The sequence below is a fragment of the Eumetopias jubatus genome, unplaced genomic scaffold, assembly GCF_037043125.1.
Source record: "Eumetopias jubatus isolate StellerSeaLion01/CBP00866 unplaced genomic scaffold, mEumJub1_p1.0 scaffold_10, whole genome shotgun sequence".
NCBI lineage: Eukaryota > Metazoa > Chordata > Mammalia > Carnivora > Otariidae > Eumetopias > Eumetopias jubatus.
In genome coordinates this window covers 100,911,621-100,981,573 of record NW_028274816.1, presented here as the reverse complement: position 1 = coordinate 100,981,573, position 69,953 = coordinate 100,911,621, and the positions used below count along the sequence as shown (strand labels likewise).

The window sequence follows — 69,953 nt, the reverse complement described above, 5'->3', positions numbered from 1 at the left end:
GATGTTTAACCAACTGAACCATCCAGTTCCTCCTAGGTACCAGGTTTTTGTTGCTCATGATCCATGACCCTTGCCAATGGTCCTGTGTCACAAGTCTTGTTGCCCTTAGGTTACAGGGAAGAAGACACCACCTGGGAGAGGGAAACCAGTTGTCTCAGGCCTCACAGCAAGTTGGTCCAAGGCCAGGATCTGAAGCCAAGTCTCTCCTACCCCACTGCCTGAGCAAGTTTTCCTTCGCTGAGAGCTCCAGGTGAGCCTTCCAGACTAAAGGTAGGGAGCTGAGATTTCAGTCCCTAGGCTCTCATGCCTTCTCCATAGCATTCGCTGCCTGGCCACTGAGCATCTTTCCACTGAGATTATTCCTCCTAACTCCTCTTTCCCAACTCCTTCCCCCCTCTTTTTCTGAAAAATAATTGACGTCCACCACAGTATAAGTTAAGGTGTGATGGTTTGATTTACATAGATGGTAAAATGATTACCTCAATAGATCCAGCTAACGTCCAACTTCTCATAGAGATATAATAAAAAGAAAAGAGAAAAGGAAAAACACATTTTCTCTCTGTGATGAGAATTCCTAGGATCTACTCTCGGAACAACTTTCCTGTATATCTGACAGCAGGTGTTGGCTGTAATCATCACACTGTCTGCTCCATCTCTGGACCTTCTTTACCTTGTAATAACTGGAAGTCTGTACATTTTGACCCTGTTCCTCCATTTCCCCTTCATTCTTTTTTTTTTTTTTTTTTGTGGCTGAATAACATTCCATTGTATACATAGCCCACATCTTCTTTATCCATTCATCCATCGGTGGACACTTTGGCTGTTTCTGTGTCCTGGCTATTGTAAATAATGCTGTTCTGAACATGGCAGTTCAGATATCTTTTCGAGTTAGTGGTTTCATTACTTCTGGATATAGTCCCAGAAGTGGGATTGCTGGATCATATGGTAGTTCTACTTTTGATTTTTTGAGGAATTTCCATACTGTTTTCCATAGTAGCTGCACTGATTTACGTTCCCGCCAACACAGGGATTCGCTCTTCTCTCCACATCCCTGCCAGCATTTGTCATCTCTTGTCTTTCTTTAAAAAAAGATTTTATTTATTTATTTGTCAGAGAGAGAGAGAGCACAAGCAAGGGGAGCAGCAGACAGAGGGAGAAGCAGACTCCCCACTGAGCAAGGACCCCAACGTGGGAGTCGATCCCAGGACCCTGGGATCATGACCTGAGCCGAAGGCAGACGCTTCACCGACTGAGCCACCCAGGCCTCCCATCTCTTGTCTTTCTGATGATGGTCATTCTAACAGGTGTGAGGTGATATGCCATTGTTTTATTTATTTATTTATTTGCCATTGTGGTTTTAATTTGCATTTCCCTAGTAACTAATGATGTTGAGTATCTTTTCATGGACTTTTGGCCTTTTGTGTATCTCCTTGGAGAAATTTCTATTCCATTCCTTTGCCCATTTTTAAATTGGGTTATTCAGTGGTTGTTTTCTCTTTTTTCTTCTGCTATAGAGTTGTATGAGTTCCCTCTATATTTTAGATATCAGATATGTGGTTTGCAAATATTTTTTTTCCCATTTTATAGGTACCCAAACTTTTACACCATGCACAAGTTTGACCTTCGAACTTGTTTCCTTTTCTGTAAATTCAGCTTCCCGGGGTCGATAATCTCAAATCCCACTTCCTCAAGGAAGTCTTCCCTGACCACGCCACATGAACCAGAGCCCATCCCCCTCACAGGGGCCAGATTATTTTATATCTTCACTTGTCTATCAGCACCTGTTTCCCCACTAGAATGGAAGCTCCACAAAGGTAGGGGTTTTATCTGCTACTTCTGCCCTTTTACCCCCAGCACCTAAAACCATGCCTGGCAAACGCAGTGCTCAGCACGTATCTGTGGTTAGGTGTTTGGTCCGTGCTATGTATGAACAAATGACTTGACTCATGAAATGACACACCATTTCTGGAGTGTTTACTGTGTGCCAGGCACTGTGTCAATCTTCGCCACCACCCATGGCTCCGAGGGAGGTCAATTATTATACCCATTGTACAGCTAGGAAAATGGAGTCCTAGGGAGGTTGAATAACTTGCCCCACATCCTATGGTCTGGCTTTGAACCTCTGCACATCTGACCCTAGTGCTCATCAGAATGCTTTGTCAACTCAAGAGTGCCCTAACGCTCAAGTGGTCTGTGTCAACGGAGCTTCTCCTGGCCTTGCTAAGAGCCAGACTTTGGACCTCAGTGGAGCCCCAAGCACATCCAGCCCTCTCCTCGGCTTCTTGCTCTTGCCAAGAGGAGAAGCACTGAGGCTCCACAGGATCTTTTCCCTCTCATGGGCAATGGTCCAAAATTGAAAACAAACACTTTAAAATAAAAGCCATATTAAAAAACAAACCCAACTTTCTGCCTTAAAATATTGTGAGCCAGGGGGGCAATTAGCAATTATGCTGTATTTTATTATGAGAAGATGGAATTCTAATTGGACTGATTTGAATTCCACACACCTCCACAGATTGTTTTGGAAATTAAGGTATCAGTTGTATCAGTAATTATGGTTTGCCATTAAATTACCCCCCCACAGAAAACTGTTAAATTGTCTGTGACGGTGCTTAAATTTAGCCCAGACCCATGTCCTGTGAAGACTGCGCGAGTCAACACAAGCCACCCGGAAACCGCTGGGTGCCCTGTGCCAGGCGGTAATTAGGGGTTGAGGTTTCCAAAATTTCACCTGAGACAGCAGGGACAAGCCCCTGGGCTGCAGGATACTCACGTGGAAGGCTTGGATGCCCCCCCCAGAGTGATGTTCTTGGATCTCGCTCTGCTTTGCTCAGCTGCAGTAAGCATTCTGGAAGACAGTGTGCCTTTAGCTGAAAGGCAACACTTGGTGACAGCAACACAGCAGGAGCCCTGGGCCCGTGAGGGACAGCGTATGGTTCAAGGGCATCGCAAGCAGACCCATCTGGGAACCTCTCTCTTATCCTTCTGTGTATGACACACAAGGCTGTCAGGACTGAGTTGGGAGGGAAGGCTGGTGGTCATGACATTGAAAGGTTTTAGATAGGGGTTGTCAGTTGCTCAGGGTTGTTTTGATGTGTGAAAGGCCTTCTCCCTCTCTCACCTCCATACCTTGGCTTCTGCTGTTTCTTCCACCCGGAATGATGTCTCCCCATCGAGGTTTTACAGTCCTACACATTCTTGAAAGCTGGATCCAAATTCCATTTTATTGAAGAAGTTTTCCAGATTTCTTAACCAAGACAGACCTCTCCTTCCTCTGGCCCTGACAGGGTTTGCTCTCATGGTCCTGGCCAAGCTCTGCGTGGCTGGGAGCTTGTTCTCCCACCTGCCACCCAGGCAGCAACTCCGAGAGGTCCCCCTAATCCCCACCCATCGCATGGTGTTGGATCCAGGAAACAATCACAGGGCGTGTGTTAAATGGAACAAAACTGCTTTTTTCCCCCCTAACACATTGCTTTTTCTTTTTTCAATATTCACTACATGCCAGATACTTTATAAACCCATATTCTGTATTCCTCCCAATCCCTATGAGGGGTAATTCTCTGTTTTGTAAATGAGAAAACTTGGGGCACAGAGACGTTCGAATACTTGCCCACAGTCACATGACTTCTTAAGCAGGGCAGCTGGGATGCAAACCCAGGCCACCGAGCACCCATAGCCCAAACATGAAACCACCATGACAGGTGCCCTCTGCATCTCTCCCTCTGTCTGGTAGTGCCTTGAAAGGACCCAGCCAAAGCAGGAGGCTGTATTTTCTATTCCAAGAACTCCCCCCACCCGCAAAAGATTCTATGGGCAGTTCCTTTCCTCTGAATACAGAACCAAGAAGTGGTAATAGGAAACTGGCTTTTTAATCCTATGGTGCAAAGGGGCTAGTTTTGCCGTGGCCTCCTTGCCATGACCTGGTGGAGCAAGGGTAGGATGAACCACACCACGTGAACTATGGAGCTCACTCTCCATGGGGGTGGGGGCAGGGAGGAGATAGGGAATCCTGCAAAAGGGTATAGTCTTTGAGGAAGGTAAGGATCACAGACAGGGCATGGATGGCTCCTCCTGGTACCATCAGTGGTGACACATGGCTTTTGGCTCAAGTCCTGGCTCTGCCAATTTCGTTAGTAGCTGTGTGACCTTGAACAAGTCACTTGACTTCTCTGATCCTCAATGTCTTATAGGGCTTTTGTGGGGGCTGTTGTGAAGATCAAGGGAGATAATGAATGTAAAGGGGTCCATATAAGACTTGACATTTATTAAGTGTTCAGGATACATTAGCTGTTTTTATCATAGGATTCAAGGCCTCTTCATCTCCGGCACAGACCGCTACCAGAACCTCCAGCCCACCTTCATTCTCCACGTTCCAGCCACACCAAGCAGCCACGATGGCCTGAGCAGCCTCTGATTCTGTCATGCCTCCATGCCTTTACACAAGCTGCACCTTCCCCCTGGAATGTCTTTCCCTTTTTCTTCTACCGGCTCCAGTCCATCCACTTATCCCTCAGACCCAGCTAGACAGTAGCTTCTGTGTGACGTTGTCCTAACCCCGTGGCAGGCCTGCTGCTCTCTCGACCCTTAGCCCCTCCCCCCCTCCGTTTTCCAAAAAAGATTTTACTTATTCATTGGAGAGGGGGAGAGAGAGAGAGCATAAGCAGGGAGAGTAGCAGAGGGAGAGAGAGAAGCAGACTCCCCGCTGAGCAGGGAGCTCAATGTGGGACTTGATCCCAGGACCCTGGAATCATGACCTGAGCCGAAGGCAGACGCTTAACCGGCTGAGCCACCCAGGCGTCCCGACCTTTAGCCCCTCTAGTCCAGCCCTGACCCCTGTGAGGATGAAATGGGACGACATCCTAGAATGCCCACAGACAGTGCCTGGCATCGAGTGGGTGCCCCTGAACGACCAACAGAGCTGAGGTTGCTTTTCCATCCGTGTCCCTGCCTGGCCAGGGCCTAGCTTCCTTCCATCTGCATTCCAGCACCAGGGTGACACCTGGCACACTCTCAGTAACTGTTAGACATTTGTCATTTGGGGGTGGGGGGCTGCTCAGCATCCCACTTGCGGGTTTGGGACAGGCCTGGAGTGGGCCCAGAGGGAATGGATCCTACCATACAAGTCGGGGAGCCCACATCCTCTCCCCCTGTCTGGGGTTGGACATATAACCCCGGCTGGGCCCATCGGACACTCCCCGATCTTGGCCAGAATTCACACGTGGCGGGGCTCTCCCAGCAGAGCGGCGGCGACCAGCAGGGGTAGTGCCTGGGCAGCCTCCTAACCCGACTTCCTGAGCTGTGACACTGGCTGGTTTCCTGTGCCCCAGCCTCCCTTGCGCATTCCCTCCCGGTGCCCAGCCTTCCTGTAGACCCCTTGTGCTCACTAATCTCTTTCCAGTTAACTCCTCTGCTGCTTCTCAGCCAGTGTCACTTCCTGCCCCTTGCAACCAAGGCCCCGATCAGTGCAGAAGGAGTTGGATGAACAGTTGAAATTGATTGACGTGTGTTTCTGAGCTGGGCTGGACACCATGGTATTCAAATGCCGTGTAAGTGCCACCAGTGGGTCCTGGTGCCCTGGGGAGACACACTCTGTGGGAGCCCGTGAACAAGACCGCGGTGTGAGGCTGGGCTTAACCCGGCCTGGCAGACACTTAGAGAAGATGATGCCGAGAACGTATTGGGGCGGGGATGGGGGGTATCAGAAAGTACAAAATAGATTAGGCCGTTAGAACTGGAGGCACTGGGACAATATTCCAGATTAGGAACTGGGGCTGAGGGGACTGAACAGAGCTGAGTGCGGTGGCAGGGAAGGACTGCCTGCTAATAGGCAGCGCTTGTGGGAAAACATGGCCCAAACAGGGAAGGACCAGCCGAAGAGTGAGCAGGCAGATCCCCCAGTTTATACCCATTTTCCCCCAGTGAGGAGTCAGGTATAACCACGACCAGTCCAGGTAGTTCTCCTGGGTGTGGGCTTCCCTCTGTCCTCTCCTGCAGGGTAGCCAAGGGGTCATGAACTTCACCCGAGGGGATGGAGAGTCAGAGGTGGAGCTGGATCCCAGGACCTGGTCGGCAGCAGGGGTGGAGGGATGAATCTGAGTGTGATGCCCTCTGGTGATGGCGTGGTGGGAAGTCCCTTGGGCAGCAGACCCTGGAGGCAAGAGCTGGAGGCCTTCGGGGTCAGAAGAAAGCACTGTGGTACCTCGGGCTGGGCCCCCCCCCCCAGATGCTCAGCCTTGTCCCGCCCAAGGCCCCACCTTGTTGTCTTCCCGCCTCACAGTCCCTCCTGGGAGGGCCACCTTCTGTCCTCTTCCCTGGGGTGTACCCATAGGAGGATGACTTGGGAGCAGGAGTAAGACTCTGCCAAGGGCTTCTGGACCCCAGGGACAGCAGTGATGGGACTGAGCCACCCAGAACTCCATCTCCTTAGTCAAGTTGGGGCCCACGCCCCCTGAGTGGCTTGTCCTAAGAACACATGGGTTTCTACAGAAGAGGAGAAATCGAGTCTGCCTTCCCTTGGCCCAACTGTCCCCTCTCTGTGGGAGACACAACATCACACCAGATAGTTGGAGTGTGGACGGTAGATAATCTGTCTTCAGTTTCACCTTCCAGTCCTGGTCTTTGTAAATACAGAAGATGCCACCGCAGCTCAACCTGGCGCGGACCTGGCTGCACTGAGAGGGACGGGGTTCCTCCCAGAGTGAACTCCAGCTGCCCCTCCTTAGCCCGTCACTGAGGGCTCAGCTCTGCTGCAGAAAACAAAGATGACAAGAAGCCAAAGGCGTCAATCTCTCCCGTTTCATGATAAGCTGGCTCAGCAAATCCCGCTAAAGGGAATTCTGAGGGCTGGACCGTGAAATGAGGGTTTGGGGGTGACAGGTCTGAACATCTGACAGAGGGAACAGAGACGGCAGGAGAGGGAGTCCAAAATCCAGGAAGCCTGCCCTTCCAGAAAGTACCGACACTGGGGTGAGGGCTCTCCCAGCACCCACCGCTCTGAGTCACCCTTCACCTTCCTCCACCTGGAGCTGCCCCCAGGGACCTGCTCTGCGGATCCCCAAGGTCATACCCTTTGCATGGGACTAGCAAAGTGCAGTGTACACATCTGGTTAGCCCCTCCTTTAAAACTGTAAATTATCAGACACAGCCCTTTTGGAAAGCAATTTAGCAATAATACCAAGTGACATAAAAATGTTCATAGCCTTTGGCCCAATAATCTTCCTCCTGGGAATTAATCCTAAGGAAATAATTCATCAGGAAGAGAGAACCATTCTGTATCTATGAAGACAGTTACCGCGAGGTTATTTATGATATAGGGAGAAACTGAAGACACCTTCTCCAGCCAACACCGGGGGGTGGTCCTGTAAGAGATGGTGCAGCCGCTGGATGAAATACTGGGCCACGAGTATTTCTATGGGAAAGTGGAAAATTCTCTAACAACCAAAACCAGTATTTAGAAGTTAAAGAAAGGCATGTGGGGGGACAAAAGGGGCACAGGATTGTATATGTGCCATGATTATTACAATGAGGATCGGTCTCGGCCGGTGGAGGGGTGAGGATGGGCCAGAAGCTAGAGAACCTGAAATCGCGTGCAAGGGATGGGAAGGTGGGTGTCACCGTGCTTCACATGTCCTCGTCCGTGGCTGCAGAGTCCTACTGAGAAATCATTTGCCTGAAATCATACTTTGCCACCGCGGGTTTTGGCTTTCTTCCTCGCCTGGTGGGAGGGGGCCCGAGCCGCCCATCTCCCACCCCGCCTCGGCTCGGCGCACGCCCCCTCCCCGTCCCCCAACGTTCCCACGGCCGCGGCTCCCACTTTGCTCGGAACTCTCGGTGGCAGACAAAGACTTGGGGTGTCTTTTCATGATCATAATTCAATTTCGCTGTTGAAGCCGGTCCGTGAAAAAATAGCAGCTCCGCCCGCACGCGGGCCTGCGGGGGCGCGGGGAGCGCCGCGGCGGCTGCAGCGCGCTCTCCGCGGCGGCCCGGCCCTGAGCTCATTTCCTGGGGCGCGCGCGCCGGGCTATTTCAGCCTGGCGCTGTGCAAACAGGACAATTTACTGCGGCCAAAAGGCGCCCAAATTACAATCGTATCACACACAAATATCCGCCACGCCAGGCCTCCGGAGGCCGGGGAGGGGCCTCTCTCCCGGCGCGGGGGGCCGCGCGGGGTCAGGCGGGTCCGCGGGGCTCAACCCGGGAGGGGGGGCCCGGGAGCGCCGTTCCTGCTGCGCCCCTGCCCGCGCGCTCCTCCGTAGCAGGAAGGGGGACCCGAGGGGAGACAGGTCCTCTCTGAGCTGCAGTGCAGAAAACCTTGCCCTTGCGGGGGGGGGGGGGGTGTTCTCCCTGAATTAGGCCTGCTTCTCTACGTCGAGGATGGAAACCATCCCTCCATCCAGCCACCGCAGGGCTCAAAAATCCTCTCTCTCTGCTCAGAAAGCTCCGTGCCTTTCCATCACCCTCAGAGAAAAGTCCTGAATCCTTAGCCTGACAGTCAGACCACCCAGTGTCCTGGCCCAGTTCGCTGTTTCAGAGTGAGCCTCCACACCCCTGGCGCTCAAGGCACTGAGAACGCACCAGACCTTTTCCCAATTTCCTGCCTTGGCATTCGCCTTTTCACTTTGCCTAAATCTTCCCAGTTTTCTCTTCCTGGTGAACTCTTAGACATTCTTCAAGACCCAGCTCACATGTCACCTCCACCATGAAGCTGTCCTTGTCCTCCAGGCAGACCTGTTCCCTTCCCAACACCGTGCAGGAGTACATGGTACTTCTCCCATCCTGTAATTATTTGCTTGTGTGCCCTCAACATGCTATCGTTCACGAATATTCTCTCCTCCTCTCTGGAGGAGAATTCTAGTTCCCTGCTCCATTGGCCTCACTGAGGTCTGGCCATGTGACTTGTGCTCACCAGTGAGTGGGTCGGGTGGTCAGTGGGGAGAGGAAGCTTCTACGGCCAAGAATGGTTCACCATGCTCTCTTTTCCCTCTGCTATGAGGATGGCAGTGCCCCAGCCAGAAATCTTGCTGCCGGCCTGGCACTGGGGCGAAGCAAGTGTGGAGTGCTGCAGGAGCCGACACACGACACACATGAAGCGTGGGAGAGAAATGAACTCGACCGTGGCGCCTGACGCCTCTGAGACCCCAGAATCATCTGCTACTGCAGCACGAACCAGCTGATCTTGACATCTACAACCTCTGCCTCTCTTCCCGGGCCTCACACGTCGATAATACTAAAAGCTAAGGTTTGTTGAGCGTTCATTTTGTGCTCGCCCTGTGCTATGCCCTTGCCAGGCGTTAGCCCCATATCATCCTTTCAGCAGCACTGTGGCTGGATGGATACGGTCATGGAGAGCTTGCAAAAGAGAAGGGGGCTCAGAGGAATGTTAGGGGCTTGCCTGAGCTCTTAAAGTCAAGAGAGGTGCAGCTGGGTTTTGAGCTCCAATCGGTCTGATGCCAGAGATCTGGGACTTTCTGCCATTCAATGGTGTGTCCCCGGGGAGGACCTGTGAAGAGCAATACAAGGTTGTAACTATTGTTGACACCTGTCTCCTCCCCTGGGCTATGAGCTGCTTGACAGCCAGGGAGATCTTTATCATCTCTGATTCCCCATTCCTTCAGTCACTCCACAGAGATTTATCACGTGCCTACTATGTGCCAGGCACCTTCTTATGGGCTGGGGACACAGAAATAAATAGAACAGGTAGAAATCTCTGCGATTAAACTAAGCTGTAGTGACAAAGGCACATCTGTGGTTGCCTGGGGTGGGGGCTGGGGGTGGGAAAAGGGGCATGTGGGGGATGGCTGTAACTTCAGGGAGTAATGGAAAATGTTCAGTATCTTGGTAGTAGTGGTATTTCCACAGGTATCTACATCCAACAAGACTCAGAAATGTACATTTGGAATAGATGTTTATAATAGGTAATGATACCTCAATTAAGTTGGTTCTAAAAAATCTTTGCTCTTATGTAGAACCATTCTACTGGGAAAAACAGAAAATAAACCCATAGATAAATAAAATACATATCAGAAGGAGGTAAGAGGTGCTGAGAAAAATCAGTCACGGCAAGGGGATCAGTCACGGCAAGGGGATCAGTCACGGCAAGGGGATCAGGAGTGCTTGGGGCTGCAATTTAAGATAAGGGGGTCCAGGGAAGCCATCCCGAGAAGGGCGAGTACGACCCTACCCTCACTCAACTGTACCCCCAGCTTACAAGCCTCTTTGAAGCCACCTTTAGAGAAAAGGCATGGAGAGGTTCATGATCGGATTCTAGAAAAAGGCAGTGTGCTTTAATTACCCCCACCGTGAGCAGCTTTGAACCCAAGGTTCAGTACAGTAAGCAAAATTGACATGACTTCTGAAAATCTGGCCCTTCCTTGGGCGCTGATGAAACTCTGTAGCAAGTCTGTACCCAGGGCGGGTACCACTTCCTGCTCACGGGGAATCCATGGCAAATGTATGTGGGATGAATACACTCCTCTTCACCCACCCCTTTGTTACTCCACCCTAGACCATTCGTTCACACAATTTGGCTGTTTCTGACATCCCCAGTGGGTGTGGCCCGCTCCTCTAAAGCCCAGGGTCTCAGTGTCAGCTCCGGGCTGACTGGGCCTGATGCTCCTTTATCTCTATATAACCCCACCTCTCCAGGATCCAGGTGAAGTCCTGAGCCAACTCTGGTCTTTCCTAAACTCCAGACTTTCCTTTCTGTGCCTCTTTCCTCCTCGTGGAGCCCCCTTCCACCATTTGGTTCTCTCTTACAGCTCTTTTTACCCTCTCGCCACAGCAGCAAGCGTTTAGGAAAGAATCCACTATCAGTCATTTACACCTTAGTGAGAAATAATTTAGATCTGTGTGTCTCCTCTCCCAGAGCAGTTACATGTTCAGCCCCCTCTCTGAGTCACGGAAGGAAGGTTGACCTTTTGTTCTTAAAGGAATTTCAGGCGGCAGTTTGGCTGCGGAGGGGATGTGATAGGACCCTGACATTGCTCTACAGAAAGAGGCAGCAGTCCCTCTCTCCAGAGGCTCTGCTGGCAACCCCATCTCTGCTGCTCCTTGACAGGTGCTCCGAGAGGCAGAGGCAAGGCTGGGTTCTTGCCAGCTCCTTATAACAGAACAAGAAAAATGTGAAAAATTTCAAGCACTCAGTTTGTTGTTCAGAGGAAACCCTAACATCAGCATGGCTCAAGATTCAAGTGCTCCTCAAAAAGACGAGATCACAAGTGTTGGAGAGGTTGGAGAGGATGTAGAGAAAAGGGAATCCCTGGGCACTGTTGGTGGGAACGTAAACTGGTACAGCCACTATGGAAAACAGTATGGAGGTTCCTCAAAAAATTAAAAATAGAAGGACCCTATGACCCAATAATCCCACTTCTGGATCTCTGGCCGATGGAAATGAAATCACTATCTTGAAGAGATACCTTCATTCCCAGGGTCATTGAAGAATTATTCACAATGACCAAGACATAGAAATCACTTGCATCTACCAACAGATAAAGAAAATGTGAAATATTACTCAATAACAAGAAGAAAGAAGCCCTACCATCTGTAATGACGTGCGTGAACCTTGAAGGCACTAGGCTAAGTGAGGTAAGTCAGACAGAAAAAGATGAATACTGGATCAGCTCACTATATGTGGAATCTGAAAAAGCCGAACTCATAGAATCAGGGAGTAAAATGGTGGTTACCAGGGCCTGGGGAAATGGGCAGATGTTGGTCAAAGGGTATGGACTTCCAGTTATAAGATGAGTAAGTTCTGGGGAGCATCTAATGAACAGCATGACTAGAGTTAGCAACACTGCATTGTACACTTGAAAGTGACTAAGAGAGTAGGTCTTTACATCACACAAAAGCAGTTACGGGAGGTGATGGAGGTGCTAGCTAACCTGATCGTAGCATCATTTCACAATATATACACGTATCAAATCATCATGTTGGACACCTTAAGTTTACACAATGTTATTTGTCAATTATATCTCAATGAAGCTGGAAAAAAAGATTGGCTGTATATCTTTAAAAAGAGAGATTTTTGGGGTGCCTGGCTGGCTCAGTCGGTAGAGGATGTAACTCTTGATCTCAGGGTCATGAGCTCAAGCCCCACATTGGGCCTAGAGCTTCCTTTAAAAAAATAAAAAGGGGCACCTGGGTGGCTTAGTCAGTTAAGCATCGTCTGACTCCTGGTTTTGGCTCAGGTCGTGATCTCAGGGTTGTGAGATCAAGCCCCACGTCGGGCTCCGTGCTCAGTGTGGAGTCTGCTTGAGATTCTCTCTCCTTCTCCCTCTGCCCCTCCCGCTTGTGCTCTCTCTCTCTAAAACAAATAAGTAAATCTTTAAAAAATAATTAATTAATTAATTAATTAATTAGAAGAGAGGTTTCAAGTGCCCCAGAGAACACCCGAGACAGTTAGGAGTTCAAGTTTATTTCAACATCCCAAAGCTAAAATCTTTTACCTCTTCCTAACTTTCATGGCCTGAGAATTTGGCAGCATCCAGGGGACTTCCCTCATCTGAAGTCAACTTGGCCCCAAAGGCGTCCATTCAGCCCTCACTGATTAAGTGCTATGTGCCAGGCAGTGGGAAAGCAGAAATGAGTAGGGTCTGTCTTCAAGGTGCTCAAAGTCCATGGGAAGGAAGGACCTGGAAACAAATTAGAGCACAACAGTGTGCTGAGTGCCATAATAGCCATGTGCATGGCTGGCTGAGAAAATACAAAGCAGGGAACCACCACTTCTTATGGGAAGCCCAGGAAAGTACTCAGATGAAGTTTGAATTGAGGTGAACATTGAAGGTTGAAGAGGAGTTTCTCACACAGAGAAGATGGAACAGTGTCCTGAATACACTAGGAGTCAAAACGTCAAGTGCAGGGATGCCTGGGCGGCTCAGTCAGTTAAGTGTCTGCCTTCGGCTCAGGTCATGATCCCAGGGTCCTGGGATTGAGTCCCGCATCGGGCTCCCTGCTCAGGGGGGAGCCTGCTTCTCCCTCGGCCTGCCGCTCCCCCTGCTTGTGCGTGGTCTCTCTCTCACTCTCTCTCTCTGACAAATAAATAAAATCTTTTTTTTTTTTTTTATTTTGAGAGAGTGAGAATGAGAGAGAGAGAGAGAGAGCACATGAGAGGGGGGAGGGTCAGAGGGAGAAGCAGACTCCCCGCCGAGCAGGGAGCCCGATGCGGGACTCGATCCCGGGACTCCAGGATCATGACCTGAGCCGAAGGCAGTCGCTTAACCAACTGAGCCACCCAGGCGCCCCAAATAAATAAAATCTTAAAAACAAAACATAAACAAACACAAAAACGTCAAGTGCTTACCAAGTTCAGATAGGTAACATAAGTGAATGGGCAGGCAGGATTAAGGCAGCAGGGATTGTTGGAGGTGGTGAACTGGAAGGCCCACGTTCTACCTACAGAGCCTCTCTGCTGGGCAGACAGCCTGGTCTGGAATCAACTTCCATTTGCCGCATCTGCCTGGTGCGTTTGTGCAGTGCACAACCCACACAACCCCACGTGGCTATCCTGACTGCCCACACTGGCCATCAGCGGCATATCTCCCTACTGAAGAGGAGAGCTTGGTTTTGCTACATCCTGCGTTTTCAAGAAAAGCCATACACTCAGATTTCCATGTAGAATTTTCCAATTTGTCAAACACCATCAAGGCCAAACAAAATCTAACAGACTGGATCTACCCTAGAGTTCTGGTTTGCAGTTCCAATGGCAACCAATCCCTAGGACACATTTCACTCTCTCTCCTTCCCACATGCATCACCAACACAGTCTTTTGCTGAGATTTGACAGGGAAAGACACAATCGTTGATGATCTCTCCCCGCCAACCCCAATAGGCTGCTGCCAAAGCCCGACAGAAAAACCAGATTGGCCGCTGAACAGGAGGAAACAATGTGGGGCTGCCAACAGCGGCCACCCCATGAGATGAATGGATAAAACTTTAATTTATCTAGGCACCTTGCTTTGAGAGAGCCTCCCCTGCCCTCTCGGCTGCCCCGACCCCAAACCCCTCCTGCTTTGCTAATGATAAATGACAAGTAGTGGACCTGATTAATTAAGCTGCCCCCAGTAGCCAGTGGTAAAACCCATGGCCACAAGCAGAGGAGGCATTCAAAGCATTCCTGCGGCCCCCGCCCGGGGCACAGGCCCCCGGCTCCTTCCTGCCCTGGCTAGAGCAGGCCCCAGCGGCCACGGCCTCGCACAAAGGGCCTTCCTAGGAACTGTCTGGGCTCAGCTCTGTCAAATGGAAATCACCCATACGGGCCACACGGTAATTAAACTCCTGCCATTCTTTTGACAAAAAGTGTTCCTCTTGGGACATTCCCACAGGCTGCTGAAGGACTGTCTGGGCCCTACAAACTCCCAGCTGATTACCAAGGGATTTTTGAAGTTGGCCTTGACTGTGGACCAAAAGGGGATGGGAGTTCAGCGGGTGAGGGTGGGGGCGGGAAGTGCCTTATAACAGAATTTCACATGTGGTCTTACAGCTTGAAGCACCAACACCTGTTTCTGCAGGACCAAGACGGGCAGAGATAAAAACAGAGGTTCAAGGCCCTTTTATTTACACTTCTACTGTTTGTTCGCTGATGTAACCCAAGCACCTAAAACAGAGCCTGGTGTCTAGTAGGTGTTCAATAAGTGTTTGTTGACTGATCAGCTGGAGATGTGCAGATGCCAGTTCCGAAAAGCAGCAATAAGGAGCAATTCCTGATTGAGGTCCTAGAACGAGTGGCTTCTAATTGTTGCCACAAGATGGTAGATGTGATAAGGATAGGGGCCCGTGTCTTATTCAACTGATTGTCCCCAGAACCAGGCACGGTGCCCAGCCCAGGGCCTGCACACAGTGGTTTCTTAACAGTAGTTGTTGACCGGACGACTTGGGGGCAAACCACATTCCCGGGCTGGTCTGGCGGAGCCCCACGGAGGTCTGACCTGGCTGTCCTTTGGCAGTGCCTTGAGCTGTGGTAGCATTCGCTGCTGGGGGCACAGCGACCAGGTCAAAAAGCCCCGGAGTCAGACCCGCGGCAGACGTCACAGCTGGAAAGGCCTGAGATCCCAGCGGGCCCCTGACCGGACAGCAAGAAAAAAATGAATGAGCTACAGTGTAGAGACTTCTAAGAAATTGCAACTTCATTTTCCTCCATCTCTCTTTGAGACCCTCACTCTGCCCGGTAGCGGCAAGCAATTCAATCAATGTCAGCTAAACTCAGTCATTTCAGATTTAGATTCAGTCTCTTCAGGGTTTTGTCATGTCCCTCCCCAGGTCAGCTCTTTAGTTCCAGAGGCTTCTGTGGCATCACGGAGGAGTGCTGAGCCAAGGTCACCAGCATCTGTCTTCACCCGTCTCTTGGGCAAGCTCACTCTACCTCACTGGTGTCCGCTACTAAACCCATGTCTTTTTTCCGTGGCCCTCAGTCCACACACTCTGTACCCTCCCCACCCTGCCCAAGAAGCCCTCCAGAACCACTCATCCTTGTCTGGCACCTTCCATGGCCTCCTTGAGGGTGTGGGAAGACCAGCTGACCCCTCATTACCCTAGGGCCCAGGGAGGCCCTCATTGCCCCTGGATGGCATGGTAGGAGAGGGCTATTCCCCAACTCGGGGTTCTGCATGGACAGTGGGCGCACAGTGGCCTCTTCTCCCAAATTGGTTAGGAGGATTCCAATGGTGCTCCCGCCCCACTTGACTATTGTCTTCAGTCTGAGCTGTGAATGCCCATGAAGGGGAGGGTCACCAGCCACAAGGAAATGCAGGGGGAGGGAACACAGGTGACTTGGCAGCATTTAATCCCCTGAATGTCACCCTGGAGGTCAAGAAAGCAGTAAAGGACTCACCCTAGGCCATAAAGCATCAGGCCAAGAGCCCAGGACTTGGTAAATCACTCCTGAGCCCTCCTCCCGAAGCAGGCCCTATCCCAGGGTCTAGCATGTTCAACTGCAACCAGCAGGGTATGTGTCACCTTTTTAAACCATGACTCAAAATTCTCTGACACTCTTCCTCTTGAGATCTAGGGTCTATGTCTCCTTTCCTTGAATATTGTGAGACCACTTCCGTCATTAGAGAATAGCAAAGTGGCACCATGTGACTTCCAAGTCTAGGCCATCCCAGGCCCCCAGCTCCTGCCTTGTTACCTGGAGCACTTATCTTTAAAGCGCAAACTTCTGAGTAAAAAGTCCAATTATGCCAAGGTTGCCATGCTGTGGGGAAGCCCAAACCACATGTGAAGGCCCTGTGGTTGACAGTCGCTGCTGAGCCATCCCAGCCCAGGCACCGGACACTGGAGAGAAGAAGCCCCCAGTGATTTCAGCCCTCGGCCCTTCGAGCCACCTCCAGCCACCTGAGTCTTCCCAACTGAGGCCACAGACATTGTAGAGCTGAGATGAGCCACCCCGTTGGGTCCCAGTCGGATTCCTAACCCTCTGAGTCTGTGAGCCTAATAAAATGGCTGTTGTCTTATGCCACCAGGTTTGGGGCGGTTTTCTCCCTCAGCCACGGATAACTGAGACAGGGTGCCGTCTGGGCCTCTTGGGATCATCTGGTCTCTGATATCCATGCTTCTGCCAACCCACGGGTTAAGCCATATCTGCTCCCACTGGCAGGCCAGCGAATGTGTGAGGGTGACCCTTGTTTTCGGGGACTTGGGCGAATGAAGCTATTGCCGTGCATGGCTGGTAACAAAAGGATATATATTCTGGAGAGGGGGCCCTGGCAGTATCTCAGGGAAGTAAGGGGAGGGAAGTGAGACTGACCGGCAACACACTCCGTTCCTGGCCCTGGCCAACCTCCTTTCATTTATTCAATGAGGGGTCTTTGAGCATCGACTAAGGGCCAGGCCCTGGCACTTAGACTCTGGGACATGGACACAGGCCCATCCAGCAAGAGACAAACATTAAATAATTATTTAATGCGCGTGCCTTGAATGAGAAGGGTAGGGTATCCTGAGAGTGGGCGGGGAGTTACTTCATTCTCGTAACATCCTCCTAAGGTGAGTACTATCCTTTCTATTTTGGAGGGGGACCCTGAGGCCCAGAGAGGTTTAGTGAGCTTCCCAAGGTCATCCAGCAGGGGAGACATCAGACTGAAAAGAAGCCCAAGCAGGGCCCTCAAGTGTCATCAGAAAAGCCCAGGCACAAATGACCAACTGGGCCGGCTCTGGGAGGGACAGCTGAGCCAGCACCCTCAGACTGGCCGCCTCTGAAGGAGCAGCATGAATCCCCGGGAAGCCACAAGTGCTTGTTAATCCAGCGGGGCCACCCCTGTATTCCCAAGAGGAGGTTGTCCTCTCCTGGGAGGGGTTGATGGGGCTTCTAAGTCCGCTGCAAGGCCCTGGGCGTCACACTGGTCACCTGTTAAATGCAGGCAGGAATACTTGGGACGCCTAACCCATGCCTTGATTTTCAGTCCCAGAGGCCAGGGGTGGGGCATCTGGAGCTGAGGTGGGAGGCCCAGACTGCCTGGAGGTACTACAGGAGAGTGGTTTCAGACTTTGGGGTGTGGAAGAAGCACCCGGAGAACAGGTCAAAATGCTCAGCTCCCACCTGGAGAGATTTGGATTCAGTGAGTCTAGAGTGAAGGCCAGGCACCTGTATTTTTGAGTTCCTCTGGGGTTCTGACACACAGGGTTCACACCCCAGCATTTGGGTACCACTGCCTTAGAGCATCCTCTCTAGTGCCTGCAGCAGACAGAAGCGGAAATTAAGTCAGAGGAGGACTGTGAACAGCACCCTCACCTCTGTCAGAGCCCTCAGCCCTTGGCCCTTGAGAGGCAGATGCGAGGGAGATCCGATGGAGACACTCAGCCTCCGCCTCTGACCCCCACCTCCCGCTATGTCAGATTCCAGGAGAAATCCTGCCTTCCTCTGGGCAGGGGAAGCAGACTGGCTGGATGTGACGCACAGCTCTGCTACTCCCTAGCAGGGGGATCCAGCAGTTTTGATAAGTAATTGGCAGGACATTTTAAAAAATATATTTTTTATGTTTTATCCTCTTTATACAGTCTTTAGAGTAACCAATAGGGGGAGAAGGCTCGGACACTAAAAGAGGCAGGCAGGTGATTAGGCACATAAATCATTAGATAAGTCGGCGGCAGGCTAATGGTTCGATCCCCATGACGTTGGACAACTTACTTGTGCATCCCAAAACTCAGTTTCCCCACCTGTAAAATGAAGCTGATTAAACCCATTTCACAGGGTCGTCGTAGGGACGTTGTAAGGTGGCATGAGTTACATGCCAGGTAGATGGTGAACATTCAATAAATTCGACTTCCCTCCCTCCCTGAGCATTCGGACCACACAGAGGCCTCCCCTGCTCCTGGCTTTGGCTTTGAGGAGCTTGTGGTCATTGAGAGGATTTCACACTGGAAGTACACACATTCCAAATTGATACCTAACTGTATATTTTTTGGTGTAAACTATATGTCGACTCTAACTTTAGCCTGGGGGAGCTTTGTTATTTGTTTCCCTTTTGTGAAAGCTATAATAGAGGAAGAGAAAGCCTGGCCTTGTACATTCCAATTCCTAAATACACAATTTACAATTTTCTGGGATATTATTTAAGTTTATTTTAGTTCTGGAGTCTCACCATCTCCATGGGGAGCTTATTTCAGTTCCGGGTGGACTCTAGAAAGGCCTGGAATGTCTCAGAGGGAGGGAAGGACAATCTTCATGTTCATTAAACAGCAGGGCCTGGGGTCTTTGCAGGATCTAGGACTTGGAAGCTTCCCTGACCCCAGCGGAGGGGTCTCAGGATGGGGGCTGAGCTCACACCAAGCTGTTTTTTTCATGACCCAGGGCTTTGGTGGTTGGGCTTCTTTCTGGCTTTGCCATTCTCTGCTCATACTGAGGCCCATGAGGGACATGCTGGACCACGGTCTGACCAGCGGTTCCAGCTTCTCCTCCTCTTTCTGGAGATGATCACAGGCCTCTCTGCTCGTATCTGGCCCCCTGTGTGAAAGACCTGTGACGTTCATCTGCTTCTCAGAGGGCTCAGGGGACCCCTGAAGAATAAATGCCACCAGCCATATGGTCAATGTCTCCCTGTCTCCCACCCACTCCCTGCCCCAAGCCCTGTTCTTGAGACAAGACCTTCTCTGGCCCTCAATGACAGGCCCCAAAGAAGGCCTTGGTCTTGCTGAACATCTTCCGAGGAGGACTTCCGTTCCTGGCCCTGCGGGGAGGGCTGTCCTTGCAGGGGACGGTGGAACGGGGCAGCCCCATGGGATCGCCCCCCTTGTTCGGATACTAAATTCCTATCCTGGAGTTCCACACTAGGATTCTCAAACTTCAGTGTGCAAAAAAAAACCAAGGGTGTTTTGAAAAGCACCCTGAGGGATTCTGATGCGGGTGGTTGCCTGGAGAAACTCTGGTTTAAAGTTGCTCTAAAGCTGTTCCAAGTTGCTGGATGTCTTTGAACTATTTGAAGCCCCCAAAAAAGGGGGAGCCCTTTACGAAGACTGGTTGTAAAGCAGAAGCTCCACTCCCAAGGAGAGCAGGCTCTGAGCACGTTAATCACAGGAACAGCGACGAAGTGTAGCACCACTGGGCACTGGGCCCTGTTCTGAAAGCTCACAAACCACGGCCCCACGAAGGAGGTGCTCTTCACATTTTCATTTTCCAGACGAGGAAATAGGCACAGAGAGGTTGAGTGGGGTATCCAAGGCCCCGCAGCTACCCTGGGACTTCAACATAAGAGTTTGAGAGAGATACAACCCAGGTCCATGTAGAAAATGGCAAGAAGCTCTCTGACCTGAGCCGAGAGCACACAGAAGGGTCATGGGACACACACACCGGTAAAGGTAGTTTGCCACTTGTTGCATAATAAAGAATTTGTCTGGTCTTTGTCCTGGGTTTATGGGAGGGAGCTGCTAAACCCTTGGAATTTCCCTGGTGATAGGATTCTCGGTAGGTCCCTGAGATCACCCTGAGTTTCTGCTAACAAGGTGATTCATGGGGACCCTTGATAGTTTCGGGTTAGGGGCTGGTCATCTGAAATTGTTGGGGCTCTGAGCCATGTGATACCAGCCTGACCTCCAGGGAGGGAAGGGGGCTGTAGATTGAGTTCAGTCATGTGGCCAATGATCCAATCATTAATGCCTATGTAACGAACCTCCAATAAAAACTCTGGGGAGTAAGAACAAGTTTGGTTGAGGTTTTCTGGTTGATGAACACATCGCAGTGTTGGGAGAGTGACACATCCTGATTCCATGGGGAGAGCACATGGAAGGCCTGTGTGCAGGACCCTCCTGAATCTCTTCATTCGTCTTCTCCTGATTTGCATCCTTTATAAAATAAAACTGTAATTGTAAGTAAAGTGCTTTCCTGACTTCTGTGAGTCATTCTAGCAAATTATCAAATACGAAGGGGTTGAGGGAAACTCCAAATTTATAGCCAGGTGGTCAGAAGTTCAGGTGGCCTGGAGACCCCCCCAAACTTGCGGCTGCTGTCCGAAGTGAGGGCAGTCTTCTTGGGGGCCCTTAACCAGCAGAGTCTAACACTAATTCCAGGTACTGCTGAATTGCATTGTAGTATTGTGATGCTAGATCCATGAATGCCTGATTCAAGAGTTGGACTTTATTGGCTTGGTGGCTGGGAGTCGTAGCCTTATGAGAAGATGATTGTCAGGATTAGTAACTGGGATTCTGGAAGAATAATCTGGCAGAGAGTGAGGCTGGCCAGAGTTCTACCTGAATCTCAGGCATCCAGTCTCAACGCGGGCGTGCAAATGCTGGCTACCTGAGATGCTTCCTTTCCAAAAATAAGGAGCAGCCCACATACATTGGTAGCCTTGGAACCACTTCGGGTAGTCTAGCCAAGAAGCTGCAGAAAATTCTCACTTCTGGGAGCAGAAGGGCAGTTGCTTCTTCCTGGTTCACACTCTGCAGACATCAAAGCTCATGTAAGAGTCCTGGAAGCAGACCCAGCCCAAGCCTTCTCTTTAAAACACAATGGGTCTTGGGGCGCCTGGGTGGCTCAGTTGGTTAAGCGTCTGCCTTCGGCTCAGGTCATGATCCCAGGGTTGTGAGATGAAGCCCCACATCGGACTCCTTGCTCAGCCAAGAGCCTGCTTCTCCCCCTGCTCATGCTCTCTCTCTCTCTTTCTCTCTCTCTTGCGCGCACGCACACAAAAATAAATTAAAAACACAAGGGGTGTAGCAGTAGCAATCAAGGTACAGCTTTCCCTTGGGTATATGGGACACCTGGAGCCCCTTTTCTTAAGCTTCCCGTGCTCTCCAGCCTGCTTCTTTGCAGCGACAGCTAAGCGTTGGGAAACTGTATTTCGACATTTCTTGAATATCCTCTGCAAGCTGGGCCTAGCGCTGCATGCTCCCCCTCACTGGATCTGATTCAGCCTTCACTGAAACCCTTCTCGAGGAGATGACTTAATCTCTGGGCCGAGTGAGTGGAGCCACGAAGTTTGGATGGGTTTTGCAAGACAGAAACCTAAATCCATTTTGTGGCTGCCGATACACATTCCGACTTCACCACATCCGCGGTCATCCCAACCACAAACACAAAAGGTGCTATAAATTCATTTCCATTCGGTATTTCATTGTTTCTGGCATCATTCATTTCTTGATAACTCAGCCGGTCCAAATAGCCCATCCAGGTCTGTCATTGATCCCAAGAGCCCCATCGGGGTGTCCTTGATTTACTGACGGTGTTAGGCCTTAATGGCTTACAGCTGTTTCTTTCCATGAACTATATTTTCTCATCGAATTTGATGAGAAAAAATTTTTAGAGAGATGCTCATCAAGAAGTTTAATTGCACTCCCAGAAGCAGTAGGCTTTTTGCATTTTTTTATTTAATCTTTGTATTAAATAATGGTCATCAGAGAAAACTCGAAAAATATGGGTGTATAAAGGAGAAAAAAATGCACCCATAATTTCATGGCCTAGAGATAACTGATGTTAACATTTTGGCATGTTTTCTCTGTCTTTTTTCTTTGCACACACACATGCTTGAACCTACCTGGGATTATCTCTCTACGATTTTGCTCTTGGTCCCAGCAAGCCCAGAGGCATCACCTGGGGGCTTATTGAAAATGCAGAATCTCAGACCCTGCCCCAATCCTACAGAATCAGAATCTGCATTTTAACGAGAGAATTCTGTGTGTAGTAAAGGTCGATGAGCCCTGGTTTACCTCTTCCGTTTGCACTCTGCATTACATTGCAAGCATTTCTGCATGTCATTTAAAAAATTCTCCTATAATATATTTCTAATTGCATAACATTCCATCATGAATATGAACCACAACTTGCTTACCTCCTCTCCTCTTGTCTTCCCTATTATAGGGAACACTCCAGGGAACGTCCTTGAATCTACTCAGCTCCCTATCCCTGATGATGTCATTGGAGCAGTTCCTAGAAGTGAAATTACAGAGGCAAAGGCTATGATGTTATAGAATGTTTTTAATGCTTTTGGGCTGCTTGGCATCTTTTGAATAACCTTCCTATATTTGATCAGTTTCTCACCTTGTGAGCTCCATCTCCCCCTGGTAGAAACCCAAACTCACTTTCTCAGAGTTCCTTGAAGCTAAAGGTCAAGGCTGTGATCTGCGCTCCGCTGCTGAGATGCACCAGCAAGGGTGATTCAGAGGAGAGCCAGAGAAGGGGGAGACACCCGGCAGAGTCTGCTCTGGGGGGGGAGCAGGAAGGAGCAAGTGAGGGCCACCACCTTTCAAGGGTCCTGGCTTCTGGGTCCTGGGCCCAGCCTGCAGTGTGACAGTGGGCTTTTGCCAGAAGTCTTACCGCCAGGGGACTTGGTCTCTGGCTCCCTGGGGGTGGGGGAGTTGGCCAGCTCCCTCAAATCCTTAATTTTTATCTGCTTAAACTGGCTATGAACCTGGCTGACCCACAAACATTTTTAAGACTTTTGATAGACATGGCTAAAAACTTTATAGACATTCTTTTTTTTTCTTTTACTTATTGAAATTTAGTTTTTTATTTTTAAGATTTTATTTACTTATTTGACAGAGAGAGAGCGAGAGCAAGGGGCGTGGCAGGCAGAGGGAGAAGCAGATTCCCTGCTGAGCAGAGAGCCCGATGCGGGGCTCGATCCCAGGACTCTGGGATCATGACCACCTGAGCTGAAGGCAGACGCTTAATCGACTAAGCCACCCAGACACCCCTCCCAAATGATTTTGAATAGCCAAAATAATTTTGAGAAAGAAGAACGAAGTTGGAGGTTTCACATTTTCGTATTTCCAAACTTACTATAAAGCTACCGTAATCCAACAATGTGGTACTGGCATAAGTCAGACACATAGACCAATGGAATAGAATAGAGAGCCCAGAAATAAACTCTCATATACATGGTCAAACGATTTTTGATGAGGGAGCAGGACCATTCAATGACGAAAGAACAATCTTTTCAACAAATGGTGTTGGGAAAATCGGATATCCACGTGCAAGAGAATGGAGTTAGACTCTTACATTAAACCATACCCAAAGATTGACTCAAAATGGATCAAAGGCTTAAACTATAGTTTAGTAAGAACTAACACTATAAAACTCTTAGAAGAAAACACAGAGGAAAAGCTTCAAGACTGGATTTGGCAATGAATTTTTGGATATGACGCCCAAAACACACACGACAAGAGGAAAATAGGTCAATTGGACTACATCACGATTAAAAGCTGATGTGAATCATAGGACGCGTGAACAAAGTTAAAAAGACAATCTTCAGAATGGGTAAACAAAATAAATAGACAAACAAAATGAATGACCAATGAATGGGTGAACAAAATGCGGTATACAACGGAATATTATTCAGCCTTAAAAAGGAAGGAAATTCTCACACATGCTACAATATGCATTGACCTTGAAGACAGTACATTAAGTGAAATAAACCAGCCACAAAAGGGCAAATACTGTATGATTCTACTCATGTGAGGTCCCTAGAGACAGATGTAGAATGTCTGTGCTAACGCGGACATGGAACATCTTTGCCCAGATTGATTTTTCTGTATTTAGGATTATCTCTTTTCCCAGGAGGGGAATATTTCTGTGGCTCCTGATGTATATTGCCTGATTGCTTTCCAGAAGATAGGTACTGCTTTATAAGCCCGTGACCCACACAGGGTCATAGAGACAGAAGTAGAATGAGGGGGCCAGGGGGGTGCGGATATGGGATGTTATTGTTTAACAGATCTAGAGTTTCAGTTCTGCAAGATGAAAAGAGTTCTGGAGAAGGACAGTGAGTATGGTGGTACAGCAACCTGAATGTACTTAATACCATTGAACTGTATGTTTAAAAATGGTGAAGCTGATGAATTTTATGTGGTGCGTGTCTTGCTACAATTGAAAAAAAAATTTAAGTCAATTGACCATACATGTATGGGTTTGTAGAAGCTTTTTTAAAAATTATTTTTCAGTACATCTTTCCAATGCACCAAGAGTCTCCTATTATTTGTTCCAATCAGCGGCCATACCTGGCCAACCCGACCTAGGATGTGATGATCTTCAACATTGTAGCAGGCTGCCTCCAACCTAGTTGTTCTTTGAACAATAACCTCTCTCCCGTTCCATGCATTCCTGATGCTACTGGTCATTGTGGGGCACTGGCACCCTCCCCTCCCACCCCCCAGCTAGAGCAATCAGACTTGTCCCCCAGGCATTTGGATCTGGAGGCAGTCATCAATGGGGAAGAGCAGTGATTCCTGCCACGGGCATCACACTGCAATGTCAAGGCCTTGTGGGATTTCTGAGAACCCCACCCCATCTGCCCCGGCTCTAAGACTTGCAGACAGCCTGTGTGATATTCACTTATCGATTCAGTTCGGGAACATCTACTAATGATCCTTAAGTCCTGTGTAAATGTATTCAAAGTGGCCCCAGGGGTTAAACATCTGGAGGTTCTCTCTCCAGCAATGGCACTGCTGCTCCACAGCCTGAGGGATTTTCTGTTCTGTATGCTATCAAATATTTAGTTATTGCATATTAATATATGCCAGAAAGAGCACCCTCTTTCAGCCCGTGTGGGTCACGGGATTATAAAGCAGTACCTATCTTCTGGAAAGCAATCAGGCAATATATATCAGGAGCCACAGAAATATTCCCCTCCTGGGAAAAGAGACAATCCTAAATACAGAAAAATCAATTTGGGCAAAGATGTTCAATGTCCGCGTTGGCACAACCACCTGCCTTGCATCCCCCCAGCCTGAGTGGGGAATACGTAATGTAACCCGCTTCTTTCTGGTTAAGGTAGATCCTCAGTGTGCCACTCTAATGATTTATGATGTTCCAAGACTCCCTCTCCAGTAGGGATGAGGGTAGAGAAGGGAAAGAGGTTGACGGGCCAGAGAGTCCCACCCACTATATTTACAATAATGAAACTATTACAGACCATCTGATGTTTCAAATGTCCTCTCGCGCAGCCAAGGCTATGACTAGGGCAGAATCCCAGGGGCTGGGGTTGGAGCAGGGAGGGACTCTAAGCAACAGGGCATCAGGTCTGAGGATAGCAGGACAAAGCCAAGGGCCAGTATTAGAGAAGCATTCTGGATCACTTGTTTTTTTTTTAATTGGGTATGGCGGGCGGTGGGCGGGCGGGGGGCGGTCTGGAGGGCCGTGGGTCCGGGTCTAATATTTCAATGGATCTCACATTTAGCCTTCTACCCTTCTTTTCAAATGCATTTGGCATGCTTAGTCCTAGACAGCGAGTCTGACAAGACCCAAAGAGGACATTTGTCGCTTAGCCTTGATCGTGTTAGTACCCCTGGAGAGTGAGCACCACCTGTGTTGCCTTATGAATTTGCACTTTTCTTGTGAGTTTTATAATCATATTTTACCACATTATTGTCTAATAAGAGCATCCAGCTATTCAATGTAAGTATTAAAATAGCTGGCAGATCTTTATAACCCTCTTTTGGCATCCCTTCATTTCATGATATACTAAGAGTCTCAAAAACGGTAGGTAAATCAGGTTTTTCCAGTCTTTGAGAAGGCATCCTCCAAGTTGTCAGATCTGAGGGGTGAGTGCAATGTACAAACCGGGACACAAAGCACAAAGTCTGCAGCTGCGAGGACTCAGGAACAGATCAGGGAGGAAGGGACAAGATTGAGAGCACCAGGACTTGGAGCTTGAGTAGGACCGGGTGCCTGGAGTGGGGGCCTGGCCCCAGGATAGGACACAGTGAGCTAAGGGTGGGGGGCAGAAGACCACAGCCAACCCTTAAGGAAATGGCCCATCAGCTCAAGGGCCCATCAGCTCAAGGGCCATCAGCTCAAGGGCCCAGGCAGCTGTTAGGAATAATGGTTATGAACCCTCTGCAGCAACATGAAAAATGCTTTTGTTATTATGCTGAAGACATCACTTTGTGAACCTTTAACACATGCGTGCACACGCACACACGCACGCACGCTCGCACAGGAAACAAGACCAGAAGGAGTTACACCTAAATGCAAGCGCACTTGTGTTGACTGAGAGAGGTGGAATTGTGGCTGGGTTTATTTGTTCAATGTTTTAAAATAAAATAATGGCACAAATCAGGATAACTGAGTCCCTATCTCATCCAGCAGCCCTCAGACCCATTGGGAGAAGCCCAGGGCACGCCAAATTCCCACAACACGGCTGAGGAGGCCTGGGAGGGCTGAGGGTCTCTCTCTCTCCCTCTCCTGGGGCCCTGAGCCACCTTCCTTGGGGGACCAGGCAGGGATTAGGGGCAGACTTTGAAGCTGGCAAGGCGCAGCTGTGTGGAAGCCAGCATGCTCTGGTTCCTGTCCCGGTTCCAGCTCCTTCGCGGTCAATCTAAAGCAGCCTTGAGGCAGGTCACCCCCACCCCACACATGCCCACATCCCCAGCCAATCATGCCCAAGGTGCCTCCAGGAAAGCGTCTTCCTCACTGATGTGCTGGAAGGAATCTGCTTCCTGCTCTAGCTCCTCGGGAGACCTGCATGGGAGGTCCTCAGAGCCTGGACCGCGGCGGCACCCCACCCATGGGCCTGAGCCCCCCACCATCCCCTCAGCTCTTCGCAGCATTCCCGGGAAGGCAAGGAGACTTTCTTGGGGCCAAGGTGTTTCTGGGCCTCTGTGTCCAGGCCAGGCTCCTGGCAGGGCTCCACACCTCACCTCTATACTTATGCCCACTGCCTTCTCCCTGGCAGCCCGCCTTCAACCCTTAAGGGAATGTGGGAACATTTAAATCCCATAGGATTTAAAAGCCCCTTGAGGGCTTTCAGTGAAAGCAAAATATGACCTATAGGAACCTACAAATATTTTTATAGTAATTATTATTAATAAACTATGTAAAAGTCATTGATTTTTCTGTTAGAAGAAACAGAAGTTTCTTCTATTAAAGAATCCAACTCAAACTATAAAAAGCAGATTCAGCCCAGTCAGAGTCAACCTGCTATGGTGGACTGCCTGCATCAGAATCACTCGCAGCTTTTGGTCCAAAATGCAGATTCCCGGGCTCATCTCCAGAGCCACCCGATCAGAATCTCAGGGAGATGAGGACTGGGAATCTGAATTTTTAGCAAGCTCCCCAGGTCGTTCTGGAGGACAGAGTTTGAGTGGCTTCTGGGCTGAGGGAGCCCCTGGCTCCCTGGCCGAGACCCCACACCCTGAGCCAGCAGGCACTCCTGGTCCCCAAGAGACTCTGAGATCTGGGGCTGTGGAAAATGCAGCAAGCAATGGGAGCTGCGTTACGGGTTTGTACCAAGTCCTCTGGGAGCACAAGAGAGAGCGGGACTCAGAGAGAGGAAAGACCTCTGGGGGAACAGGTCTCGGGACCACATCGCGAAGGGGAAGTAAAGGTGACCAGCTAAATAAGGGGGCAAGGGTGTTCTGGATCCAGGGCACAGTACGCGGGGGACACGCTGGGGAAGTGTAAATCGCTCAGGGCCAGGGCACGGGGAGGGGGGCGAGCAGAGGAGGCTGGGGGGCTGGGTGGGGGCAGCTCTGCGCACTGGTTCCGTTAAGCTTCCCAGAACCCCTTTCTCCATAGGGGCCCGGGGCAGATTTGCTCAGAAGAGGAACTTCCAGGAGGTTTGGAAAACAGAAGAGAGGCAGCACCATGACTCTGAGGGTTGCCTCCAGCGGGTACTGCCAGAGACAGAGGCGGGGTTTCCCCCCCCCCCCACCCCGTGCCAGCTCATCCTTCCCCTCCTCTGGGCCCCATCCCCGCCCACGGGCGTTGCTGAGCAACGGCTCCCACAGCCTCTCCATTGGCTGCCCTCCCGCCCCCCTTGGGCAGCTGGACGTGCTTGGCTTCTCAAATTTCTCTGCAAGCTCCAACTTGTCGCCCATGGCAAGACTTTCCCTGATTGCCCCAATCTCCTTTCAGAAACATCACTGATTTCAGCTCGCCCTACATTTGGGTAGTCTCATGCCTATAATAATTCCTTTATTCCCATATACGTTGCTGCCCTGGCTGGACCCTTTTCAGTCCTTATCATGAATCCCTTTTTAGGAGCATCTCTGTAAGCATCTCCCCGCCCCCCCCCAACACACACACACACACACACACACACACACACACACACACACACACAGAGCTCACCTGGGGCAGATCTCTTAACATCCAGGGCTGAAGAAGGAGAGGGCCCCCTTACCCTCACATGTTAGGAGAGCTCTGCCCTCTTTCAGGCCACCTGCCAGGAGGAAGAGGAGGTGGCTTTCAGTGGAGGGGCTTCTTCAGCTGCAGGTCCTCTCCAGAAGTCCTGGGGGGCTTTGCTCTGGTTTGTACTTCTGGAAAGCCGTCAGGCCTCCTCCAAGACAAGATCAGACAACACGTTGTCTAGGGCTCCTTTTCCCCTCAGGGGCCTCTAAACTCAAATGAGTTTCCCTCCAGGGAGATCAGATCTTCCCAGCCGGGATTCCAGGGGGGACATGGCTCAGTTCATATCCTTCAAGTCTGGCGGCTCCTGAGTGTCCAAGTCACGGGACTTTCAAGTCAGGGTCTTTCTTCTCTGCAGTCCTGGGCATGACAGCCAGCCCCTGTCCCTGGGATTTGGCAATTAAAGAGCACCATAGCAAGAGCAAAATGAGGGAAACTACAACCTGCCGTGAGAATACCCGGGGCGGGGGAGGGGGCCCCTAACTCAGGTGGGGAGGCTCAGAGGGGGCTTCCCGGAAGAAGTGATGTAAGCCGAGGGGAGAGCAGCAGGTGAGGCAGGTGAGGCAGGAGAGGCTTTCGGGTGTGGGGCGAGCTGCCTGAGAGCGGGAGATGGCGGGGAGCTGGGGCTGCGGGGAACTGAATGGGGCCCACTGCGGCACCTGGGAGGTTGCCAGGCAGCGGGAAGACAAGGAGCTGGAAAGCTGGGAGGTCTGATCACGTCTGGCCCAGGGCCTGGCTGAGGTGAGAGCTCGCCACTCTGGGGCCAGAGTGTTAAGCAGAGGAGGGGCAGAACGAGATTCTGCTTCTCTGAGAAACTGGCTTGGAGGAGGTAAGCCCAGAAGTGAGAGAACCTCAGAAGCCAGGACAAGGGGAAGGTGGCTGAACCAGGGGGTGGCACTGGAGGGAAATGAGGGGATCAGAGGGACATTAGACGCTGGAAGGAGGGAGAAACCGTGTACGTACCTGGGGACCGGTGGGTCGGATGCAGGGGATGAGGGGGGCAGGAGGAGTCATGGGGGACCCCAGGCGTCTGGCTGGAGTCCCTGAAGGGTTGCAGGTGCCCAACTGGTCAGCCCCGAGAGCAGAAGCTGCAGTGTGAACAGTATCATCGGTAAAATGAAGTCTCCAGTGAAGACGTGACTATCAGAAAAAAAAAAGGGGAAACTAAGGTGATTGAGGGAAGGGAAGCATCTCGTGCATGAAGAGACTAAGAATGAGAAATAGAAAAGTTCAAAACATTTTTCCAGGTCTGGGGTCTCTCACCCCTGCTCCAGGAGGAGGGCCATGTGGGCCGACGGAGGCTCGAAAGTGTTCAGGATGTGGTATTTCAGTGACATCTGCCGTGGTGGGTTAACAGTGGTAGCAGGGGACACTAATACAAAATGACAAATCATGATAAGGGTTGGGAAAGAGAACAGCAGGGTCCTGTTTCAAAGGGGAAGAGGTCAGTTCTCTGAGGAGGTGACATCTGAGCTGAGATTGGAAGGCAGAGAATTCAGGAAGAGGGTTCCAGGCGGTGGGAATAGCATCACCCTACCAGGGGTGATGCTTTCAAGGAATGGAAAGAGAGGCAGTGTGGGTGGAGGGGGGGGGGCCAAGGCTGGGGGGGGGCTGGGGACAATGACAGAGGGTGATGGGCTGGAGAGGAGGTGGGGGCTGACTGTGCAGGGCTTGGAATATTTTAGCAAAGTCTGGACCAAATGGTGCCTCGGGGCCCTTGTCACCCCAGGTTTCAAGGACATTCTTCCTGATTTCCCTCCGTCATAACAGGCTCTGGAGTCTGCTGAGAAGAGGGGCCACTCAGGCTCTCTTGAAACAGGTGACCCAGAACACGCCCCTCGGTGCCCTGCAAACTGTCCAGCAACAGTTTTAGAAAAGTTCCCTTCTAAATTCAACTTCTCTTAGCCAAGCTGCCCAGGGAAAAATAAGTCCCCACAAATAGCGATCACCGGCAAATAAGGAGAGTCATTATCTTAAATTGAGACTGGTTTCTAAGAAAAAAGAAAAAACCCAAATGCCACTGGCCAAAACCTCACCCCCACGGGCCCCCAGCACATACGTGAGGATGGTAGCTCACCGCCCTCCTTGCAAGTCCGGGGCTCAACATGGACTTCTGTGTAAAGGGAAGGAAACAGGCAGAGGAAGGAAGGCCAGAGATTAGAGAAGCTGACAGATGTAAATAGCCCCGGAGGAGACACACTGTCCCGGCGCTCCTCCCCAGGGAGCCTTTTGTACCGAGGAATCTGGTTGCCTGAATGAAAAATGATATCATTTATTTCTTTAGTCAGAGCTGAGCTGTTTTCTTCAGACATAGAAATAACTTAACACCACAACACCAAATTGTTGGCCAAGTGATAGAGATATCTGTAATTTGGGCGCTTGGTAACATCCTAGGTAAACAGCCAGGAACTTGGTTTCTTGGGAGCGGCCCTGCTCCCCGCAACAATGCGACAAAGCTCAGAGGGACTCAGATGGAAGGAAAGCTTTTGAAAAGGTTGTTCCAGAGCTCTTGCTTGCTGCCGAGCTCCAAGGAAGCTGGACTTTTCATTCCTGCTGCTCAAACCATGCTTCACCGACCCAATGCCTGCTAATTCAACAAATATTTACCAAGCACGGATTGGCCCAGCCTGTGCAAAGGCACTGGGGCTACAGATGTGCAAAAGCTGGGGCCCTGCCCTCAAGAGACTCAATCTGGAGGGGAGGCAGCCAAGTTCAGCCCGTGTGGCAGATGCTATGATGTAGTATGCACTTGGCACAGGGGTCTGCCCCCACGGAGGAGGTAGCGTTTGACTTGACTTGGAAATGAAGAGGACTTTCCATACCAGAGAAGTGGAAAGAGGGTGTCCTAGATGGAATGAACAGCAGGTGCAAAAGCACAGAGGTTTCAAAACTACCTGGACTCTTTGGAAATCAAAAGAAATACACTATTGCAGGGAATAAAGTGCTAAGGAGGTCAGTGGCCGACGGTGTGACTGGACAGGTAGGGAGGAACAGAATCATACCTTTGTGAGCTAAGGTGTTCAGGGTTTATCCTTTAGGTAATAGGGAGCCGAGGAGGAATCTTGAGCAGGGAAGTGATATGATTAGATTTTTGTATTAGAACACTCACTCCTTTCTGAGGAATGAGATCTTGCCATTTGCAACGACATGGATGGAACTGGAGGGTGTTATGCTGAGTGAAATAAGTCAATCGGAGAAAGACATGTATCATATGACCTCGCTGACATGAGGCATTCTTAATCTCAGGAAACAAACTGAGGGTTGTTGGAGTGGGGGTGGGGTGGGAGGTATGGGGTGGCTGGGTAATAGACATTGGGGAGGGTATGTGCTATGGTGAGCGCTGTGAATTGTGCAAGACTGTTGAATCACAGATCTGTACCTCTGAAACAAATAATGCAATATATGTTAAAAAAAAAAAAGAAGAAGATAGCAGGAGGGGAAGAATGAAGGGGAGGAAATCGGAGGGGGAGACGAACCATGAGAGACGATGGACTCTGAGAAACAAACAGGGTTCTAGAGGGGAGGGGGGTGGGGGGATGGGTTAGCCTGGTGATGGGTATTAAAGAGGGCACGTTCTGTGTGGAGCACTGGGTGTTATGCACAAACAATGAATCATGGAACACTACATCAAAAACTAATGATGTAATGTATGGTGATTAACATAACAATAAAAAATTTTTAAAAAAGAACACTCACTCCTTCCTGTCTTGAAAAAACTCTACCGTATGTCATTATCAGGAAACTAAGGCAGGCAACTTCTTTACAGCATTGCTTATGATAGTGAAAGCCCCAAAAACAAAATAAACGTCCAGCGGTAGAAAAATGAACAAAAAGTGGTGTAATCATAAAATGTAATAGGGCTCAATAGTTAAAATGATCCAGCATGACCAGATCTTAAAAGCATAACTTTGAGGGGCACCTGGGTGGCTCAGTCCATTAAGCATCTACCTTCAACTCAGGTCATGATCCCAAGGTCCCTGCTCAGCAAGGGAGTCTGCTTCTGCCTCTTCTCCCTCTGTGAAATCTCTTGCTCTTGCTCTCTCTCAAATAAATAAAAATAAATTCTTTTTTTTAAAGCATGATTTTGAGTAGAAAAAAGGTGAGTTTCAGAATATGTATGGCATGGTAAAATGCATGTAAAATTTAAAACCGCACGTCTGTATATCATTATAAATCATATATATGTAGAAAAGCATAGAAACATGGATTGTTGCTTCTGGAGAGTGAGGGAAAGGCATGAGGAAGGGGAGAAATACAAAGAGAAATTTATCTAGAATGTTCTATTTGTGTTTACAAGAAAAGAAGTAACGGAGCAAAAATGCTAAAACAGTAAATTCCCTGCATTTAAAAAAACTTGAACTTTGTTTTTTAAAAAACCAAAGATCCATCTGGTGGTGCTGTCGAGGAGGAAACAGGAGAGACTGAGAAGGCAGTCCAAGCCAGCCTTGTTGCCTCCTTAATGGAGGAGAGCTGGGGGCAGATCTGGGGAGCCCCCGAGGGCAATGCACAAGGAAATCTTTTCACCCCACCTTCTTGAGCCGCTTTTAGCCCTGGGCAGAGCTGATGTGCAGTTCTGGCCTCTTGTCTGGTGTCCCTGGAAGATGTGGGGCTCGGTCTTGTCCAGACCTGGCCACCGTTTGGATCTGACATGAAGCATGGTTCACAGTCCCTGGATGCCAGTACTGTTCCTGGACACCTGCTAACCAAGGGGCAGAGACAGGAGGCTCTTAGAATACCTGGGAACGTTTGACATTGTATGCTCAGAGTAGAGATGGTGTGTGTGTGTGTGTGTGTGTGTGTGTGTGTGTATACACATGTGACTGCATGTGCAAAACCGAGGAGCAGGGTGAAAGCGAATCCTCTGGAAAGGGATTTGCAGTGGATTCTGTGACCTAAGTGTGCTCCGTGATGGGAATGTTCTTATACAGTTCAGAGAAGTAAGAATGAATCTTTCCAGAAGGAATTCATTTTTAGACAACTACTTACCATTCAGATCTCCATCCTCTGACCTAGTGGGAATACAAGAAACATGTACGTGCATCGACATATATTTATGTGTCTCGGCTAGAGCCGTGGCAGGAAAAGAATACGTTTCTTTTTTTTAAAATTTTTTAATTGTTATGTTAATCACCATACATCATTAGTTTTTGATGTAGTGTTCCATGATTCATTGTTTGTGCATAACACCCAGTGCTCCACACAGAACGTGCCCTCTTTAATACCCATCACCAGGCTAACCCATCCCCCAACCCCCTCCCCTCTAGAACCCTCAGTTTGTTTCTCAGAGTCCATTGTCTCTCATGGTTCGTCTCCCCCTCCAATTTACTCCCCTTCACTCTTCCTCTCCTGCTATCTTCTTCTTCTTTTTTTTTTCTTAACATATATTGCATTATTTGTTTCAGAGGTATAGATCTGTGATTCAACAGTCTTGCACAATTCACAGCGCTCACCATAGCACATACCCTCCCCAGTGTCTGTCATCCAGCCACCCCATCCCTCCCACCCCCCACCACTCCAGCAAACCTCAGTTTGTTTCCCGAGGTTAAAAATTCCTCACATCAGCGAGGTCATATGATACATGTCTTTCTCTGATTGACTTATTTCACTCAGCATAACACCCTCCAGTTCCATCCATGTCGTTGCAAATGGCAAGATCTCATTCCTTTTTATGGCTGCATAATATTCCATTGTGTATATATACCACATCTTCTTTATCCATTCATCTGTCGATGGACATCTTGGCTCTTTCCACAGTTTGGCTATTGTGGACATTGCTGCTATAAACATTGGGGTGCACGTACCCCTTCGGGTCCCTACATTTGTATCTTTGGGGTAAATACCCAGTAGTGCAATTGCTGGATCGTAGGGTAGCTCTATTTTCAACTGTTTGAGGAACCTCCATACTGTTTTCCAGAGTGGTTGCACCAGCTTGCATTCCCACCAACAGTGTAGGAGGGTTCCCCTAGGAAAGAATACGTTTCTGTTTGTGCTTTCCTGGGCCAAGCTAATCCTTGCTTCCACCCCAGCCTGGATTTTGTGGGCATCCAGTAAAGGAAAACTGTGACTTTTCTGCAATTACATATGAATTTCATGACTTAGGCGTATCCTAGAAGGAATATATCTGCCCGATGCCCACAGCCTTACTTAAACAAACTTATCATGCTTTCTAAGAACAAAGGCGTCCATAGCTACATAATCAATAATATGCAAGTCATTCTCCTCTGGGGACCATCACTTGGTCTTTAATATACAGAGCCAGGAGAACATGCAAAGAGAGACTCACCCTCTTTTACACGTGCACACATGAGCGCACGCGCAAACACACACACCTCCCCACTATAATTATAATTATCATGCTGGTTTCCAGATCACGGGTTAATAGGCTTGGCCTGGAGACGCCTGAAAGGCACCCAAAGGCAATTAGTGGTGTCCCTTCACCACCCCCTACATACTGTCAGAGCCTTTGCACTTGTTGTCCCCTCTCTAGCACATGCGTCCTCTGGGTCCTTCTGTGGCTCACTTCCTCCCTGCATTTAGGTCTCAGCTCAAGTGCCACTTCCTCAGAGAGGCCCGGCCTGGCCACCTCCAAGGCTCTCTATCTGCTTACCAGCTGTATTTTTTTTCCAGAACTTTTCATTCCTGGGCATTATGCTGTGCATTTCTTTGTTATCCAGCATCCATCTCCCTGTGGGTCCTAGACCAAGAGCTTCATGAGACCCCATCATCACAGCCACATGCCCAGAGCCTAGGGCGGTGCCTGGCACATAGCGGACATTCTGTCTGTATTAGCGGGACACATGAATTGAGCACCCCTCGTTTCCTCTCCATGCCTACCTTCTCCGTTCCCCAACTTCCTCTCCTGCCCCCATCTCAAACCTGCTGGCAGGGTCAGTCCTCAGGAAGCTGTCAGGCAGGTGAGGTCCGTGGCTCTTCTCCTCCTGTCCGTTGCCCATCCCCCCTCGTGGGTACCTCTCTCCCACCTGCAGCTGCCCCCCAGCAGCGTGGGCCTTCTCTGTGGGCAGGATCCAGGCTCAGGCACCTCAGATGACTGTAGGGAAGTTGGGAATTGAGGGAAGATTGTAAGAAAGGTAGGGCTGCCAGGTCACAGAGCATAGAAGGTCATTCAGGGTATCCTTTAGCACCCAGGACCCAGCTTCTTGCCTTTCTCATAGGAGTTAGTGCTGCCATTGTAGGCACTCAGCCCCTTTCTTCTTGCTACCGGATGCCTCCTCCCCGCTGCCCTGATCCACAGTATCTGACTCTGCCCCACCCCCACTCCTCTCTCCTTCCTGGCTTCGGCTTCTTTGTGTAATAAACTTGGATAGGGAGAGCCAGCTATGTGCCAGGTCCCAGGCCAGCATCGCCCCAGCCCACCTGGTGTGCACCCCTCCCTTGCTCCTTTTCCTCCACTGCCCCTCTTCGTCCTGGAGCCTGCAAAGCTCAGCTCAGCCGGACCCCACCACTACCTTGTTCCCCAGAAGCCCCACCCCCCCTCAGGTCTCCATCACTCTGGTGGCAAATGATCACATACTCCACAGTGGTATTTTCCACTTGACTCCCCAGCAAGATTACAAACTGCTTGAGGGTAGGAGCTGTGTCTTAACCTCAGAGACCCAAGCTATAAGGACCCAGGAGAACAGCTTCTTTTGTTAGAAGCCAGATATTCCCCTCCCTCTTCCCACCATCGTCCATGCATCCCAGTCCATTCTAGCCACCTAATCTCATGGGAGAAGAAATCCTGAATACATTGAACAGCGATGCGACCACAATGCGCCTTAGGCACCTGCTGTATGCTGGGTACTGGGGGTGCCCTGGTGAGTGGCGATAGACCAAGAGTCCCTGTTTTCTTGGGTCTTAGAGTCAGGGCGAGGGGAGAGACTCATCAAACGCTTATGTGAATGAATCTAGCATTGCATCACTACGAAGGTGAGCTCTCCGGAGGAATAGGGCCTTGCTCATGAAAGATAAAGCCTGGTTTGGTTGGTAAGGGGAGGTGACACTTGGCTGAGACCTGAAGGATGAACAGGCTTTGAGGAGGCACGGAGGGAGCATCCCGGGGGCTCAGCATCTGAGTCCCAGCCATTCCACATAAAAGCTGTATCTCTCATTCTTGCAGCTGCAATAACCATGTGATTTATTGCTTGAACGGGATACTTTTGAGAGGAAAAGTGGGAGCTGTTAATAATTTCTCTGGGCCAATAGGTGTCAGTGTCTGGGCAAATCAGGCGCCCGGTTGCATGAATTAAGAGTGACAATCTTCCTGCTTCCTGTCCCTCTAGCGATGAAAGGAACTTCAACCCCTGGGCAGAGTGCCGGAAGCCTGAGCTTTCGCCTGCCCTTGGACACGGGAGAAGGCAGAGGATGCACTCCAGGAACGTGGAGGTCGGGGTGGGGCAGGCAGGAAAGTTTACGCAGGCCCCCAGAGCTAGAACCAATGATCAGGAACGAGGGCAGGCCTGTGTCAGGGAACAGGTGGGAGGGGGGCGGGTGGCACCAGTTTCCAGTGACAGTGACTCTGAGCTTGGTGTGTGAGCTGTCCCCCTCCCCAGCTGCCCAAGTCCTGCCTGCTCGAGGACAGGCAGGGGAAGTTTGGGTTCCTGTGGCCTCTTTGAATTTCTTTCGCTCTACCTCCTTGTGCAAAGGTGGCCTGATCTGTACTTGGAGTATAGGTAGAGCCTGATGGAGTGTGTGTGTGTATGTGTGTGTGTGTGTGTGTGTGTGTGTGTGTAAGAGAGAGAGAAACCTGTTTCTCTCTGCTCCTCTGTCTGTCTGACTCTCAAGACTATTAATACAAACCCCACGTCTGGCTGAGCCACCAGAACATGAGCTCCCCACAGCAGAATGCCACCCCTCCCAGCTGAGCCTGTTGTCTGTTCTGTTTCTGATCGGCGCCAGGCTCATAGACCCCATGTAGGTAGAATATAACTTTCCATAAATAACCCCTAGCCCGACCTACAATTTAGGCTTTGGGTTTTTTTTCCCCTCGTGGTAATGGGATTATAGACTGGGCTGATCCCTCCTGGGTCTTGGGGTCCCAGAAAGTAGACCCTAGGTGTACCTGGGGTTGGGCATTGTTTGGGATGCCCAGTTCCCCACCCCCCTATGCTGCCTGGCACATGGTGAGGACTCAGTACATGTTGAGGAATGCAGCCGATCGAGTCTCATGCCCCCATGAACACAGCCGTACACCTTCAGCCCCAGTGCCCTTGCTTGGGCCACGCCCCCTGCTTAGAACCCTGTGCCACCTTCTCCACCAGGAGAACTTCTAAGCAACACCCACCTCTGTGAAACCTTCCCGAAGAGTTTTCCCTCATTCCTACCACAAAGTGAATTACTCCTCTGCTCGATCCCTTAACACTCTGTACAGACAATGTGGCCTGATGACTTGTCCACGTGCCCACCAGGTTCTGAGCAGCTTGAGTGAGCATCAGAGCAGGAACTGATCCCACATCGGGCTGTGGGCGAACATCTAACCCCTGGGTGCCCCAGTTTCCTTAGATCCAAACACAAGCCTGGCTCCAGAGCCCATGTCCCCATCCTTTGTACCACATGGCCTCTGGGGCCAGGACCATGTATCCATTTCCTACCTGTTCTCATTCCCAGCTCTGAGACACTCCTCTCGGTGCGTGGGTTCCCTGAAGGCTTTCGCTGGGGCCTCCTCGGGGCCTAGAGACACAACACCCACTGACAACTATCAGAAACTTGCTGGTGATGATAAGGAATTTAGGAGGATTCATTGGGAGTTAAAGTGAAAAGGCTTCGGGGCTGGGGAGGGCTTTGGGGTGGGGTTACCCCAAGAGGGGCTGGACTGGATTCAAAGCTTTGACTCATCTCTCCCTGTGGCGATTGAAGAGTATTCCTTGCATGTCAGCCGTGAGACACCTTGGTGAGACAAGACCAAGAGAAGGACAAGACATTGACCCTGTTCATGACCTTACATTTTCACCGGGGAGGCATACAATTCACTTTTGGGCAAACACGTGACAGAGCCCCGTGGGAGCTGGAACTGAGTTGTACGTGGCTTGTGTCAGTCTCAGCACTAAGCAGGGCTTGGCCAGGTGAGACACACGATCCACGAACGAACACTGAATGGAAGACATAGAATCAGAAACCAAGGTTGTGGCACGGACAAAGGGGCTGGGGCATCTCAGGAGAGCTCAGAGGGGATTGCAACATCCCTGGAAGGTTCAAGCTCCGAGGTGACAAGGAACATGAACCCTAAAGCAAGAGCAGAAGTCGTTGTACCATCGTCCATGCATCCCAGTCCATTCCAGCCACCTAACCTCATGGGAGAAGAAATCCTGAATACATTGAACAGCGATGCGACCACAATGCGCCTTAGGCACCTGCTGTATGCTGGGTACTGGGGGTGCCCTGGTGAGTGGCGATAGACCAAGAGTCCCTGTTTTCCTGGGTCTTAGAGTCAGGGCGAGGGGAGAGACTCATCAAACGCTTACGTGAATGAATCTAGCATTGCATCACTACGAAGGTGAGCTCTCCGGAGGAATAGGGCCTTGCTCATGAAAGATAAAGCCTGGTTTGGTTGGTAAGGGGAGGTGACACTTGGCTGAGACCTGAAGGATGAACAGGCTTTGAGGAGGCACGGAGGGAGCATCCTGGGGGCTCAGCATCTGAGTCTGTAGGCGTGGGGGTAAACTAAGGCAGGGACAAGTGTCGCAGGAGAGCGTGGCCCCTTGGGCATCAGGAAGGAAATTTGGTAGAGCGGGGTGTGGGTGGGGGCTGGGAAGCAAGCAGGGGAAGGCCTCTCGCGTCAGGATGAGAAGCCAGAACTCAATCCTGGGCCAGGAGGAGCTACGGAAGGATTGCGAGCAGGGGCGTGGCATGATGAGAAGGGTGTTTCTGGAAGACAATGTGGAGGGCAGGCTGCTTGATGGAGACCAGGCTGAAGTTATGACAGTCGCTGTGGCGAAGGAATGAGGTCTAGGTTTGGAAAGGAAGGGACAGACAGGACTCTCAAAGGGACGACATAATTGCCACAAGGGCCCCCCGCGGCCCAGTCAAAGGTGTCTCCAAGGTCGAGGTCCTAGTGACCAAGAGAAGGATGTTAACTTGGACAGAATGACTGTGTGTGGTTGACAAAATGAGACCACATCCTCTCGGAAATGATTCATTGTCTTTATTAACAATGCCTCTGGACTCGGAAAGAACAGACTGGTATTTCATAAAGCAATATTAACGTTGTCATTTCTCTACAAGAAAAAACTTTTGCATAAATAACTTAAGTGAGAAAATAAATAGGTAACTTAACTCTTTTTAAGAACCACGACTCTCATTCTTGTGGACAAACCCCACATGAAAGGATTGCAAAAATGGCCAGCCCGGCAGGCTTTCACGTGGTATGTGCTTCTGTTTAAAAAAAAAAAAAAGTTTCTTTTTTTGCTTTTAACAATTAAAAACTACACAGAAAGTAAGAGATGTCTGGAAATGACTTTCAGAAAGATTTTTGGATGACAGCTAACTGGTCTTGCGGTTTTCTCAGCATATATACAGCACTTGTAATTTTTCCCCAAGTAGTAGTATTTTAACGTAAGGTGCGCCGTCACAGGTAACAGCAGTAAGAAGCTAGCTTCTAGACAGAATCGTGTCTGTAAGTGGTAGGCAGGAGGAGGTGCCTGCAAAGGGATCTGCTGGTCTTTGAATGGGTGCTGGCTTCTCCCTTGGGCCTGCAAGCCCAGTGTCCTGGGACCTTGAGCTTCTCTGCAGAAGGTGACTTTAAAATATGGCCGTGGTGGGGGGTGCTGTTCTTTCGGAATGGGGGGGCGGTGATTTCTGTCCGAGCTCTACTCTCTACCCTTCCCCCCCCCCCCCCCCCCCCCCGTCCTCCCCTCCCGCCCCAGCCTTGGGACCTTCTCCTTCTCTATCCCAACTGGTGGATTTGTTTCTGCATCCTTTGAGGTGGAGGGGTTGAGGTAGGGAAACATCTGGGGAGGCCAGACTGGAAAGAACACAGCTTCTTCCACGGTTTTGTCAGCCATAAAAAAGACTCCCCCCCTCCCCCAACACCACACTTGTTTTTCATCTTTGGTTGTCAGATCAGAGGATTACAACTCTGAATTCTGGAGGTGACCATGGCGGTAATCCAATCCAACCTCTCTCTCTCTCCTTTGCCCATTCAAAAGGCACCCAAGGCCTTGGAATCATGTGACAGTAGATTCCTCGAGATACAAATCCCAGCCCCACCTTCATTTTCCAAAGAGGAAATTGAGGACAGACTCGGGACAGAAAGAGAAGAGTGTGGTCCAAGGTCATCCAGCAAGTTAGTGGCAGAGTCCGGACTGGGAACCCTATCTGCGGACCCCAGTCCTGTGTTCTTGGCACAACAAGGCACTAAAGGCTTTATGAGGGGCAGAGGAGTGGGGGAGGAATCTTATCGAACTTTCTTAACCAGTCCCCGGACTTTTCTCATTCCCCAGCGCTCCCTTAGAACCCCTGGGCGGTGAAAGGCTTGCTTTCCTGCCTCCCTCTGAAGTGGGACCAGCAAAGGTGGGCGGCCCCGGTGGGCGGGGCTGCGTGGCTCAGTGAGTGTGACTCTCAGCGCCCTCCCCTGCCCTGCGGGACCCCCTCGGACGCGGGGGAGTGGGGACGGGGGCTCTTCTGGCCCTCCCCGCCCCGGGATCCGCAGGGCCTGGCTGCCTCCTGCGGAAGCCCGGAAGGTCTCAGCCCCCTGCCCGGGGTTGCAGACATTTACAATGAGATACAAACAATCAGACCGCGCGCCGAGGGCAGAACCCCGGGCGCCTGGGCCGGGGCGCGGGTCGGGGAGCGCGGCGCGGCGGGCGGCCTCTAATAGGCGTTCTCCAGCTCGGCCTGGTTGGTTTTGGCGCCCCGGGCGCGGGGCCGCGGCTTTCGGCCCTTCTGCGGCCGCGCGGCCTCGGGCCCGAAGTCCTTGAGCTCGGACTGGTTGTGGGAACGGGTGAGGCGCTTGCACTTGCAGGAGGCCACCAGGCGCACTTTGCGCGCGCGCGGCGCCGCGCCCCCGGGGCACAACAGCTGCACCCGCTGCGCGCGGTAGCGGTCGGGGATGCAGCGGAAGTCGGGCCCGCTCGGGCGCCACCACTTGCCGCGGCCGATGGCGTTGGGCAGCAGGCGCGCCGGGCCGCACTGACCCGAGCACACCAGCTCGGTGACCGGCTTGGCGCTGCGGCAGGGCCCGTCCGTCACGTAGCGGGTGAAGTGCAGTTCGCGGCAGCTGAACTCGGACACGTCTGCGGAGAGAGGGCGCGTTGAGACCAGCCCGGCTCCCTGCACGCCACCAACCCACGCCCCGGCCTTTTCCAAACCTGCCGCTTTCCAGACGCGTTTGCCCCTGGGTATCTCTTCCGGGAAGCGCCCAGGTATTCTGGTGCGAGAGGAAAGACCTCTGGCCCACCCTTTCCCCCTAAAACTTTGATCTTGGGCAAGTCATTTAACCTCTCTGTGCTTCCTATCTGTAAAATGCGTTGTCCTAAGGAGTTAGTGAGTGAATCCATTGCAGCCATAATGCAGGGGACACAATGAGCACATAATAAGAGCTGGAAGTATAGGCTGTTATGTGTTCTTCTTCTTCTCCAAGGGGGGCTTTTTCTCCCCCATATAACTTACATCTGTGTAACAGAGTGCCTGGTCTAGGCAGAGTAGGTACTTGCCACACCCTTTGCATGGCCTTGGCTTCCCCTAAAGTCTTTTTCCAGCCACTTGGGAGGGATGGCGAGGGATGGAGAAAGGAGTAGGGGTTAATTGAAGGTAATAAATCAGGGCAGCTGCCGCGGAGGAGAGAGATGGAAGCGGAGGTGGGGAGGAGAAGTCATTAGACTTGAAAAGAGCCAAACGCTGCTTGTCCAACCCCCTCATCATCCCTGAGGACCAGGAGGCCTAGAGGGGGGAAAGTACTTGCCCAAAAGGCAGAGCTGCGCATCCTCACTCCACTTTCCTGGGGCCCCGGCGCCTCTGGGTTCCTCTAAGGGTGGACGCTGTGTGCCTGAGCACCCTTGTGGGAGGCTGCACTGGGGGTGGGGGCAAAGGGCTGCCTCTTACTGCAGTTACTTCCCTACCAGAGGGGATGGAGCTCTGCCTGAAAACCTACAGGTTCAGCTGTCACAAACACTTATTAAGCACCTGCTGTGTACCAGGCATGCTGCTGGGCACATCTCTTGTTTTGTGCCGTTTTAATGGATCCCAGATGGTGACCCAGCCTTGCTCCTGGGTTGGGGTGGGGGGGGATTGGGCTCTGAGGCCTGGCTTGGTCCCCTGAAGACACCGCGATCAACTCTCCTACTGTGGGCTTAAACAGGTGGGAGCTTTTTAAACAGCTGGTCCTCATGTGAGCACCTGTCCGTCACCCAAGGAGATGAACAACAGTCCTGAGACCAAAAGCCGAGAGAGGGCAGAACAGGCCAGGCCTCCACTCCCCAGGCCCTGGAGAACAAGCATAGCAGGGGAGATGTGGGTTTGCCTTCCTCCAGTGGCTGACCTGGTTTCTGGGCTGGCTTGGCATCCTCACCCCGGCTCCCAGGCTGCAGGGGTAGTGTGTGGAGGCGGCCTGTTTGCCCAGGCAAGGAGGCTTTTTGGGCTTTCCAAGAATAGTGCCCCCAGGTCAGGCACTTCCTCTACAGAAGGGACTTTGTTTTGAGCTCACAGCTTCCTTGGGGCCTGTGGCCTCTCATGGGAGCCTCGGGAAGTGGATATTTTGTACTTGGGCCCCATAGAGCCCAGGAAGCAGTCCCTTGAGCTTAATCGACCTTGCCTGGGGGAAATGGCAGGGTGGTGTTCTCCTGCCCTCCCTTTTTGAAGACTTGAGGTCCCAGGCCTCCTGTGAGGCTGCCCCCTTTGCCGAGCCCCACATTCCCAGCTGGTTGTGGGGCAGGGAGGGAGGGGATGAGGGGGCCTGGGCAGGGGACTCCTCTCCCACCCAGACAATGACTGGAGGGCAGTGAGGCCCTCCCTCTGAAGTGTCATTCCGGCCCCACCCCCAGCCTTTCCTGCCCGCTGCCGGGCCAGCTGTGCACACTGGCCCCTAGGCTTCTCCGTGCACACCTGACCAGGAGCCCAGATGTGCCCTCCACCACGGCCCTCGCCTTGTCACGAGGGTCGGGCTCCCTCCCTAGTAGGGAGGCAAGCCTGGGTCTCGGGTGGGGACCTGGGGACAGATGGGGCCACCTGTGTCCACTCCCTGCACAGAGGATGCTACCTACCCTCCAGGGCCTGGACCCAAGTTGCTACCCAGGTCGGATGCTAATACTCTGCCTACAACTTCCATGCCTTCAAGTGTCAGCTCACTGGGAAGACTCGGGGCAGTGGGAGTGTCCCCTTCCCGCTGATTTGTGGGGACTTGCTCTGGCTCTCAGTCCCCAGCACCCCCCACACATTCCCCCACCAGGGCTGTCTTGGAATGGGATCAGACTGGGGTCAAATCTCAGCTCTTCTGCTCCCTACCAAGTTACTTAGTGTCTGGAGATTTCTTCACTTTCCAACTGGGAGTGCACCTCCTGGGGCTCCCCTGCGGCGGATCCCTCAGGTACAGCCTGGGTAGAGCGTCTACCTCCAGCAGGTGCTCACAGATAGGAGGCTCCCTTGTCTGGTCCCCTGTCCAGGGATGCCAGCTGCCGGGCCTGTCTCCTATATTCTCAGGAGGGGATTCTTGGAAACTGTCTCCTTTCTGAGGCTCTGAGCCTGTCCCAGGGTTGTATCCTCACCACCTCTGCCTCCTTCCTGCCCCAGGCTCCTGCTGCCAGCACCCCCACCAGCCTCATGCCCCCGCGCTGGATCACCAAGGCTATTCTGGCTTGCCACCCTCCCCCTGCCTCCAGGCAAGGCTGTCCCTCCGTTAGAGCTGACAGCGGCGGACGGGCCACCCCAGTCTTCACAACCTCCCAGAGAGAACCTTCCAGGCCCCTCGTGTGAAAAATGCCCTCCTCTCCAGCATACCTTTGGTCTCAAAGGGATGGTGAGGGGGCCTCCCTCCGTTCTCCGCCCGGTTCATGGTCTTGTTGTTCTCCAGCTCCGGCGGAGGCTCGGGGTACTCGCGCAGCTCGGGGATGATCTCTGTGGCATCGTTCTTGAAGGCCTGCCACCCCTGGCCGGCCCCCACACGGAAGGCTGCATGCACCAGCAGGCAGACAAGACACAGGGCAAGAGAAAGCTGCATGGTGCCAGCCAGAGGAGGGCACCCAGCCTTCCAGTAGCACAGGCTCCGACCTCCAGCCTGGGACACGTTTGCCTTTTTAAAGCCCCCTCTGCCTGATGCCAACCAATGAGGACAGGCTGGGGCAGGGCTGGTCCCATGTTTCTCTCAAACCCAGGGGGAGGGAACGGGGTGTGCTCACAGCAAGCCCTCCCCAAAGACTTCCCAGGCACAGCAAACTCCCAAATTGCTGCTGGTGCTCCCAGGTGACCTAGAGGGAGGCGGGTGTGTGAGGCAAGCCTGCCCTCCAGCCCCTCCCACGTGCAGGCGGCTGTGGTTTTCAGATATCAAAATGAGCTCCAGCTTGGAATCTTTACCTCCTTGGGCCCCCTGGGCTTTCTCAAAAACAAACTGTGGACCAGCGTCACAAAGAAAACGACAGCTCTGAGCCCTCTGCAGGGCTGAGCCCAGCCAAGTCCCTTTCTCCGGCCAAGTTCATTTGTTACCCCACCAACAAATGGCCCAAGGGCTCTATCTTTGGCCCCCACAGACCCAGGCAGAGGCAGAAGGAGGCTTTTTAAGAAATGTGATCGGTCCCAGTTCCATGGGGAGGCTCAGCATCAATTATCTTGACCAAGATAGCCCTTTGTTGGCACCCTCTGGAAGGCAAGAGAGAAAACCGGAAGGCCACGGGGAGGGCGTCTGCTTGCACCAGGAGGCAGGGATTCCGGTTACAAGGCCAGGATGAGCAAGTCAACAGGCAATGGTGATGGAGCCCAAGGAGGAAATCTTGGGGCTTCTGTGCACCGTGACAGGCACTTCTTGGCCAAGACACAGCCGCTTGGGGACTGATGTGCCAAAGGCACTTATTTCCCTGGCTAGGCCGTGGCTAGGAATGGAGAGCACAAAAATCCCTTTCCTTAGCAAAAGCCAAGGCCAGCATTTTTGGTGCTGATGTTCTCTTCTTCTTCTCCTTTTTTTTTTGGTCTCCTGGACCATTACATTTTTCAAAGAGTTTTGAGTCCTATATGGAAAGCCTTATTGGTGCATGCTATGGGGTGTGGGGTGCATTCCATGAAGCCATCCCAGGTCCAGCTAGCCACAAAAAAGCCAAAAGGAATTGCCACCTTAGCCCTGGAGCAGAACGAGGGGCCTGGGAGGGGTAGGGTACTGGGGAGGAAGGTTCACACCTGAGGTGCAGGAAAAGAAAGGAGAGCCAGCGGAAGCTTTCCCTGCAGATAAAGGAGGAGGTGCATCGGGCTCCTGGCCCTGAAGGAGGCTGGGAAGAGGGCTGTGGCCCAGGTCCCCTTGGTATTTTCACTGGGCAATGAATCAGCACGCCCCACCTGCAGAGCCTCTAGGAGGCCTTTGCCACCTGCCTTGACTTGTAAGCCGCGGTGTCCATCTGCAGCCGTCTGTCCCTCCTTTCCACCATCCATCACTCCACACATGAATGCAGCTGCTCTGACAGTTTTACAAGCCAGACAGAAGCCCCTGCAGGAAGGGCCCTCTCTGATACCTGCTTCCTAAGTCAGTTTCCTTCGGGGCAGACGAAAACAGCTGTGGCCATTGTTGGAGGTGATCTATCTCTCCCAACAGAGCCCGTGGGTGTTGTGAGAAGCTGGCTCTCTGCGCCCCCTCCCCCTGTCTCTGACCCTCCAGCCTCCTTTTCCCTTGCTCTGGAATGTGGACCGTTAACCCAATCGTGGCCGGACAACGGCCTTCTTGCCCTGGATTTGGGAGAGGGAGGTTCCGAGGCCGGATTCCTTGAGCTGGCGCGATCGGGACGCTGAAACCCCACCTGCTGGTGGGAGCTACAGACCCAGCCGCCGGAACCCGAGCCCGTGGGGCCCATCCTCGGAGCACTGCTGCCACCTGCTGGAGACAGAAGAGCCGGCGGCTGGAGGATGGCGAAGGGTTTTATTTCATTTCATGTTTTATTTGGAACTGAAGTCATTGTTAAAAGAAAAAAAGAGAAGAATCCAGTGGATTTGAACCTATGAAGTATGTCCATCCTTTTGAGTTATTCTCTGCCAAGGTATAGGCTGCTCTTCCCAGAACGGCTCACAGAGAACCTGCTATGATGCCATCTGCTTTTTCACTTCATGCTAATCCAGCTTTATATTTACTCAGTTCGGGAGCTTATCATTGTTCAGAGTTAAACCCCCAGGGTTTTAGTTGACGTCTGTTGCGGGTACTTAGGTTATTTCCAATGCTTCCCTATCCTCAGTAGGGATGATATGAACGGACTCCTCGTACGAAATAATTTTTTGAGTTAAACTCTTTGCGATCATTGTAAATTCACATGTACTTGTAAGGAATAAAACAGAGCAAATTCCACATACTCTTTGCCCAGTTCTCTCAATGGTAGCATCTTGCAAAACTATAGTACAATATTACCAGGATATTGACATTGATATGACCCACCAATCTGATTCAAATTTCCCCAGTTTTACTTGTATTCGTGTGCACATGCACATGTGTGCGTGTGTGTGTGTGTGTGTGTGTGTTTCGGTCTATGTCACTTTATCATATGTGTAAGTTCCAGTATCCATCACAGCCAAGATAAGGAACAACTCTGTGACCACAAAGATCCCTCTTGTTGCCTTTTGATAACGACACCTACCTTCTTCCCATGCCCCCCTAGCCCGTGGTACCACTAATCTGTCATTTCAGAAGTGTCATATAAATGGAACCAAATTGTATGTAACCTTTTAGGACTGGCTTTTTTCGCTCCAAGTGATTCCCTGGAGATTCATCCCGGTTGTTGCATGTATCAACGATTTGTTCCTTTTTCCTGCTGGGTAATATTCCACAAAATAATTAAAAAAAAAAAAAAAAACTTTAGTGTTACTTCCAGAAGTGAACGCTGGGTCTGGGAGAGTGAACAGTTGGCTGTGCATTGCAGGGTTGTTCTCCAGAAAGCTCAGCCAGGTCCCCGGTCCCACCAGTGTCATACAGGTAAACGTGCGCGTAAGTTGGCTAGGGCTGTCAAAACCAAGTACCTCAAACTGGGTGGCTCGAACGACAGAAATGCATTTTCTCATAGTTCTGGAGGCTGGAACTGTGAGATCAGAGTGTTGGCAGGGTTGGTTCCTTGTGAGGGCTTGTGAGCAGAGTCTGTTGCATGTCTCTGCCCTTGCTGCTGGTGCCTTTACTGACAATCTTTGGCATTCCTTGACTTATAGAAGCATCCCCCCACCCCCCGATCTCTGCCTTCATCTTCACGTGGCATTCTCCCTGTATTTGTCTATGCCCTCATTTCCCCTTTCTTTTTTTTTTTAAGATTTTATTTATTTATTTGACAGAGACAGCGAGAGAGAGAGAACACAAGCAGGGGGAGTGGGAGAGGGAGAAGCAGGCTTCCTGCCGAGCAGGGAGCCCGACGTGGGGCTCGATGCCAGGACCCTGGGATCATGACCTGAGCCGAAGGCAGATGCTTAACGACTGAGCCACCCAGGCGCCCCTCATTTCCCCTTTCTTAAAAGGACATCAGTCATATTCAGTTAGGTCCACCTTAATGACCTCATCTAATTATATCTGCTACAACCCTACTTCCAAATAAGGTCACGTTCTGATGTACTAGGAGTTAGGATTCAAGATATGAATTTTGGAGGGGCATGGTTCAGCCCATAACAGCACGCGCCTCCACAAGGTGACCAAATCTGGGTTTGGGCTAAAAATCTTTAAATTGCATTTAATAATTTAACAGTTGTACCTAAATTTCTAGCAAGGCTTTTTTTTTTTTATGTGATGATTTGCTGGTTCTCATTTCTACCAAGCTGCCTGTTCGTATGTCCACTTGCCAAACCTTTCATGAGGCAAGACCCACCCCTGCCAGGAGCTGTGAACTGATCCGTACTCCCCCTCCAGGAGCTCCTGTACTGGGGAAGAAAACAGTTCTTCAGCAAAGAAAGTGGTTAGTGCCACTGAGGAAAGGTTTAGATGCATTTTTTTAAAGGGACAAAGTGTTATGAGCCTGCAGAGGGGAGAACAGTCTCTTCTGCCTGGGGTGTATCTGGGACCCACACAGGAAGATGTGGCCTTTGCACCCCACTTTGAAGGACAGGTCAAGATTGGAAAGAAAGTTATGTTTGTTTGAATCCTCGGGATTATAGAATCTTTGATCTGAAAGAAGCCTCCAGAGGCATCTAACTTTCTACTTGGTTCTCAAGCCACCTGTCTGTAATTCATGGGAATGGAGGGTTCTCCTTATGGGCTGCATTTTTACACAGACTTTGCTCCCACAGGTCAGGGTAAAATGGAGTATCTGGATTTGGAGGGCTATCCTGTTTATAGGCAGTTGTCTGCAATAAGGGACGTCCAAATCAGCCTTTTTTTTTTTTTTTAAGATTTTATTTATTTATTAGGGGCGCCTGGGTGGCTCAGTCAGTTAAGCGTCCGTCTTTGGCTCAAGCCCTGATCCCAGGCTCCTGGGATTAAGCCCCAAGTCGGGCTCCCTGCTCAGTGGGGAACCTGCTTCTCCCTCTCCTCCCCACTCATGCTGTCACTATTTCTGTCTCTCTCTCTCTCTCTCAAATAAATAAATAAAGATTTGACAGAGAGAGCGCGTGCAGGTGTGAGCAAGTGCACAAGCAGGGGGAGCAGCAGAAGGAGAGTTGGCATGGGGGTCTTGCAGTGGCGGTGAGAGACCAGGCTCAGCTCCGAACACAGCACAGAAAGTGGGAATCTATAGCCCAGGAGCAGTGTGGGGTCAGTGGATGGAAAATTACTAAGAGGAAGCAGGGAAGGTAAGGGGGGATTCTGGCTAAACCAACCTAACCTGATTCCTGCTGAAGGCAGTGGTGGCGATCAGACTTCACCTGAGGGACAGTGGGGGGGGGGGGGTGAAGAACCCGATTAGATACTGAGGATGACCAGATGGGGAGGTTGGGGGAATTCTGGCTAAAATGGGACAAAAGGAGACAAACGTGGAAGTCCAAAGGTCGGGCCTAGTTGAAAAAGAATGAAGTCTGGCAAAAGAGAGCCTCTGTCACCCCGTGGGTTTGGAGACTGGCTTCCCTCTTCCAAGCCCAGTTGCACCTGCCCTCTGCTCTCCATTCTCCTTTTCAACTCCTCTCTTCTTTCTGCCCTCCTGCCTCTCAGGACGGCTGCCCCAGCGCTCCGCGCACTGGGAACATTCCACCAGAAGGACATCTAGTTCATGGGCTTTCGGACTAGGTTTCTCAGAACTCCACATTTCCACAAGGATGTCTTACGGTTTTAAAAAAATATGTACATTTCAGGGCGCCTGGGTGGCTCAGTCACTGAAGTGTCCGACTCTGGACTTCAGCTCAGGTCATAATCTCAGGGCTGTGGGATCGAGCCCTGTGCTGGGCTCTGCGCTCAGCACAGTCTGCTTGAGATTCTCTCTCCTTCTGCCCCTCCCCCTGCTCATGCACATGTGCTAAAATAAAATCTTCAAAAAATATTTATTAAAATATGTACATTTCAATTATGTAAAAATATAATGAAAAAAAGGAGGGAGGGAAACAAACTACAAGAGACTCTTAATGATAGAGAACAAACTGAGGGTTGATGGAGGGAGGTGGGGGGGATGGACAAGATGGGCGATGGGTATGAAGGAGGGCACTTGTTGTGACGAGCACTGGGTGTTGTATGTAAATGAGGAATCACTGATTTCTACTCCAGAAACCAATATTGCACTCTATGTTAACTAAGTAAAATTTATTTTTTTAAAGATTTTGTTTGACAGAGAGAGAGAACACAAGCAGCAGGGAGCAGCAGAGGGAAGGAGAAGCAGACTCCCCACTGAGCAAGACCCCAGGATCATGATCTGAGCCAAAGACAGACACTTAGCCGACTGAGCCACCCAGGCGCCCCCTAAGTAAAAGTTAAATAAAAATAAATAAAAATATAAAAACACACATTAATTAAATGTGGTGTATTTCCACTTTTAATGAAATGGAGACCACCCATTCATTGTGTTGCCTCTAGGTTAACTCATTTTAGTGTAGACTTCCAAAACGGAATCTCTGTGCATTTGAACTTCTTATAAATGGGTCATCACTTCAGAAGGCCATGGCTCAGAGACTCTGTCTAAATATTGGGCTTGGGGATGCCACCCCCATAAAATTATCTTTCTTTTTTTTAAGTCATCTCTACATCCCAGCATGGGGCTCAAACTCACCACCCAGAGATCAAGAGTTGCACACTCCCACTGAGCAGTCAGGCAACCCCCCCACCCCCGTAAAATTACACAAGCAAGCACAGAACAATCCTCCTTAGCTTTGACACTGTGCCATCACAACAGATGACAGAAATTAACAGGATATTAAGCAGATAAACTGCAACTGTTATTCATAAGTCTCATTTCAACATTCTGTGCTCATTAAAGCAGCCTGGACCTTTAAAATTAGAGTATACAGAAATCACAGCACACCATACACAACGGAATGCTAGGTAGCTAGTAAAATGAATGGTGCTGTAAGAAACAACTCTTTGTTAAGCACAAAAGCAAATGCAGAACATTTTCCATGGAGATCTCTATATACACAGACACACGTATGTGTACTTACGGATGCATGGGATTTTTTTTTTTTTTAAGATTTTATTTATTTGTCAGAGAGAGAGAGAGCACAAGCAGAGGGAGAAGCAGGCTCCCCCCTGAGCAGGGAGTGGGACTTGATCCCAGGACCCTGGGATCATGACCTGAGCTGAAGGGAGACGCTTCACCGACTGAGCCACCCAGATGCCCCACAAAGAGGTTTTTTTCTGTCAGGGAGAAAAGGCACACAGCTCTCTTTTGAGTTTTTTATTCAGAGAAAAAAAGCCAATGCTTACCATAAGGGAGATAAATGCTAATGACGGAGTTTAAGGCACCTGGGGGCAGGGCTATGTTTTGGGGCTGCCCGTTTGCAGGACCATTCAAACCCTAATCATCTTCACGTGAGGCCAGCTTGAGACTGTCACCCCCAGTCTCCTACTTTCTTAGGAACATAGATCTACCTCCCTCATTTAGGATGGGCCTCTCTATTCAAGAATATTCCAGTCAATTAACCCCCCCAAAAGCTGCAGTTTTTTAGAAACTAAATAAATAAAAAGATTATTCCTATCACGGGAAATTTCTGGTACTGGCAAGATAAGTTTAATCAACATCTACTGCATAAATATAATCATCTCGGGACTGAGAATGAGTTCGGGAGGGTTAATTTTTAGATGATACTTATTTTTGAAAGTTAGACAAAAGCAAACATAAGAGCATCAGAGAAAATCAGCAGTGATAAGAAGGACAAAAAAGACCATTTCTATGTAATGTAAGACATTTATTTTGGTTACAGTTAGTGCTTTAACGCTGCTTGGTGATACAACAGACGTTAAACTTACTTTCCTTTAAAACCAATTTAATACCTTCCCCTTTTCTGTCCAGGAAACTCACACTTTCACAATCAAATTACCCTGAAAGCTGACAGGAGATAAATTAAGCTTCCAACCGCTCTACTCTCTCAGCCAGAGAGGGCGTCTACTTCCAATCAGGATAAAGTCTTGACTTGCTAAGACCCACACTGTTGGCTCTTCAGTGGTTCTTGACACCGGTTTTATGACAGAAAATTTCCTGCGAGGAAAGCGCATATCTTCCTATTGTAAGATCAGTGCTTATTTGGATTAAAACATTAGCATCTTAACATTAACTTGTGACACAAAAGGCACCAACATTCCCTTTCAAAAACCATCCATCACCATGGGTGGAACACAGTGCCACCTGCTGGTCATCATATTATTACATCCCCTATAATTCCCAGGTTGGGGTAAATTCCAGGTGGGGATTCTGAGAATCCTACAGTGTCAGAGCCAAAGGGACCTTAGAGGTCTTCTAGATGAGTCCCCTCGTTTGACAGATGGTGGTTTCTGCTCTCCAGATAACTCAGAGTGGCAGAGAAACAGACCAGCCTGTGGAGAGCGTACTGCTTTTAGACTTGAGAAGAAAACCATTTGGTGCTCTAATTTGACCTAGGTGGGGGGTCTGCTAGTCAAAGAAAGGGATCAGGTCAGGGGGGAGGGCAAGGGCACCCTGAGTTCCTATTCCATCACTTCCCAGGGGTAGAAAGCCGTCCAGAAACAGCTTCCACTGGCCGTGGGCACGTGCTGGCTCTTACACAATAGAATTTTATTTTAACTCAAAAATTAGGAGCTAGATCTCATGAAGTAAAGCTAGGGTTTCTGGGGCCAAAGACTACCAAGAAATCCCCAGTTATCAGCATAAAAGTAGCCCGCAAGTAAAGGCAGTAATTTTCCCAATGGCCTGTTTGCCCTCATGCCCCCACAAAAAGGCCTTCAAGAGGTCCTGGCTAACTAGCCTGAGTAGCTATGGCTGTCCTATGGAGTGACCCCTTCCTGAGCGTGGGAGGGGGAGCCCTCGCCCGAGTCCCAGAGCCTCTTCCAGAAGTAGAGCAGAAAGCTCCAACTTAGGGACGCTACACGCTTCCTGGAGGAAGAGCCACACATTCTAACCGAATCGGGGACCCACACTTTTTGCTTCCTTTTCCTGGAGCGGGGATGGGTTTGTATCAACTCCCTCCCACCCTATTCCAGACCCCCCACCCACCCCGCGGCACCCCAGCTTGAATGGTTGTACTCCATCCACAAAACTGGCTCTTGCGTACACGGGCTGGGTCAAGGGCATATGCAGTGCACCTGGACACTCCCAGGGGGCTCCTTTCTTGGTGAGGAGCGTAGTATGGGACAAAGGATTCAGCTTCAGGGAGCAGCAAACCTGAAATCTGGCCTCAGCTCTTCCTTAGAGCCGGGACAGCCCAGGCACCATGCCCTCCATCAGTCCAAACCCCAGTTCCTTTTTCTTAAAAGGTCACAATACATGAATAAGCTCTACCAACTTGATAGGGTTATTGGAAGGATCAAGTTAGATTAAGTGGGATGGTTCACTGGAAACTGAGGTGAGGTGCATGGGTTAGAGGATGGCCATTTTACTGAGGCGGGTCTATGTGGGCAGTCCGGTATCTGGAAAAGGCGACAGATCCTGGTTTGTTCAGGGTGGCTGTGGTCACAGAGGAAAGGGACCGTCCAGGCCCCGCACTGCTGGCCCTGTGGCGGGAAAGGCCATGACACCCGGGAACGAGGCCCCGTGGCACCCTGCTTCTCCTTGTCTAGCCAGACGCCCCTGGTCAACTCTGAAAAAGGCACATTCTCCACCTCGACAGGTTAACACTGCCTGAATTTCCATTTACAACTGAATTTTAAAGACTTGACTAAAGTCCTTGGTTTTTCACTTCTGGTAAGAATCCTTTTGCAAATCCTTGCAAGTGATCCTACCATGAATTCAGGTTTCTGGGAGCTTGATTACACCCACCAGAACAACAACCTACATATATCTGGGGCTCAAAAAAAGTTTAATTCAGCAAACTTTTCTAGACCTCTGTGTGCTAGGAGCTGGGGGTTATGGCTGAGGACCAGCCTCCCTGCTGTTGGGGAACCTGAAGACGACAGGAATGAATCACTTTCCATGGCAACAATCATTTGAAGTCCTAACAAGACTGTATTCAAAACAAAACTCCTGAATTCTGACGAATGTGCACACACGTGTGAGCGTGAGTGCTAGTGCATTCTGACGTCATCCTTAAATTAGTCCTAAAAAAAGGTGGTTCCGGTTTGTATGTTTGCTCTACCACCAGTGAAGTCTACATTTGGAGGCTCTGCCGTGTTTCATTTTGGCCTGGCTGAGTCATTTTTGCTCTTAGGGCTCCAGGATCTTTCTTGGCAGCACAGAGCCCTAAGAACTACCTAAAAGTGGGCGGGGTGAGAGCCTGCTCCTCCATCCTCTGGCTGTGTTTCTGAGATACACACCCCCCTACACACCCACACACCCACCCTGTAATCGGCCAACTTCCTCCTTCTGTCCTTGGAATAGCAACCAAGACAAAAAGCAGTTAGCATGAGTGGCTTGAGCTCGCCAACGCTGTAACTCAGGACAAAACCTTTGTAATTCTTCAAATGGTGGGGTTTTTAAATAGGCTGGAACTTCAACACCCTGTTTTCTAAAATAGAATAAAAATAATAAAATAAAATAGAATAGAATAGAATAAAACCATGCCCAAGGCATCGCTCTTCTAACAATCCAAGTGACTGAGAGCAGTCCAAGGGAAATATTCCAAAGCAGCGGATTCTGAATGCAAGCCCTCCAAAGATTCATATTTTAGAAACTATGGACTTACAGGAGTCCTCCAGGGGAATGTCTGCCCACCTGATGGCCTCTTTGTTTGGGTATCTTTAATCCTACTGAAATACTTAAAATGCAGTCTCTTCATGGGAATTTCCACCCACTAACTGCCAGCCACGGGGCCAGCTTCAGACCTCACAATGTGCCTCTGCCTATGAACAAGGTGTGGGCAGTGGGGAGGGGCCGGGGCACACAGGCATGGTGGGGAGAGAGGGGCCTGCGTTTGCATAGTTCCCTTACAGGGCTCGAGGTGCTGAGGTCCCCACTCAGGAGAAGACCCAGGGGTGGGTGCCAGGGAGCGGGGGAGGGAGGCAGGGGGCAACGGAGGTCAGGAGGGGCCCCAGGGGCATCTCGAGCCTTATACTCCCACAGACCTGCCTTGGGCCATCCAGGAGAAACATGCACGTCGCAGGCCTTCCCCCTCTGCGCCCCCACCTCAGGGAGAGGGCATCATAAACTGTAGGCACAGGACACACCAGGGAGCGACAATGCCTTCCTTAGCAAGCTTCTTTATATGCTCCCCAGGGGGAAAGTGGCCCAGGGCTGTATTGGGACAGACTTGTGGGCAAGTGCCTGGTGATGCTGGGAGCAGGGTACACTGTGTTTCCTAAACATGGCAGCTTGGGGCACCTGGACCAGGGCCTCCCCTCCCTGCCTCTAGAGAAGAGGCAGCAGGAGTGCCCTAGAGTTTCAACTTCCCCTCCTTGACTAGTTTCTCATTGAGCTGGCAGAGTTGGGCCAGGAAACCATCGTTGGGGCCGATCTCACGGTTCTGCCTCACGATGCTCAGGGCAGACTTGACATCCATCTTCTGACGCATCATGAGGTAGGCAATCACGAGGGTTGGGGAGCGGCTGTAACCTTCCCGGCAGTGGACGAGGACCCGGCCTGAAAAAGAAAGAGGGGCACGTGAGCTGGAGTTGGGGCCGTCCGCACACAGCCCGACTCGAGTCAGAACTCTTCCGGGGAAGCGCCAATGAAAAGTACAACAAGACGCCCTTGTGTCCCCACCCCCGCATGGAAAAAGATGGAAAACACAGAGCACCAGTGAGGATGTGGAGAAGCAAGACTTCTCTCTGAGGCTGTGCAGGGCGGGGAGGTACACCTGCACGTCACTCTGGCCGACTGTGGGGCCGCACGTACTCAAGCGGAACGCATGCAAGTCCTATGGCCCAGCAGGGAGGTGCACGCGTGTCCCCAAAAGACACGTGCCAGAATATTCAGAGGGCGGAGCTGTTCATAACGGCCCCAACTGGCAGCTCCCGAAGGCCCATCAATAGCAGGACAGATAAATAACAAGAAGGAGGGGTGCCTGGGCCACCCAGGCACCCCTGAATTTGAAATTGCCATCAAAAGCAAAACATATAGGGCCACTGGGTGGCCCAGTCGGTGAAGCGTCTGCCTTGGGCTCAGGTCATGATCTCAGGGTCCTGGGATTGAGCCCTGCTCAGCAGGGAGTCTCTGTTTCTCCCTCTGCTCCTACCCCCACTCGTGCTCTCTCTCTCTATCAAATAACAAAATAAAGCCTTAAAAAGAAAACAACAGAGAAATGACCCAAATGTCCACTGGCAGGTGAACGGACAAACTGGGACACCTCCGCACGATGGACAACTCGTCAGCATTAAACAGGAAAGAGCTACGGCCATGTGCAGCCACACGGGTGGAACTCATGGCAATTATACTGACAGGGGCCAGGCCAAGAAAACGAACCCGCCGTGTAATTCCACGTATACAAAAGTCTACAAAATGTACACTCATGTCTGGGGACAGAAAGCAGAGCCGTGGTTGCTTAGGAAAGGAAGGCGGAGGCGACAGAGGGGAGAGGTCACAGAGGCGCCTGAGGAAACGCCAGGGCTGGGGCGTGACGGGCGGGCTCACTATTGTGCTTGCGGTGATGGTCTCACAGGTGTGCACCTATGCCAAAACATCAAACTGTAGGCTTTATTTATTTTTTTTTTAAAGATTTTATGTATTTATTTGACAGAGAGACACAGCGAGAGAGGGAACAGAGCAGGGGGAGTGGGAGAGGGAGGAGCAGGCTTCCCGCGGAGCAGGGAGCCCGATGCGGGGCTCGATCCCAGGACCCCGGGGTCATGACCCCAGCAGAAGGCAGACGCTTAACGACTGAGCCACCCAGGTGCCCCAAATTGTAGGCTTTAAATACGTGTGATTTGTTGAATGTCAATTATACCTCAACAAAGCGGTTTAAAAATATAAAAGGAACATGCATGTCGAATACAAACACAGGGACAGAAAAAATCAAAACACACAAACAAAAAGACCCTCTCACGCCTCCCCCCCATGGCCCACGAGGCCTGATGCAATCCAGCCCCCCCTTCTGAAGTCATCTCCTCCTGTCTCTCCAGACAGCGGGCCTCTCAGCCTGCAAACCTCTTTCCTCAGGTGTCTGCTCCCCGACCCACCTTCTCTAAAGCCACAACCCCCCCCACCACTCACTCCTAGCCCTTCTCCCGCCTGCTTTAGTGCCCCCCACCACACAGGCCGGAAACGTTTTTTCACTTGTTTGCTGTCAGCTTTGCCTGAAACGGGGAAGCTCCACAAGGCAGGGGTGTCTGCCGTTTTGCTCCCTGCTGCATCCCCAGCATTTGGTGAAAGAAAGCATCAACAAGTCCCAGCACATTGCATTTCCACTGTGGAGGGGGGCGTCCCTGGGACCCACAAGCCTTGGCTTCTCTCTGCCATCACCCCCTCCCACCACAGAGCCTTAGTTCAGGTCCTCATCACCCTCACCTCCACCCCCTCCACGCCTCCAAACCGAGCTCTCGCTTTACCCTCACCACCACCAATCCACACTCCCCCCAGCAGCCGGAAGGGGCTTTCTAAAATTTAAAAACAACCTGTCACCCTTTGCAGGACTTCTAGTCTCCAAGGTGTGGCTTACAAGGCCAAGTGCCCACGGCCCTGATACCTCCCCGTGCTTTCCCACACCCCAGTGCCTCTGCACGTGTCATTCCCTCTACCTGGAACACAGTCTCTCTTTTGGCCACCTGGCAAACTCCTACTCATCCCTTAAAACCCCAGTTCAAGTATTTCCTTTGTCAGCATAGGGATTTAGAACCAAAATCTTTGGGGCGCCTTGGTGGCTCAGTTGGTTGAGTGTCTGACTCTTGATTTCGGTTCATGTCACAGTCTGAGGGTCATGAGACTGAGCCCTGCACCGAACCTCCCCCCCTCCCCCGGAGGGGCACATGTGCACACACACTCTCTTTCTCTCAAATAAATAATACATCTTTTTTTGAGAGAGAGAAAGAGCACGTGCGTGCGTGAGCCAGGGACGGGGGGCTAGGAGGCGGGGAGGACAGAGGGCTAGGGAGGGGCAAGCAGACTCCCTGCTGAGCGCAGAGCCATAGGCAAGGTTCAGTCTCAGGAACCTGAGCTCATGACCTGAGCCAAAACCAAGAGTGGGACTCTCAACTGAATGATCCACCCTGGCGCCCCGAAAAATAAATCTTAAAAAAAAAAAAAAAAGAACCAAGACCTTTGAAGTCATATGAATGTGGGCTTAACTTTTAACTTGCTGGTTGCGATGGTTACATGTGTCAACTCCGCTTGTCTACGATGCCCAGTTGCTTGGGCAAACACTAGTCTAGAAGGTATTTCCTGGATGTAATTAACACCAACTATCAGTTGACCTTCAGTAAAGGAGACTGCCCTTAATCATGTCGACGGGCCTCACCCAATCAGTTAAAGATCTTAAGAGCAAAAAGTGAGGTTCGCTGGAGAAGAAAACCTTCTGCCTCGAGGCTGTAATAAAGAAGCCTGGCCCCGAATTTCCAGCCTGCCACTCTGCCCTACAGATTTCAGAGTTGCCAGATCCTATAATCATGTGAGCCCATTCCTTAAAATAAATAATATCTATTTATTCTATTGGTTCTGTTTTGCTGGCCAGTACACTGCTTATGAGCTCTGTGACCCACCTAAGCCCCCGCACCTCAATTTCCTCATCCGTGTTAATACTACCCATTGCACCGTGTTGTTAGGGGACTGAAGGTAATGTCATATAAAGCCCTTAGGCTAGTGTCTGGCATATGCAAGCACTCAATAATGAACTCCTAGCCAGCAACAGGAGTTGTCTGGTGGCACCCAGAACCTTCTACAACAGCGGCCTGGCTCTGTGCCACTGTTGGCCACGCACAGATCTATGCTCCTCCACCAGACTGTGCGTGCCTTAAGGGCACGGACTGTGGGGTATTGATTTCTGGATGCCCTACAACTTCTAGTATGCACTTGGTGCTCAATAAATATTTGCTGACAGCCAAGTGAATGATTATCCACCAATGCCTCTATCCTGCCATTATTTTGAAGGAAATCTGCTAGCCCAGAGGTCAAACAGAGTCTCTTCTGTTCCCATCACCCTACCCCAAAACAGGACTCTATTCTCCCCGTGCCTCCCAAGCAGGAAGGGGGAGTCCGCCACTCTCCTGCCCATTCCCTCTCTAGCCAGTATACCCAAAGGATGTGCAGTGGGGCTCTCCCTGCCCAGGCCCTGGCAAGGGGACCCTCTGCAGAGCCGCTGCCTCACCACCTGGTAGATAATCAGCAGCCCAGGACTCATAGAGCCGATCGGGAAGGGGAAGGTCCGACTCCCATCCCTCCAGGCCCCACCCAGATAACACCTCCTCCGTATAAGCCTCCCTTGATCCAGTCAGGAAGTGACTGCTTCCTCCTCTGAGCACTCCTGGCTCATCCCACTTCTCCAAAGTGAGGGACGCCTGGCTCCCCCGAGCCCTGCACCCTGCGGGAGGCCAGTGTATTTCTGTTCACTCACTCAGCCAGTCAATCCTAGAGGCATTTACACTTGGCATGAGAGCCCACGGAATTTATTTTTGTCACTCACTCGGTAATTATTTGCAGTGTGTCTGCTAGGTGCCCAATGCTATATCGCGTGCTGGGGAGACAGACAGGGACAGAGTGGACCCAGCCTGAGGGTAGGCTTCAAGGAAGACAGAACACTATGCCCGGTGCTAAGGCACAAGGTGGAGTTTGCCAGAAGACAAGGTAGGGAGAGGCAGAGAGAACTTTCCAGACTGACAACTTAGCCCATGCCACCTCCTGCTAAGGCAGGAGGTCACAAAAAGTCAAGGTCTGTTCCTAGTGGTAGGGGAAGGGGAAACAAAGTCAGAAAGCTCTAAGTTCCCCGAGTGGATGACCAACCCATATACAAGAAGAGCAAAATCCATCCCCTTAACTGGGCCGCTCGCTCCCATCTACACAGGAACTCAGTACAGCCGGAACGGAGGGGGTGACATACACGAGACTGTAATGGACCATGAAGGGGCTGATAGTAGAGCGTGCAGATTTCCCGGGTGATAAAACCTCCCTCCTGAGCCCCAGACATGTGATAACCAGCGTCTAGTCCACACTGGTCACTGGAAATCATTCCAGGGGGAGGCTGCTGGGCAAGAGAAGCAGAGACAGGCCAGAAGCAGGGGGACAAGGCTGATTGCACATTCACAGGGCTCACCTCCCCTGAAAAGGCTGTGGGTCAGGGAGGAAGAGGCTGGGGGACGCAGCCTGAAGGTAAAGGCAGATGCTGAGAGGAACAAGCTAAAAGCAGGAAGGGCAGGTGGCCCGGCCTGCTCAACTGAGGTCTGCCCTCTGCCTTCCAGGTTTCCCCCCGGGGGGCGGCCTGCCTGACTTCCAGTGCCTCCGCAGTTTTCCTTCAGTCTTAGATTTGTGCTGCAGGAAGCATTTAGAAAGTGGCTGGAAGATGTGGCCTGTGGGCTATAGCTTGCTGAGCACCAGCCTAAGCCAGTCATGGCTGCCCCATTCCCCTGGCCGGGCATTCATGTAAGCCAACTCCAGCCAGTGAGATGTGAGGGGAAGCCCACTGAGGGGTTTCTGAGGACCCTTCTACTTGCTCTTTATTTTTATTTATTTACTTATTTTTAAGATTTTATGTATTTATTTGAGAGAGAGAGCACGAGCCGGGCAGAGGAGCAGAGGGGGCGGGAGAAGCAGACTCCCTCTGCTGAGCAGGGAGCCCGACACGGGGCTCGATCCCAAGACCCTGGGATCAAGACCTGAGCTGAAGGCAGACGCTTAACCAACTGAGCCACCCAGGAGCCCTTCTACTTGCTCTTAAAAAAAAGGAAGAAACATGAGGAAGAGACGGCTGCCAGGTCTTTTGCTATACTTCGTCCCGCCAGGGTGTGGTGACTGGGTCTGCCACCGCCATCTTGGGACCACTAGGGGAGAGCCCAGAAGGTGGCAGGGGGAAGATGCCGCCACTGAGCTGCTGAATCAACCAGCCCCAGAGCTCCAACACCTCAGCACTTCTTATCACAGAAGATAAATCGTTATTGCTGAACCTATCTGAATTGGGGGCATGGCGGGGAGTGGCTAGAAATGAACTCCCAGCCAAAGTCCACTCAAACACCAGGACCCCGGAGGCTGCCACTGTGAGAAAGGTTTGTACATCTTGTGTAACGTGGGGCCTCTTGACAGGTTCCAAGAGGAAGCCAGCTGTGGGCCTGTTTTCTAGAAAAAAAGTCCAGTCAAAGCTGCCCTTGCCTTGTTTCCTGGACCGCAGGTGTCTTACCATTCTTTTGAGCCAAGGCCTGGTCGATGAAGTCTGCAGCCCTTTCAAAGTAGGCGCTGAGGTTGAACTCCTGCGTGTCATTGGCCTTGATGCCCAGGTAGGTGATACCGGAGTCCTTGTAGAAGTTGGCATTGGTGTTGACGTGCATGAAGGACCTGCCCTCAGCAGCGTTCAGCACATGGGTGATGCCTAGTTTCTGCAGCTTGGGGATGTCTTGCGCCACAGACCTGGACAGGAGACAGCAACAGGGGATGATTAACTCACCAACTGGCAGCCGCGGGGGGAGGAAGATGGAGAAGATTCTAAGTCTCCTGGCAAAGCTAGGAACTGTCCACGCTCGGCCCCTGCCGGCTTCCCCTCATCTTATGACCTACCTCCCTCCCTCCAGCCATATCTAATTACCGGCAGCTTCCCCAGATAGCTGGGGCGTTTCATGCCCATGTTTGTTCCCTCCCTCCGGAATGCCCTTCTCAAGCTTCTCCCTGGACACACACCCTCTCATTTTCCACCACCCTCTGCAGCATGTCCCGATCGCCCCTCCACCCCATCTGGCATCGTGCTCCCCTATCCTGTGGTGGTGGTACAACCCAGTGGCTCAAAATGGGCTCTAGAGCCAGACTGCCTGGGTCTGAATCCAACCCTCAGACTTCCCAGCCAGATGACCTTGAGCAAGCCACTTAACCTTTTGGTGACTCAGTTTCCCTGTCTGTCAAATGGGGCTGATACCCCTTGGGGTGGCTGTGTTAAATGAGCGGTCCCATAGACAGAGCGTGACACTGTGGTCCGTGTTCTTCTAATGCCTGATTGTGCTTATTTGTTCTGAGCTCCTGGAGGGAGTAACCCAGTCTGCCTTCCCAGCACCTGCTACAGCACCGGGCACGTATTAGGTGCCGAATGACTATGTAGTGAATCAGTGAAAAAGAAGGACATCAGCACATCCGAGGCAGCCTCCTTCCTCGGATCATAAAGAACAGCAGCCCCTCCAGTCCCCCAGAGGGACCTTTCCGCCACAGAGCACTAGCCACGTCTCTGAAGCCCTCCTGGGTGAGCAAGCACTTGGGGACCGAGTGGCGCCAACAGAACTCTGGGGGTTATAAAACATTTGATCTGAATAGTCAAAGGGCTCCTTTATTTCATCTCCCAACAACATCCCAATTCAAACAGCAGTTTATACTTCACAAAACGCTTTCTCCGACTCGATGGCGTCTGCCTGTCACAGCAGCCTGTGAGGAAGCAAGGCCTGGGCTTGAGCTCTGGCCCCACAGGACGGCGGGAGGATGAGCTGTGGGTCACACGGGCTGCTGGCAGCCGAGCTGGGAGGAGGCCTGACACCAGCCCTGCTCTGCCCGCCCCCCTCACTCTGCCTGTCATGTCCACATCAACTGCATATCCTGAGTTCTAGAAAATGAGGCTCATACAGGCTCCTCTTTGCCTGTGAGCCCTGATTTGGTTCAGGGGGCTCCCAATGGGCAGGGAGCACTTGGCTCCCTGCTGAGTGCCCCCCCCAACACACCCCTGGTCAGGTCAAAGCCAGATTCGTTAATCAGGCAGGGGATGTGTTTTTCTACAGTGGTCTTCAGCACTGGCCACTCTGGCTGCCACCAGACAGACATTCACAACCTCGGTTTCCACCCAGGAAGTAGGGGCAGCTGAATATGCCAAACTGTCCGAGAGCACAGGGTCCCTGAGGGTGCCACGGCTACATGCTGCTTGGGTGTCTGGACAGGGCGCTATCCTCAGAACTTTGCAATTCCCTGAGCCCTTTGGCTGAGGCTCTGGGACTGTTGCAGCTGTCCCTGCTCACAACGCTGCACATGGTTGTAAAGCAGTGGTTGATTAAAAAAACTCTGAAGGTGAGCTCCCATTCACCTCCCTTATGCATTACAAATTCAACATTCAACAAATTTACCATTGCCATTACTATCACTATGAATGTGCACTGTAAGTGCCTGACACAGAGTAGGTGCTCAATACGGTGAATGAAGGGATGGAGTGGATGAGACTGTCCCCCATGAAAGTGGGCCCTGCCTTATGGACCCCTGTTAGCCCCGCGAGGACCCCCGTTTTTGCGGCAGCCCTTAGCAGGATAAGCAGCAGGACAGGGGATACAGACATGAACGAGACATTGACTCTGTCCTCACAGTCCCTCAACCACCCTGGGCCACCATTTCCTCCCGGATAAAAGGAGAGAAGGAAGTTAGTTCTGGGTTTCCAACACGCAGACCCTGGGCCATAGAGCGTAGGGCGTCGGTAAATCAAACCCTATCCGGAAAGCAGGCGAAGGAGCGAGGGAACCCCAGCCCAGCTCTCCGGATCCCTCATTTGGAGTATTTCGATTCCTTGATCTAGCCTGCCCAGCCAGGAAAGTTCCACGCCCGATTTGTGACGTCAGCCAGTTGCCATGGCAGCGAAGGCAGACATTCCGCGGTGACCTCACTGCAGAACCAGGCAGCTGTCACATGACGCGCGGGCTGGAGACCGGCCGGGTGACAGAGGGCCACCTGTTAAGTGATCACGGTAGCCCGACCCCGCCCAAAGCCGAGCCCCTAGAGGGCGGCGGCTTCGGGCCGGACGCCGGGCTGGCCGAGCGTCCCGGGATCCGGGCCCCCCGCAAGGAGGAGGACCGCGCGGGGCCGGGGCGGGGTCTAGCCCCTCCGCTCCCCGCGCGGGGGCGGTCGGCGACTCCAGCCCCTCCCCCGCCCCTGCGATGCTCCCGGACGGCGACCACGCCCCGCACCGCCCACCACCACCCCCCCGCACGCCCGCGACGCCCCCACCCCGGCTTTCGGGTGGGCGGGGCGCCCCGGCTGCTACTCACGCGTTGCCCACGTAGATCCTGGGGGTGACCTCGTTGCAGGGCTGGCTCGGCAGGCTGTAGCAGCCGCTGCCGTCCGACAGCAGGTCGTTGAGATCCTGCACCGAGAGCTCGAACGGGCCGGACATGGCGGCTGCCGGGCCCTGCACGGCGGGGCAGCAGCCTGCGAGGGGAGAGCCGCCGGGTCAGCTGGGCGGGGGCTCCGAAGCCGGGACCCGCCCCGTCCCGCCCCGGAGGCGGGCCCGCCGGGCGCGGGAAAAGGCGGAGCGCGGACGAGCGGCGCGCTGCGCTCCCCGTAGGCAGGCGCGGCGCCGGGCGCCGCGCGGACGCTCTGGGGGACCCCGGGCCTGTCGGCCCCCCCACCCCGGCGAAGATGGCGCCACCCAGGAGTTTCGGGGGTCCTCGGCCCACGCCCAGCTGAGGCCTTTCCTGCATCATTATAAATGGGGAAGTGCAGTAACTTCATTGGATTAAACGCAGAGAGCAATAAATGTTCCCACTGAACGGGGTACACACAGGTGTCGCTTAGTTTTTGCAGGATTACCGGGACACCCGATTCCGCTTGTGCGCTGATCTGCCTGCTGCGGACCAGCGGCATTGACACCACCCGGGAGCTGGTCAGAATTGCGAAATCTCCGCCCCAGCCCAGCCCCGCTGAATGAGAATGTGCATTTTACAGGCCCCCCTGGCGATCCTTAGAAAGGTTAAAGTTTGGGAAGCCCAACTCTGAGGCACATTTCTTCCAACCTTTACTGGGAGTCAGCACCGGGCTTCAAAGCTTGGACTCTGTGCAACCAGGCTTGGCATTCTGACCCTGGCAAATCAACCTCTCTGAGCCTGCTTGCTGGGGGTAAAAAATGGGATACTAGTACCTAACTCCTAGGGTTCTTTGAAAGATTGAATGTGACACTCAAGGAAAGCGCCCGGTGAGCACTCAGTAGGTGTTCTCCCTCTACATCACCCACTAGGTGCCACTACACGTGCTAGCATGGAGATGAATCAGGCTCCTTTGCAGCCCTTCCAGGAGCAGCCGCTAGCCTACCATGAGCCTCGTCAGTGTTGGCAGCCCCCCATTTGCTGAAATCCCACTAAAAGCAGAAAACAATCTCTGTCCTCCTGACGATGGCAGATTCCCACCCCACCCCCACTCCTCCAAAAAGCGAATATCCCAGGAATTTAGGAAACCCCCCATCCTGAGCCCTGCCCTGCCACTAACTTGGTTCCTGAGCAGCAGAGCAGGCTATTGCTTTGGACTTCAGGTTCTTCATCTGCAAAATGAAAAAACTGGATGAGACTCTCATTAAGGTCATCTTTCACCTCCCCACAAAAGCTTGTGGTCTCACACCTCCAGAAGATCTACTGTGGTGGAGACTCCTTAGCTTATAGCTGAAGGTGTGTGACCGAGGCTGGACTTCTCCATCCCCACCCCCCACCTCCCACCGGGTGCCTTCCCACCCCTCCCAGCACACCACACCTTTTCCCCCTGGTGTTGGTGGCATCCGCAGGCCGGGCGGGTGGGAGAGATTCTGAGTCTTGACCCTCATCTTGATTTGGACCTGTGTTAGCTTCCAAACAGAAGCCCAGGGACAGCCAAGCATGCTCTGCCGCTCCTCTTCCTTCCCCAAGACCTGTCCCTGATGTCATAAGGGGGTAACTATGACAACCTGTAATGGGGACCACTAAGTACCTCACAGAGGAGCCTGGGTGCCTCATTTCTGAAGTGAGACTAGGAAGAGAAGATGAACAATTCCCTGGATTATCTAGCCTACCCTGTAATTGTTTCTAATCACAGACAGAGCACAACCTTCAGAAAGAAGCTGGACTTTGGCCACTACGTATTTCACAAGAATAGAATACAAATAGGTATGTGGGCAGTTGGGGTGGGACACTGTGATTAGGAGTTCTGGAAGGGTCCACACCTTAGAGATAGTGACAGTAAACCAGACCAGTACATGGCTTTGTGATGATATGGCCTTCTCTGCTGGGTTGGGTCAAGAGGACGTTGGCGTCAGTGACAAAATTTACCAATGGATGGAAATGCTCACTTAAAACTCTTTAAAGCCAGAGTAAGCTAGAGAGACAGTAGAACTCCAGCTCCCAACAGGCTAGTTGTACTGGGAAAGGATGGGAGAGAATCTTTCATTAGATGCAAAGGACATTCATCTCTGTTGTAGTTTTTCTCGTCCTCACATTCTGTTATTTGTGCTGAAAACTCTTCAAAGATGTCAGTTTGGGAAATTAAACTAACCTAAAATTCCTGAACCAGAGTAAGGTCAGAACTCAAAATTGTCATGTTTATTAGTCGGGGCAGTTGTCTGGAACGTGAGCAGGTTTTCCGAGGTAGCTAAGAGGACCCCTGCGTAGTAACATGGCTCTCTTTTATCCTCTAGTGAAGCCTACTGTTGATACCAAACCTCCAGTGGTGCACACACATCACATTTTAAAACTGAGCAAACTACAGGTATTCGTTCTTGCCCTCTGTGGATGTACTTTATTATCGATTTTTATCAATGTCCTGAAGAGGCCCAGTTTCCCAGAGTTATAAATACCCTCCTCACCCAGAGATTTGTTAAGATTCCCTGCCCTTTGCACACCACCCATCCCTATGCTCTCCTCCCAGGCTCCACTGCGGCCCTCAATTTGCCCCTTTCCCACCATTCCAGAGGAGGGTGATGCGGAGCCTTTGGGTGTTGAACGATGTGACCATGGTGGGGATGCGGTTTCTTACCAGGGTGAACAAAAGCGAATCGACAAAATCGAATACGAAAACAAGCAACTGTGTCAGAAAATCGCAAAGGCCCATCGTGGCCCTGCCAAGGTGGATTGCTGGAATGAATATTTTTCCAAGAGGTAGTGTTCTCTCTCCTCTCTTCATGTTTGGGAAGTCAAAATTGACTTTCCCCTTGTTGGCTTTTAGTGCGAGGTTCTCCTGAGCAGGAGGTGTACTCGAGAGAAGGTATCTTGATGGTAGCCAGAGACCAGGTTAAGGAGAATGAAAACTATCCAAAACGGGGACCTTTCTCTAGTTGGTAAAGAGCTAACTTTTATTGCAGCCAAGAGAATTTTTGGAATTCTATTCAGAGTTTGTCACAAGAAAACACTGCACACTTTTATAAAATGGTGACCGTAGCTGGGACTATGACACAGCATTCTTAAGAATCGGTTCCTCAAATATTTCCTGAGGAACTATCATGTGCTAAGTGCTATGAATACAAAGATGAAATGAGATATATATGTTTCCCAGCCTCAAAAAACTCAAGACCTGTTAGGGGAGACTTTTCTGTAAATAATAATGCTGTGTAGACAGGGCTACAAAAGAAGTGTATGCAAGGGAAAGAATTTGGTCGTGTGAGGGGGGAGGGCGTGTCAAGGTGCCTTTCCTATATCCTGTGTATCTGAAACCATTGAATGGTGAGATGAAGTGAAGCAAAACTCGTCACCAGCCTTTTGTGATGTGTCCATAGGCAAGACCTTCCCCCGTCATATAAACCAGACATTCTCAGTCCTGGTTTCACATAATTATTCCTGGGGTGCTTTTATAAAATGCCAATGCCCAAGCTGCACCCAGACCAATAAAGTAGAATCTTCTAGTGGACATCAGGGTTGAGAACCACTGATAGAAACCTGCCAACGTTGTGCCCGGACCCCAGAGCGTAGTCTAGTTCAACAGGGGTAGGGGGTTCTCTGGGCTCAGCAGGAAAGTCTGTTCCCTGCACTTAGGCAGCCTGGGTTTACGACATCACGACTTCATCCAGGAAAGGAATTTTATTCTCCGGCCATCTCAGGATTTTGTGTTTTTCAGCTTAAACAGAGAAACAAGGAACCGGGAACTAGTGAGAATCACTGTGGAAAACCAGGGCATTCTGAAGAGGCTTGGTGATCGCAAACCCCACTATGACCGCAGGTTGTCCGAGATGGACTGGCAGGCACGTGGCTACTCTGTGCTCCTCCCTTGCACCCACACAGTTCGTCTGTGTTCAGAGTAGAGTCGGTCTCAGAAGAGACCCCCTAAGCGGCTGAGGGAGAGATCATGCAAAATGCAGCAACTGGTGAAAGAAAAACCACCCAGAGCAAACAAAGCTGACAGGAGCGAACCATCCAGGAGCTAATCCATTTGCTCCTTGGGTAGAAAAGCCACCATGCGTCAGTTTCAGAAACTATCTGGTAGCATCTTCCCTCAAGCTTTAATTCATTAAAAAAAAGACTGAATGTACAAGCAAAAAGGAGGAAGGGTACACGATTTCCTTCATTTAGGAACAACCCTTCAAGAAGGAAAAAAAAGCCTTCTGCGGTCTTTTTAAAAAAACCCCACTCCCTGGCTTGGGTCTGTAAGCCTTTTCTAAGCCAGCCTTAGGAGCTAGACCTTCAACTTTAGCACCAGCCCCATGGCATTGACATAAATCTTTCTGATTTTTCCCTTCAAGAATTCAAGGCGCTATATCAAAAATACAACAAGATATCTTCTCTCCCAAGATGAATAGGTATGTCTTAACACGGCTGCTTCTTACTGGGAAATACAGTGATCATGGCTGATAGCAAAGCCCTAAGAACTATACAGATGGAGCACAAGGGACCCAGTTAAAGGGATGGATTTTTGCCCTTCTAGTACAGAAGGAACTTAGAGCTCTCTGTTTCCTCTCTCCAAACGAGGAGGAAATGGCTGGGCTTTGTCATCAGCTTTGAGTCTTTCCGTGAGTCTAAGGGGAAGTGATTTGTTGCAGTAGGATGTAAACAGGAGGTCTCATGGCTTTCTTATTGCACCAAAGTTACTTTACTCTGTCACTATTCAAGTACGGTTGTGTTGGCATTTTGTATTATTTCACATTATTAGGAATGACTAAGTTGTGTGTGTGTGTGTGTGTGTGTGTGTGTGTGTGTGTGTTTTGCCCCTGGGGAGAAGGATAAATGGACACTCAGGCTTTCCAAAGAATAGTTCTGTATAATTGATGTTTCTCCATTTCTCTCCCTCTCCTCTCCCTGAATACAAGGTTACTCACCATGGAAAAGATACAAGAGAAAGCCCTAAGATTTCTTAGCTGCTTAGAATTTCAAGACACTCCTAAGTGGCTGAATGCTTAATCTTAGGATGCTACAATAAAGCTTGGAACATAAAATGAGTAAGTTACATTGAAACTATCCAAAGGCTTTAAGTCCCATCCCAAAATGGGGACAGAGTGGAGCATGCGGAAGGGAGAATGCAATAAGCATTTTTATTTGGGACTATGAAAAGAAGTTTCTCTGAGAAAGTAAGAGAGAGGAATGCCTTTTTAAAACATAACACCGTCGGGCACCTGGGGTGGCTCAGTTGGTTGGGCGACTACCTTCGGCTCAGGTCATGATCCTGGAGTCCCGGGATCGAGTCCCACATCGGGCTCCCTGCTGAGCAGGGAGTCTGCTTCTCCCTCTGAACCTCTTCCCTCTCATGCTCTCTATCTCTCATTCTCTCTCTCTCAAATAAATAAATAAAATCTTAAAAAAAAAAAACATAACACCGTTGCCACCATCCTAGAGGGGAGGAAGGTGGGGTTAAGATGACCCAGCCCCAAGTACAGCTCTGTGAAAATGGAAAACAGAAGCACTTGGTAAGATTAAGGTTCAGACAACACAGAAAACAAACGCCATTAGTCTCTCTGTGAATACACAGCATTGGAAAAGAATGCTCCATTGAAGTTTCCACGTACTCTGTTCATTTATAGGGAACAGCAACAGTGAAAG

The 69,953-nt window shown here is 51.0% G+C and overlaps 3 protein-coding genes across 3 annotated transcripts; 1 reads left to right on the top strand and 2 right to left on the bottom strand.

Annotated features, from left to right (window-relative positions):
- Positions 1-41,350: 41,350 nt before the first annotated feature.
- On the bottom strand, positions 41,351-44,827 carry SOST (sclerostin). The gene is made up of 2 exons (XM_028092719.2): positions 44,471-44,827; positions 41,351-41,772 (listed from the first exon to the last, which is right to left on the bottom strand). Exons 1-2 carry the CDS (start codon positions 44,688-44,690, stop codon positions 41,351-41,353), a joined length of 642 nt encoding a protein of 213 aa, XP_027948520.1. The 5' UTR covers positions 44,691-44,827.
- A 9,978-nt stretch (positions 44,828-54,805) lies between these two features.
- DUSP3 (dual specificity phosphatase 3) lies at positions 54,806-64,426 on the bottom strand. Its single transcript, XM_028092768.2, has 3 exons — positions 64,242-64,426; positions 61,424-61,650; positions 54,806-55,749 (listed from the first exon to the last, which is right to left on the bottom strand). The coding sequence occupies exons 1-3, from the start codon at positions 64,364-64,366 to the stop codon at positions 55,544-55,546; spliced, it is 558 nt and encodes a 185-aa protein (XP_027948569.1). The 5' UTR covers positions 64,367-64,426; the 3' UTR covers positions 54,806-55,543.
- Positions 64,427-65,977: 1,551 nt separating this feature from the next.
- Positions 65,978-68,719, top strand: CFAP97D1 (CFAP97 domain containing 1). The gene is made up of 5 exons (XM_028092832.1): positions 65,978-66,101; positions 66,629-66,699; positions 66,970-67,088; positions 68,041-68,164; positions 68,663-68,719. Exons 1-5 carry the CDS (start codon positions 65,978-65,980, stop codon positions 68,717-68,719), a joined length of 495 nt encoding a protein of 164 aa, XP_027948633.1.
- Positions 68,720-69,953: the final 1,234 nt, after the last annotated feature.

Bases quoted from the DNA above. Each gene is read 5' to 3' on its own strand.
- CFAP97D1 (XM_028092832.1), top strand. From the start codon at position 65,978: ATGAACAATTCCCTGGATTATCTAGCCTACCCTGTAATTGTTTCTAAT. The intron at 67,089-68,040 runs GTAGTGTTCTCT...TGTGTTTTTCAG, and splicing joins AATGAATATTTTTCCAAGAG to CTTAAACAGAGAAACAAGGA. The intron at 68,165-68,662 runs GCACGTGGCTAC...TTTCCCTTCAAG, and splicing joins TGTCCGAGATGGACTGGCAG to AATTCAAGGCGCTATATCAA.
- DUSP3 (XM_028092768.2), bottom strand. From the start codon at position 64,366: ATGTCCGGCCCGTTCGAGCTCTCGGTGCAGGATCTCAACGACCTGCTG. The intron at 61,651-64,241 runs GTGAGTAGCAGC...TCTCCTGTCCAG, and splicing joins AGGATCTACGTGGGCAACGC to GTCTGTGGCGCAAGACATCC. The intron at 55,750-61,423 runs GTAAGACACCTG...TTTCTTTTTCAG, and splicing joins GGCCTTGGCTCAAAAGAATG to GCCGGGTCCTCGTCCACTGC.
- SOST (XM_028092719.2), bottom strand. From the start codon at position 44,690: ATGCAGCTTTCTCTTGCCCTGTGTCTTGTCTGCCTGCTGGTGCATGCA. The intron at 41,773-44,470 runs GTATGCTGGAGA...CTCTCTCCGCAG, and splicing joins CCATCCCTTTGAGACCAAAG to ACGTGTCCGAGTTCAGCTGC.